Genomic DNA, 58,621 nt, shown 5'->3' with positions numbered 1-58,621 from the left:
TTGTCCTTGAAAATAGAATATTCACAGTTACCCTTTTTTTATCCTGCGATAGCTAACTCGGTATCCTTTAGCTTACATACGCTGCGTGAATGATTATACAGAGTGAAACTATATTTGTGACACACGATTGTTTGTTCATTTTAATATATATCGTCACATTTTCGTATAGCACAGTTTCCTCACATAACTCCAACGATGTCACTACCTTTTGACACTACACATGATCACTTTTCCAATCAAATGTTCTAATTTTGCACGAGAGAAACTCAAACTGAAATTTTTATGTCCCGAAGCATCCTTTTGTAACATAAATAAAAGTAAAAATAAACCGATTTCAGTTCTACGATTTTTAAACAATTCTAAGCATGGTGTATAATTGCATTGTATCTAGCGATACTCTTTATAATATTTTTTATTATCATTTAATTCAGGATTGTCATTTGAAGTAGGAGATTCTTGTGAAATGTCTAATTGTTTTCCTAGAGATCTGTTTCAAATGTTTGTGGTTTCTGTTTTAGTATGTCAAAACCAAGAACAAGCAATCCAAAGTACAAGGCCATCTGAATATTCCCTTATTACTTTTTTCGGTTTTTCCGAATCAGCGCTGAACACATGGAATATTCTATCACGAAAATGTTTTTTAATTACTAAATTACTAAGAATATAAAATGCTTTTCCTACTTACTTTCATTGTAAAGTCCTGACTGCAATTCTAACAGCAACATTTTTTCTGAATTAACTTCAGGTATCAGCATATTAAACAGTAACTATGGTGAGTTGAATTGTACCCCTCAGCGTTGCCAGTTGTATGGAATATTTGATAAAGTACATTGTTACTCTGACAGTGTACCCTAACAGTGTACCACATAGCGCAAAATGTGTCCTCGAAAATTTATCGGAGCATTCCGTATTATAATTTGTATTTGGTATTACTTCGGCAGGGGGGCTGTTCTGAAGCACCACCACTCTCGATTCGCTGGCGTCTCGACTACCCAGGACTGGTCTACGTCACGAACTACTCGGCTAATCCCCGATGATGGATCTAGCCTACACCGACGGCAAAGTTCCCCGACGATGGAAGTTTCTCCGTACCGACGTTCCCAAAACCCGTGAACGGTTCGAAAGTAAGGTGTCTGGGTCGGTCCAGTGATTCCGGTTGGAGGATGACTTCCGGTTCACTGGTGTCCCGACGATCCATACCAGAGCTGCGTCGCAATCTACTCATCTAATCCCCGTCGAAGGATCTAGACTACGCCGACGGAAAGCTCCCCGGCGAAAGAGTTCCTCTCGACACAGAATCTCGTATTTCGCTACGCGTGACACTGGAATGAGTGCCGAGGTCGATCCGGTGATTCCGGTTGGAGCCTAGCTTCCGGTTCACTGGTGCCCCGAAGACTCGACTTCGGTGCTGTGGCTTCTACTCGGCTAGTCCCCGACGAAGAATTTACCCTACCCCGACGAAGAATTACCCGACGATGAAAGATCTCCCGTAACCGTCGCTTCCGATATCCGTGAACGGATTGATCGGCAGGATTCCGGATGGAGGATGGCTTCGCTCCAGTGATTCCGGATGTAGGATGGCTTTCGGTTCACTGGCGCCCAGACGATCCATACCGATGCTACGTCGCAATCTACTCGTCTAATCCCTGGCGAAGGATTTAGAGTACATCGACGGAGAGTTCCCCGACGACTGAAAAACTCCTGAACCGACGCTTGTTCGCTGGTCCTTTAGCGGCCGGTGATCGCGGCTGCCTGTTGCTCTGCGCTCCAGTATGTGTTGTTACGGACGACTCAGTCGTGTCCTCGGCGGTGGATCATTTCTACCCGGATCACTGTCCGACGCTCTCTGGTCTTCGTGTCACTTCCTCTGCAGCGCGCACATCATACCCGTTAGTGCTTTGTCAACAACGTGCCACGTGTCTTTGTCGCGACACATCTTCTCGACAATGTTGTCGACTGTCACGTCGCGCATATCCCTGCGTATCTCCGCGAACCTAGAGCATTCAAAGTCGACGTGCTCTGGTGTTTCCTCCACGTTCAGACACTCCGGACAAACAGGGGAAGACGCGTGACCAAACCGTAACAGATACTTCCGAAAACAGCCATGCCCGGACAGAAACTGCGTCAGCTGGAAGTTCACCTCTCCATGCTTCCTGTTCACCCACGCCGACTCGTTTGGAATCAGTCGGTGGGTCCACCTTCCGTTCGCCGCATTATCGCATTATTTCATTTTCTCGGAAGTTTCTCAAACGATTTTTACTAAGATGCAAATGAAAGGTCTTGAAATTCTTTAAAAAGTCCCCGAACAGTTGATCCAGATCCGACTTCCGGTTCCGGTATCACAGTGCAATTAACGAAAATTTTCAATTTCATGAGTATTTTTCCACACGCGATAGTGAAACGAGTTGCACTTTTTCAAATGCAGACAAAACAAGAAAACCGCGGGTTCAGGTGCAGACAAAACTAGAAAACCGCGTAACTCTTGAAATCCGCGTAAAAAAACAGCGTAACTTCGTAAATCCGTGTAAAAAAGCCGTGTAAATAAACTTTGACGGGCAACTTTAAGTTGCTTTGAACATCTGGATTTTTAATCCGTGTATAATCGAAATCTACACTGCAGAAAAGTGTCTAAAAGTTTAAGGTTATAGAGAACAGAATAATGACAAAAAATTAGAGGGTTGTATGCAAGACACGACCGATTACGATTACATTAAAAATGTAATAATTCTAAGATACCCATAATCAATACAAAAATAAAGATGATGGTGGATTCATTAAACAGTGAAGAATTACAAACTTACTCTGCTTTTAGTGTTTACATTTTTAGCGAATGATCAAAACGACAATTAGATTCTTTCAAAACAATTGATTCTACTCTATTTTATGCCTTCAACAAATTTTTACATTTGAAAATTTTTGGAAAATATCCCTTAAATGACACTACACTTAGTCTGGATCCCTTCTCAAGATTCTGGGAAGCAAGGTTAGACCAAAATATTATGCTTTATACTTCGATTATTGTTTGGCTTAATAATAGGGTCTGAGGGATTATGCTGAGAGATAATTCTTTGTATTTAGCCACATTTAATGAAAAAGAATTATCTATGATTATCATCATAACACAACTTTATACTGAATTTATTTGCGCGCCACCGTTCGTATGTAAATGGAGATTTCAATATGCAAACTACCCGTTGACAAATTAAAACATTTTTAAACTTTTTCGAATCAAGTTAAATGAGGAAAATTTATCAATAAATCGCAGAGATACAAGCGCTTCAAATTAGGTTCGAATAATCAATCGCCGATAATTCTAAGTTGGCCTGCTAGTTACCGGAGAATCAAGCTAAGCCATGGGTCAACTAAAGCAGAAATGTATTCGTGCATATATTTATAGATCGCGAAAACATAGGTCAATTCCATCCAATGCAATTGAAATACTTAAATGACGTTACCGCATAAGTTTAAGTTAAATGATTTTGAATCGATTGGTAGTTAAATTATATAAATTCATCAACAAATGACTGAGTTCTAAGGCCTCAAAACTATGACAGAAAAAGGTTACGCGGTTATTTTTGTAAATTTTTTAAATTGACACCTGCCTCGTACAGTGAAGATTTAGCAAAAGCGACAATCCAACGAGCGAACGCATATACAATCTAGTCATCACCTCACTGGACGAGCTACTTGTTTCATTCACAGCCAAGCATGAACTGAAATCAAGAAATGATTTGCAGCATATATTTATAGATTCCTCTTCGAACTACGCAGAATGATGCGGTGTTTTTATGCATGACGCAAAGCCTCCTATGCCGAACAAGAAAATGACGTCAATTTCCTCAGCTGGGATTGGTGGATGAAAACATAGGTCAATTCTAACCATTTTTTCAATAGTATGCTATTGAAATACTGAAACAACGTAGTCATACATGTTTAAGTTAAAAGTTTCCGAATCGATTGGTTGTTAAATTATGTCAATCCATCAACAAACGAATGAGTTATTAACGTTCAAAATATGACGCAAAAAGGTTACGCGGTTATTTTTGAAACTTTTAATTGACCCCTGGCCCCGTATAGTGAAGAGTAGGACATTTTTATTGCCAAAGATTTACTAAAAACATGGGCTGTTTCAAAAGAACCGGTAATAACGCTCATTCTGTTCTTCACTACTGAATGATATATAGGATACTCAAGCGAAAACGGTGTTGCGCTGATAGCAGGAAATTTCACCAACACATAATGCAAAAGCGACAATCCAGCGAGTGAACGCATATACAATCCAGTCATCAGCTCACTGGACGAGCTACTTGTTTCATACACAGTCAAGCATCGACTAGACAAAGAAATATTTTGCAGCATATATTTATAGATTTCTCTTCATACTACGCATAACGATGCGGTGTTTTTTGTGCATGACGCAAAGCCTCCTATGCCGAACAAGAAAATGACGTCAATTTCCTCAGCTGGGATTGGTGGATGAAAACATAGGTCGATTCCAACCATTTTTTCAATAGTATGCTATTGAAATACTGAAACGACGTCATCATACATGTTTAAGTTAAAAGTTCCCGAATCGATTGGTTGTTAAATTATAACAATCCATCAACAAATGACCGAGTTATTAACGTTCAAAATTATGACACAAAAAGGTTACGCGACTATTTTTGAAACTTTTAATTGACACCCGGCCCCATATAGTGAAGAGTAAGGCATTTTTAATACCAAAAAATAAGATGGGCTAAAAAATTATGCTTTTTATGGGACGGGTACACAGTTCGAAAAAATCTGGTGATTTTACATCTTATAAGATGTAATGTCTTGAATTTGAATAAAATTAAAAATAAAATATCGATAGCTGCAGCTAGACTTGAACCGAGAAACAATAGATCACCAGCACATCGGTTACTCGACTGAACCACAGAGCTCATATCTATTCATTGAATAATTGATAAATATATATCCATACAGCGGCATTTGGTAGCCGAGTGCAAGTTATACTCGGAGCATTTAAAATTCTGTGCAAATGGAACATTGCGTCATTTGAAAAATGAAGTAGTTGTGAATTGTATCGTTTGTAGAATTCTGTCACCTGTAAAATTCATATTTTTTCTGTGTATAGTGTGGAGGGTTAGTTGATGCCTTTCACGAAGCCCACCTGGGTTTGATCCCCAACCCCGCACATAGGGTCAGAAAGCTTCTCTGGCCCGAAGAAGTGAATGACCTTAAAGCTGAAATCTCTATAATTTTCAAATCGTGCTTTGACTTACTGGGACAAGTCTTTAACCATAGATACTCTGAACACTATGGAAGGATACTACCTTGATCAAAAAGTTCCCGGAATCACCACCGTGTGGCGCCCTCAGTCACCCGATTAGATTTTTTTTTTGGTTTCCACATTTGTCATTGATATTCTGCCAAATTTTCAGTTTGATACCTGGACATTTGTAAAAGTTACGCTGTATTGAGTACATCTGCGATTGCGCGTGTCCGCGATTTTGTACCATTTTCTAAATGGAATTAAATTTACATCAACGAGTTTGCATTAAATTTTGCGTTCAAAACGGTTTCAATAGTGCGACAACATGTGCAAATGTTAGAAGAGTGATTTGGCAACACTACTCAGAAGAAAACAGTCGTTTATCAGTGCACGAATGTTTCAGAAGTGGCCATGAGTCTGTGAATGATGATGAGAGAAGCGGTAAACCATCGACATCGAAAACTGACAACAAAATCAAAGAAGGGATGACCGTAGACCGCAAATTGACTATTCGAGAGATGGCAGATTGAGTTATGAAGTTATGAGACGTTTGCGTGAAGCAACACACTGAAAAAGAACAAACTTGTGGGCAAACAACTTGTGTAATTTGCACCACGATAACGCACCGTCACACAATGCCATTGTTATTCGTGAACATTTGGTTAAAAATGAAATAAATTCCAATCATCAACCACCGAATTCACCTGATTTGGCTTTTTGAGGCTTTTCCCTATTCGGTCGACTCAAGAAATCGCTTCGTGGAACGCGTTTCAGCACCCGAGATGAGATTATGGAAAAATCGCAGATGACTCTGATGGCCATACCGAAAACTGAATATAAAAACATGTTTCGAGAGTTGGATCAAGCGCTCTTATAATCGTGTTGCAGTCGGCGGGGAGTACTTTGAAGAATGAATAATCTTGTATTTTTACTTTCTGAAAAATGATGGCTGCTGCGAGATGAAGGGGCTACCAACACTTTTCTAAGAACAGATCTAGTTTCGACGGCTTTCGGATGCACAGAATACCGCTCGATAGTGGTGGTTATACTAAAACGTTTATATAGACGACCGGAATTACAATTATAGCAGTGAAATCGTTATGACTATTCGCGTTCGCGGTGTAGTATTGCTAGTTCAACTTAATATTAAAAGTTTTCTTGTTCGTGTATAATAATTGGTTTATTTTTCTTTTCAATAATTAACCGACTTTCCGCGAAACAACTTGTCTATTGTTTAGATTGATCTGGGATAAAGTTCATTAGGACTAACATTTTATTCTTACACTCTTAAACACTAAACATTACCCACTGGTAAGACTGAATGGCATTTTTGCTTGACATTAATTGGTTTAATTATTTTTTTTTATACAGACAATATTAGGTTATGAAACGGGTTGGATTACAAATGCTCAAACTAGCGAGTGAGATTTCCGCTACATAATACGTTAGTACTCTATTGTAAATTATTAGTTGACATTATGTTTAAAAACAAAAGCACTTGGAAGCAGATTTAGTCTATCGATTTACTTTTTTGGCACTTTCTCGTTTAGTGAATGTTGTTAGTCAGTGTGATATAGAACACTGGCACAGTGAACAATTGTACGAAATTTAGTCTAAACAACAATTGCAAAACTTAGCCGATATGACTTTTGTCGTTATATTAGTTGCGATCATTCTTTAAACCTAAATAGAAATTAATTTTTTTTGTTGGTTTTGAATTACAAACTCTATCAATGGAACGCTAAGCTACAGGCAGTTTCAATGAAAATCACCAATCCTTCTCGAATAAAAAAAAACCGTCGTTTGAACACAAAAGAAGTTAGAAGTGTTATTCTTTATTTTGTTAGTTTTGTTTTCGTTTTATGCTACCACTCTGCTACGGTTCATTTACGTCGTACACTGTCGGTAACGATCGGCATCACTTTGGATTTTGTTCAAATAGTTGTTGATCTGATCGGTCAGGCCGTGAATTTGTACCTCCAGCGAATCGAGATCCTTCTGGTTCGATTCGTATGTTTTGTAAAGCTCTGGAAAAAAATACCGGAAATTGAATATTTTGATGTGAGGATTTTAGTAGGAAACCTACCCTGGAGCTTCTTAAGCTGATTGGTGGTTTCAACAGTGATTTTGGAAGCACGGTTCAGAAGATTCTGAGCTCGTTCACGGGCACTCTCCGATGCATTCGATCGAGCTGTGAGACTAGCGTTAGCAGTTTTGTAGTTGTCCTTGAGCTGAAGAAAGCAAAAAGAAAAAGAGTTATCGTACAATCGCAAGCCAGGTTGACAATCGACCGCACCTGTGTTGCCAAATCATGCGCCGTGTTTGCCGATTCCTTAACCGTTTCCGCCTGTTTTATAATTTCTTCAGCATCCTGTTCATTCTGCACATTGCTGACGTGCAGCTTGTTCAGACGAGTCTTCAGTTCATCCACCTTGTTGGCTGTCACGTTAGCTCTGTTGTACGCATCATCGGTTTCCTTGTCAATCTAAAAACACGAAAATATGTTTGTTGTGAGAAAATATGTTTGTTCTGCACTTTTTTTCCCGTAACGAATACCTCTTCTAAATCAATCTTTGCCGACTGTATATCTTCGTTGGCCCGCTTAATCGACTGACGTGCTTTCTTCTGTGCTTCGTCCGCATCATCCAGTGCCTTGGTGACTCCAATAGCCTCCTCGAGGACTCTTTCGGCACGATCCCTGTAAAAACGAAACTTAATCATATTCAAAATTCATATTACCAAAACCGTAATCCTACTTGGTAGCCAGAGTGCCATCCTTCAGTTGTTCTACGCGGTGCAAATCGTGCTCTGTGTTCCGAATAATCGATTCTACATTCTCCAAATGAGAAACAGCATCGTCGATCTGTTCGGCCAGTTTCTGTATCTGTTCCGGATCCAGCTGAAGTGTGTAGCCGTTGATTTTCTCCGACAGTTCCCTGATCTTGTCCGGCGATGCCGTATTGTTGTCGATGATATCGGTCAACGCGGTTACCACCTCCGTGGCCTGCTCGATTAGCTGGTGGGTTTGATTGTACTGTGACTGTGCCTTGTCGTGAGCTCGCTTAGCTTTCTTGAAAGCTTCGGATGCATTGGTTTTGGCTTGTGACATCTGCAAATATAAAGCTATGATTATTCCCGCACAAACTCAACCCACCCGGTTCTTACTGATCGTAAAATATCGTCGGCCAATTCTTCCTTCTCCTTACTAGTTTGCTCCGTTTTCTTGGCATAGTACAGTGCTCTCTCCGATCGGGTCAGCGCACCCTTGTCGCAGGTCAATCCACCGCACTTGCCGTCACACCCAGCACCACCGCAGAACTCGTCACATGGATCACCACGCCTATCGCAAATTCGTTCGTTCAAGTCCGGTATGTTCGCGTTCAGAGCATCCAGTTCTGCCTGGTACTTCAGGAAAGATGCTTCGTTAGTGTCGTGTAAGTTATTGAAATGTTCCTGCTGTTTTTTCAACAGAACCTCCGTTCGCTTGCACTGCCTTTCGGCATTGTCGTTGAGTTCCTGAATCTCCATATTGGTCTCACCCAACAGAGTAACTCGGTTCCAGGCATCTCGAGTTAAATTCAGAGCCCCCTCGATGTTACCCTCCTGTAGTTTGGTTGCGTTCTCCCTCAGATAGTTCGCCAACTGCTTGACCTCTTCTGCCTTCTTACTCAAATCATCAATCTCGATGTTTGCATAGTTGATACTGGCGCCGGTATCCTGCAGTCGCTTCTCCGATTCTTCCAATGCCTTCAATGACACACGCAGGTGTTTTCTAATGTCCGCAATCCGTGCGTCAATCGCCTCAATCTCTCGATCGGAGATCGTGTTCGTCAGCAAACCGTTTATGACGTCAATCTTCTTACCCATGGAATCGAATTCCTTCTTGTACGCTCCGGTAGCTCCTAGTGTCTTCACATTTTTAGCCTCCTGAATCGTGCGGTTCGTTTCCTCCCGTAGCCCATCCAATATGATTTCCCAGTTGTCAAAGCATTCACCACACGGTTGGCAATAGGGCGCTTCACCCAGGTAACCTCGTGCGCACTGATCACACTTGTATCCACCGATTCCGGCATTACAAATGCACTGACCAGTTTCACGGTTGCACTGATTGGTTGCTGAGCCGTATGGATTACATGCACAAGCTAAAATATAAATGATTTAAAACTCGTCATCTATTGAGAATAAAAACCACTTACGATTACACTGCACATTCGGGTTACCCCAGAAGTTTGACTCGCACTGATTACATTGGCGACCTCCAAAACCCTGTCTGCATGTACATTGACCATCGTACTGCAAAATCATAAAAGAAAATCATAAGTTCCCCTGATGCAACCATTCCCCATAACATCCAACTCACCGGATTGCACTGCTCATTAACGGAACCAATCGGATCGCAACCGCACGGCTCACATCCCTCTCCGCTGGCAATCTTCCAGTGGTTTTCAATGCACTCCTCACAGTACTGTCCCCGCACATTGGCCAAGCAAGGACACTGTCCGGTAGACCGATCGCAGTGTTGTACCGTTTGATTCGTTCCCAACACGTTGCAATCACACGGCCTACAATCTTGCTGCAGCGCATTTCCGTAGTAACCGTCCCGACAGAACTCACAGTGATCACCCTCCGTTTCGTACAGACACTGCATGCACTTGCCTGTTTTGGCATCACAGTTGCCCGGCTGATTCAGGTCGACATTGTTGCTACAGTCGCACTGCTGACAAACTCCTCCCGGTCGATCCGGATTACCAAAGTAATTGTCCGCGCACACGTCGCACTTGGCACCGGCGTAGCCCTGATCGCACAGACAAATCACGTCGTTCGTCTTTGGATCCAACAGACATTCGTTGGCGTACGAATGTCCTGAAGCGATTGTATCCGGACAACGACACGGTCGGCATCCGATTTCTGATCCCAACAGTGGATTCCCGTAGTATCCCTCAATGCACCGGTCACATCTCCAACCGCGCGTAAAGTCCTGACACTGCGAGCACTCACCCGTTTTGGAGTTACATACCGGAGTGTGTCCATTGCACTCACACATCTGACAGTTCGGGAAATTCCAGAAACCCGGCTGACACTGGTCACACTCCCGCCCGTAGGTATTCGGATGACAACTGCACTGACCGGTTACCAAATCGCAATCGTTGTCCTTCGATCCGATGCTGTTACAATCGCAGGCCTTGCAGCCTTCCGGACCGAACCCGTACGTTCCGGGGGCACATTTGTCACACTGTCGGCCAACCACATTGGACTTGCAGGCACAATATCCTCCAAACTCTTCGCATTTTTTGGTCGTGGAACCTGTTGGATTGCATTCGCATGCTGCAAAAAAAAAACAAATCAAACGATTAGTTAAAAGTTACAAAAGGTTGTACTTGAAAACAAATGAACCCGGTGGTTTGGTAAACTGATCAAGATCCAGATCTCCGAGGTCGATATCCTGACCATAGAGGGATGAAACTAAGGTGATGATTACTAACAAAAATAACCAACTACATCTGAAAACCATTGTACTACTGGACGAATCTACTCGGTTGGAAGACCAAACGTAGACTGTCTAGCACCGGGAAATGTTTATTAGATAACGACGCGTTTCTGCTACTAGTACCTCATGCGTGCCGAATCAGATGTTCTCGTTGTGATAAGATATGATGCAATTAAATTGCGTGCAGTAAAACTAAGCGAAGGTCGTTGTTGTATTGACGGGCAAAAATGATTGCACTAGTGTGAAAGGAAGCCGTTTCTATAGTAACTGAAATCTCGTATTTTTTCTCTGATTTGGAGAATGTGTCAGATTCGAGTATTTAAGTATTTTTTCGCAAAATTTCATTTCTGCTTTTTCATTGTTTAGCCTTTTTCAGTCTGTTTTCCGTTAACTACTGATGAAAAAAAAAAGATAGATTATAATGGGCTTGACATGTAACGCATGACTGGTGAGATAAAACTACAAGGAAATTGAATAATCAATATTTTCTTTAAAGTATTGTTAAATTAAATTGTGCCTGCGCCACATTTTACGGTTCCTAATCCACAACGCAATGCTTCTAGTTTTTGTGTGAATATTCGAAAAACCACGAACACGCGGAACCAAGAGCATAGACTCTGTTCGCCTTAATTTGTATTTGTCTCGTATCGGACGAAATTGTTTCAGTAGCCAAAATGTACTTAAAAGCAATTTATTGGCATGACATAAGGGAAACCGGGGCTAGACCGCACACGGTGTTAAACCGGACAGTTTAAATATCTTACAAACCAACAATTGTTTCGATCCATGGGTTGATTTTGCAAACGCCCTTCTGAAAACTAATCACATCCTCTCCAAAGTAAATTTAAACAGTTGGTTTCAATGATCGAATAAACAAATTTGCGAGATTGATTCATGTCTTGAGGTAATCAGATAGTTCAGATCCGAACTTCCTTCATCGTTTGCATTTTTGTCAATAATGAAATCATATAGCACAATTCTAATATTTTCACTTTAGAGATTGTTGATGACATTCATAAAGCGAATAACTATATCATGCATAGATAATAATTAGGTAAATCATTCACATTCCTTTATATAGGATTGGTTTCTGCTTGGTTCATAAGCCTTAGTCTTTGGAAACTCTAAGTTGCTTTCATTTTACTCAGTGTGGTAGTTTTCATCACTTCCGATGGAACGTCAAAAGCGGATATCACTCCGTTCTGCCATTAACAACACTGAATATCATTACCTGGTATTAATTAAAGACTGTGCCAGAAAGTATGGACGCAACCAAAAACCGCTGCCATTTCGCAATGGTTCAGAATCAATTTTTATGGCTGCGTCCTGTTGTTTACACTCTTTTCTAACCACCTGTACAGTTGTTTATTCGTTTTCATTCGTTTGTTTCGAAATGCGCGGACTTTTAGCAGAACAACGTCGAAAAATTGTGTACAAATGGTACACAGAACGCGGACTGTCACTGAAAACAATAGCAAAAATGGAAGAAGTACGTAAAAAAGCCGTGCGAAATGCAATCAGGAAGTTCGGTGAGGATAACACCATTGAGGATGAACCGAAAACGGGTCGAAAAAGGCGGGTGGGTAATGTCAGAGACATAACTGGATTTCGTGAATACGAAAACAACTGATATGTTCCTTAACACTTCCGAATATTAATTAGTTGATCAATTGTATGAATTGTGCAAGCATTCCCCTTTTTCACATTTTTCGCAAAAACGAAGAAGGCTTCACTTGATCTCGATTGCTGTGAATTTCACACAGCGAAAAGTGCACAAAACAAATCAATAATTTCAAGATTTGCACTAAACTGAGGATATTTACCTTCGATTTGCGAGCAAGAAAACCTAATAGCTCTTTAGAAAACCTTTAGAGCCATTAGAACGGCTGATTTTGTGTGATGCTCTCCACCGTTGTCCCCTTTTCGTTGTTTTTTTACCAATGCAAACAACTGGTAGCTGTGACATAATCGATCTTGTCGGAAGCGAAACTAGTTTTGCAAACGACACAAAATACATCTGCTCGCAGTGGCGATAGAAACCAAACTGATCCAATTTTTGTTAAGAGGTTTCTTTTTACGTGATTTCGTTTGTAGATTTTTCACTAATGGGTGGTTCTAACGGCAATAAAAATAGCCGCATACAGAATTTTAGTGTCGATTATTTCATTTTGGATTTGCATTTCATTGAAAGAAACTATCAGGATGCTGTACGGGATTCATTCCTGCCTTTCAGAAGGACCAAATTGTGGAACTCACTACGATATTAAACACTGTTCGGAAATTTATTTTCTCGGACGATTTGTTGAACAGCAGCAGATGTTTTGTTCTCTTCCTCAGAACGCGTTCTGATTGGCTGGTGTTGGGTCAAATGAGACAGGTTTTTCAATAGTGTACTATTGAAATATTTCAATGCTTTTGCTATACACGTTTAAGTTGAAAAATTTAGATTCTATTGGTAGTTAGATTATATAAATCCTTTCACAGATCACTGAGCTTAGAGCTTCCAAAATACGAGAAAGGCAAACGCGCCTTATGAATTATCCTCTGTGATACTCGTTTTTACCAACCATTTCAGAAAAGTTTAATTTTGAACTATTTGAGATTATGTCACACAACTGAAAATTTTATGATAAAATTGTGATCATATTTCCGATGGCATGTAGCAAAAATTAAATTGATTCGTTAGATACAACAAGAGATATTCACGATCAAAAACTTATCACTCTTTCAGAAGTTAAATTTTGAAAGGGCACCCCATAGTAAAGTAAGTCGTATTCACGACAAAAAAGGTCCTGCAAACCATCAGTTGGATAAACGTATACAGAAGGCGTTCGAGCAAAAGAAGGAGGTTTAAGTTCGGGATGGGGCCAAATAAGTGGGCACTTCGAAGTCAAATGTTCTTCGTGCTAAAGAACGCTTGAATCTTCGAACCTATAAGAAGCAGAAGCAACCAAAACGTAGTCCGAAACAAGAAGCATCGATCAGGCCGAGGGTTCGAAAACTGTACAATACGATTCTTGCTGGAAATTTGAACTGCATAATCATGGACGACGAAACCTACGTGAAACTCGATTACAAATCCTTGCCGGGACCACAATATTATACGGTGCGAGAAGGGCAAGTGTTAAACCAGTCCGAGACATCGTTTGAAGTCGTAAAATTTGGTAAGAAAGCTATGGTCTGGCAAGTAATTTGTAGCTGCGGTAAGATTTCGAAACCCTTCATCACCACTGCTTCAATGAACAGCGAACTATACATCAAGGAATGTGTACAAAAACGACTTCTACCCATGATTCGAAGCCACAAGGATCCTGTTGTCTTCTGGCCAGATCTTGCTTCTTGCCACTACTCGAAATCAACGGTAGAATTGTATGCTACCAAAAATTTCACTTTCGTCCCAAAAGACATGAATCCCCCAAATTGCCCACAACTTCGACCAATTGAGGAATTTTGGGCATTAACGAAGGCACATCTTAGGAAACATGTCTCGGCAGCCGAAACCATTCAACAGGTCGAAAAAGATTGGAAAAAAGTGTCAAAACTTGTCGCCAAGAAGTCTGTACGGAATTTAATGAGGAACGTTCGCCAGAAGGTGTGCCAGCTAGTCTACAATGGTTAAGTAGCAAATGTTGAGAATAATATTCGATTGTTGTAGTCTAATATTATCAGTATATCGAATAAAATTTGAATATCTAACACTTATTTACAGCGAAATCAAAGTGCGTCCATACTTTCTGAGACAGTCTTTATCAATAAACCGTCCAAGTAGCATGTTAAGTTGCTGTCCTGTATTTTTCTACTGATTGTGAATTTTATTAAGTTAGTTTACTGTTGTGTTATGGAAAAAGTGCAATTTTTCTGTGTTGTGCAGCATATTCTTAGGTTCTTCCGTTATTACGAATATTTATTCACAATAAAATAACAAAATCAGCGAAAACACAATTGTGAAACTCGTGAAAACTACTACGTAATGTAAACAAGAAATGGAATGACGTTTACAAAAAACACAACAAACATGGATCTTGTAAAATAATCTGCACATAAAAAATGATAATGCTACACATTGTAGAATTGATCTTTTTTGGTTATTATTTTTAATGAGAATCATCGGAATGGTGTTAAAAATACGTGTATTCAAACATTCTTAAAAATTTCAGATGATTTTGATCAAACTAATGTTTTATTGAACCTAGAAAATCATGAAATGAATTTTCCTTCAATATTCTCCAATATGGCATCGATTGTAACAGAGACTTGGAAAAAAATGGTTCACGCCACGTAATGACTTATATTATCTGATTAACAGGAAACATTAACATGTTAATATTTCGGAAAGAAATGCTCTACGAAACAACAATACAGTATAGTCATTCATCTTAGCTGGCCCGACTTTTGTTATACGCACTGTAGATATTATTTTGATAAGCCCAAGTGCTGGAGTTGCAAAAACAAGTTGGTCAAGCTCACAATCGATCAAAAACAACAACGAATTGATGATTCTGAGCAGTGTTTGGAGCTGTTATATCGAAATAAAACCGATTTTTTTCGATATATAACAATTGACGAAACATGGCTCCATCACTTCACTCCGGAGTCCAATCGACAGTCAGCTGAGTGGACTGCACGCGATGAACCGAACCCAAAGCGTGGAAAGACTCAACATTCAGCCGGTAAGGTTATGGCGTCTGTATTTTGGGATTCGCATCGTATAATTTTCATCGACTACCTTGAAAAGGGAAAAACCATCAACAGTGACTATTATATAGCGTTATTAGAGCGTTTGAAGGACGAAATTTCAAAAAAACGGCCTCATTTGAAAAAGAAAAAAGTTTTGTTTCATCAAGACAATGCACCGTGTCACAAGTCGATGAAAATCATGCTGAAATTGAACGAAATGGGCTTCGAATTGCTCCCTCATCCACCGTATTCTCCAGATTTGGCCCCCAGTGACTTTTTCCTGTTCTCAGACCTCAAGAGAATGCTCGCTGGTAAAAAATTTAGAAGCAATGAAGAGGTAATCGCTGAAACTGAGGCCTATTTTGAGGCAAAGGACAAATCGTACTACAAATATGGTATCGAAAAGGTGGAAGATCGCTATAATCGCTGTATCGCATCTGATGGCAATTATGTTGAGTAATAAAAACGAATTTTGGCAAAAAAATGTGTGTTTCTATTAAACGATACGAACTTTTCAACCGAACTGTTACAACTATGCGAGTAACTATGATGAACTTAACTTTTCGTTCAATATCTTTAAAAAGTGATGTCAGGTCTGTAATGCTGTATTTAATGATAATACTCTCATGTCTGCAAGTGTTGCATTCATTTCAAACAGATAAATCTTGCACAACTTTTGGGCAAGTTTAGAATTTTATATCATTGTTTTTCTAAAACTGAAGAAAACTGCACACACTGACCTAAAAATTCAAGAGGCAGCCAAAACAATGCGGACTCTGCAGAAAAATATTTTCACAGCAAGGTTCTCAATTCGGCTTTTTCCATTTTTTGCCTTGTGAAGAGCATAATTTCACAAATTTTTCCTCATTTATAGAAATTTCGTATATTGTGTCCGATACAATTATGACAGTCGTTTGAAATTTTTTTGATAAGTTGCACAATTGTTATAGTTACTCCCGTTTTAAATGAAAGTTTTACATAACTTCTATACCTGCTAGTGAAACATGAACACGTTGCGGCAGAACTGCAGACTTTAGTATTGTTGTTCTACCGTGATTTATTAGGTAGTATTGTGAAACAAAACAGTGATAAGTTGCACAACCAATTTTAATATCTTCAACAATCTTTCTGAACATATCTAACATAAATAAATTATAAAAACAATTGTAGAACATCTAGAAATTTCAATAAGTTACATTTGCTACTTGGGTTCACTTGTTAATCGTTTTATTAACGAGTGATTCAACCAGAGCTAATAGAAACCATTTTCATTGACTCAAAACAGACGAAAATGACAAGAAATTACTGTCACTCTCAGCTTCGCTTGCAAACTATGAGAACAAAATCCATATTCAGTCAATGAAATAAGCGGGACAGTAGTTTCAAAATTATGTTCTTTCATTCATTTGCCCTTTCAGTCATTGGCGGTTTTCAGTGAAAATCCTATGGTATGCAGTGTCGATATTCAACCGAAGCTTTGAGAAATGACAGATGATGCTCGAATTTGTAGTAGTTTTGATTTCCAAAGAGGTTCTGGAATGTAATTACTTCGATTTGTCATATTTTAGTCACTCTTTATAGCCAAGCGTCACAGATTTTCAATACATCGATGAAAGAATGAGAATTGAAATTCTGCTAATCTCCCTGCAGACGTTAGTTTGGTTGCGTCTTGCCATAGAGAAAAGAGTGACGTTGGCAGTTACTCTCTCATATTTTCGATGAGAAACTAAAATGTTTCGTCTCTTTTCATTTGTTCTGGTGTCGGTCATTTACGAATGAGACAGTAAAGTGAGAATGGGTGACAATTTTAAGCTCTGGGTTCAACCGAAAATCACGATTTTGTTTCTTAAATTTAATGTTTGAATTTTCTGATTCGACTCAAATTTTGTACACGCATACTTTATTACCAAGAAAAGTAATTGGCATCATCAGTTTACAATGTTTGTTCCCGGGGGTAAATAAAAATACGATAGCTTTTTTACAGTGTATACTTTGTTTCATATAGTCCCAATGGTTATCTGAAACAGTTCCGAAGACGAAATGGGAATTTAATTGCTCCAATAAAACCGAATGGGAAGCTTCTCCAAGTAGCATGAATCTTTGTAAGAGACACTAATGGAGATACACAGTATGCCACCATGCAACTCCATCAATTTACAAGAAATACGGAAACGCTGAGATCGTGATACCGGTTGTGTAAATGTTAGTTTTCAAGTAGCAAATCACTCTAAATTCATCATAATTTCTGTCAAGAAAGCGTCAGTTGGTTCAAGAAAATTTCTGAAGAAAGTTAGCGGGATTATAAGAGATCATTTCTTGAGCTTGAGCTTGATCGACCATTAAATTATTTATGTATTTACTTCAAATCTATCGAAGTAGCATTTTCCTACTATTTATTTAACAAACTGATCTATGTTATTAAAAGTGTAGTATTAACGGATATTCGCGATAGTTGATTATTATCATTCAATTAATAATATTTTAAAACAAGTAAGAAGGAAAAAAACGGATAAAATTCAGAAGCTAGATGGAAATAGATGAGAGATCATATTGTCGTAAAATGATGAGACAATATTTTAGAACAAAACTCTTTATTGAATGAAGAGATAATTTAGTAACCAGATGTGAAACCTAGAAAAGTGGAATAAAGAAACTCCTGCAATTGTCGCCCTTTACGACCTGTAAGCAGGAATCCAGTGGGTTCTTGGTTAAGTTTTTTTTTCACCAGATTCCACACAGCATCTAGGCTGATCCTGTCCGAAGATAATAGGTACTATCAATCTCCTAGTGGACCACAGCTCATAAATTTATTATGATTTCTGTCAAGAAAGAATCAGTGGGTTCAATCAAATTTAGAAGAGAGTCAGCGGAATTATAGGAGATATTATAAGAGATTATTTCAGAATAAAACTAGCCCTTTGACTAATTTAAGGGTAAATTGCCACCTAAATTCTAAGAAAAACTGTCAGTGTTACGCAGTTTTATTTGCTATCGTTGAGTGGAAATTCAAAGTAGAATATGAGTTTTTTTAGTACACTTTTCGAAATAAACGGATGTTTGTTTCTTGAAGCATCAAGCAGTAGCGGAGAAAACTGCTTTTGCGATTCTCAACAAGATTGATGTTTTTGTAAGATTGATTGAGTCCTATTATTAGTACATATTTTTGGGAAGGGCATAAACTTGACGGTGTCTTTCAATTTTTTAAATTTTGAATTTAAATTCAATTCCGTATATCAAAAGTACTAGAACAATTGAGAACTTTTTCCTAACATAAATTGTAATCGAATGTCTCAAAGGTAGAATTTCCGAGTCAAGTGTTGTACAGTATTCTAGTTATTTTCACTTAGACATATTTAAAAGGTATAAAATAATACTCACGTGTAGCTCCATTGAACACGAACACACTAACCGTGTTCAGTAAATCCTTGCACTCGGGTCTTGCATCGATATCATAGTTCACATCGTAGTAGGTTTGATTGCATCCCAAATCTCTGTATTCTTTGTATCGAACCTCGGCTTGTTGGGAACCATGGAAGATTGGGGTAACCTCAATTCTCGGAACCAATACGATCTACAACACCAAAAATCCACAAATTATTTGCTGCCATAAAATGTACCACATGAATCAGGACTAAATCAACCCTACCGAATCTATTAATATCTGCGCGGCCGGATTATCATCATACGGATTGTGTCTCTTGAACGACACGATGAATTTGTACGTTTTACCCGTCTCTAGACAAACGTCGTGCAACGCAACGGCAGTCGTGTCGTACTCGTGTAGCGTCGCGTGGATGTCGGTGTCATAGTTTGGCGGTGAGTTAGCGCAAGGTCCTTCCGGGTCGTACTCCTCCGGTCGAATAACGGTCATTCGCACATCCTCCCAGTCCCCTTTCATCTGTGGCGAGTAACGCACCAAGACGTCATAGTTCATCGTTTTCGGAATGTCATCGACGGTAAACTTAAGTTCCGTTCCTTCGTAGGCACGAATGAATCCTGGCCCGGTCCAGCTTGGTTGACGATCATGCGGGTGCTCACGAATTACCACCGAGCAGTTCTGAGGAATAGAGGATAGCGATTGAAAAACCTTGGATCTTACTCGATTGAATTATACTTACACCAGCCGATGAGTAGTGGTCACAAATCTGAAATAGAAATAGAATTTTAGACGTAAAATGCCTATGAGTCTAGAGGGTAGAAAAAATTACCGTTCCAGGCATTTCTGCTTCCAGCACTTTGTGCAGGGTAGGAATGAAATAATGCTGCTTAGGTTCAGCACAATCCCGACCCTGCATGTGAGGCCTACAACGGCACTGACCGGTGATTACGTCGCAATTGTTATCCAACGAACCTCCCGGATGACAATTACATGCAGTGCATCCCTCATGGGTCTCAGATAAGCCATAAGTCTCCGGAATACACTGATTGCAATCGCGTCCGGTTACCAATCTTTTACATATACATTCTCCAGTGTACACATTGCAACCAGCATTGTTCACCGTGCCCAGAATGTTACAAGTGCACGACTGACAACCATCCGGATTGCTTTCGTTGAAGTTCCAGAAACCCTCCTTGCACTGATCGCACCGGCGACCACTAACGTGGCGCTTACAATGACAAGCACCAGCCTCAACATCACTTTCCTCGTCACCGATCGCATCACAGATACCATCGTCTAACGATCCGCGGGGGTCACAGTCACACGGTTTACACACATACGGACTCTGGATGTCCTCGTTTGGATCCCTGTAAAAGAACGGAGCACACTCCTCGCAGTGATAACCTTGTGTATTGTGCTGGCAGTTATCGCACACACCTCCGCTAACCCGTCCCGAGTGTTCGTACACAGCCTGATCGAAGTGACAGCTTGTAGCATGATTGTTACAGTGACATTCTGCATCAAAGTCATGGTAAATTAATATTTGTATATATGTATGATAATAACTTACTTTTACATGCATTCGTCTGTTTGCCCAACGCTGGTTTCCATGGCAGATCGTTGAAGAAATCTTCGCACTCCTCACAATTCAAACCCTTCGTATTGTGCGTACACTCACACCTTCCATGCACCATATCGATTGTATTTCGGACGCCCTCCAACGGCAAGCACCGAGATGCATGACCATAGCACGAACACGAACCTCTCACAATCATATTTGAGATACCGTAGTAATACTTTTCCTGAATCTCCTGACGATCGTCGAGCAGCGTGTCTCCTAGCGTGTGCAATCGGGTAAAATTGATTCTCAGGTTCGTCATCTTCAGCATATTCTGCACATGCTCCGCATACGGATTTTCAATGTTCATTGGTGGCAGCACACGATAGATGACTTCACCATTCTTGGACGGTTCCACACCCGAGTATCGATGATCGCAGATTACGTCGGTGATGTTCTTTCCGATCGTCGGTGCATGGGGGAACGCCTCACGGCAGTTATGTGCGAAATACCGGTACACGTGCCACGTCTTGCCGAAGTCATACGATCGCTCGATCAACATGGCCGCCGGCCGGAAAGTGGCGAACACAATGATCAAGTGGGTAAAGTGGAACTCCGCTTCCAAGTCCAGCTGTATTGTGACGTTCTCCTTACCATTTTCCGACTGCCACCAGGATTGTTCTAAAGTGCTGAAATTTCAAAAAAAAATTATAGACTAATGCAAAACCAAATTTCTAAAAATAGTCCGAAATTCTGAATAATTGTTACGTCAGCTACGCACGTAACCTTCCCGAGCGAGAATTGTGAATCCATTCAGTCATGCATTACAAATATTTATCCCCACGAGAACGAAAGTACACATCTGCCATCATTCCCCGCACAGTGAGAAGTCGAACCACGATTATGTCACCAGTTCGTTTAGTGAAGCCATGACTATTTATTCGAACATCGAGATTAGCTATTAAATTCTGGTTTCGTCGAACATCAACAAGACTCACTGGCGGCAGCGGAGACGGCCAGGAAAACGACAATCATAGGAACCGAATCGTCAACATTAGCTAAGCCGCGCCTGCTTGGATGCCATGTGCTGCCAGCGGCAGATGATGTCATGTGGATGTGTGTGCGCAACAGTCGTATCTATGCATACAAAGTATACTGACATCAACGTTTGTGTTGTTGGTTTGTGCGTATTATCGCGACTCGCGAGATTTCTGGCAGACGCAACGGGCAATTAACATGTGGTCAACGGTAGAACAATTTGATGATAGGCCAGAAGATTGCAATGTTGGCAATCAAATTTTTGTAATCGGACTATCTGAAAATTTCAACTCACTTAAACGTTGTCGATGAAATGTTCTCATCTAAGTTGACGATTTCAAATGAATATTCCTCAATCAATAATGGTTGACCAAACTGTTAGCTCAGTTGGAATTAATTTTATTTGTTAGCTTCGATACAGGTTTTTCAAGTTTGAAGTCATTGATTGGAGGCTGTTTTCAATAAATTAATGTTCTACCAAAGATAAATAATAAAGACATGTACGTGCTTATAAATATTTTTGAAAAATGTGGTTCGTTCCCGGTACCTTCTGAAATGACCGCACTCACCGCTTTGTGGAGCGCGAGATTAATTGCATCATTTCAACCAAAGTGTGCCATAAAACCTCAATAAGCTACCGAATCGAAAGGGTTCTCACGGTTTGACATTTGCATTATGGATGTATGATGGGAATTCAGCAGTGCAACCAATTTATCACCATTGGTGCCAGTTTCACGGAGGACCGTAGATGTGCGCCAAAAAAATATCGTGACTGTCATGTCTGGAAATTCGTTTGTGGTTCTACTTTGATCTCGATTACATTCAACGAATGAAATGGAACAGCAGATTTTCGAATTCCCAATTCAAAAATATATTTTTTACGATATCGTTTAAGTTTTTGTTTGACAAAATGAAGACAAAGAAACATATGAGACTATTACATGTTAATTCTGTATCATTCCATTCTGTTCCATTATGTTACTTGTCATTCCAGCGAAAACAAACAACCGATAGCTGTCAAAGATGAATTTGATTTATCGACAGCTCATTTTTGTCGTCATCGTGCAAAACCTAATATTTCATTTGAGCCTAACTTCATGTAATTGAGGAAATTAAGTTAATTGTCTCATTGGTCGTTGATTCCGAGACCGGGAGCTGGAAATCGGTATAACTGAAGTCGGATCGTGTAGTCTTCAACTAACAAGATCGGGGAAGATTCGCATTGTTTTTACGATCTTTAAGTCGTCACTTAGTGGATGGTTAGAAATTTTAGCACTCCTAATCTTATGACTCCGAATTTGGAACTCGGATCGAGGCATTTCAATGCAATTTATGGAGTTAAAAGATGTTTAAAATTAGGTTGGTGAAAATCAATCTCTAATAAATCTCTAATTTAATAAATTTACATCTTTATAGATACACATAAAAGAAGCGTCTCAATTTACTTACATTCACTATTCAAAGCATGTGAAAATAAGTCATATCATTAACTTCACCGTTCATTTAGCTGAAACTTACATCGATACAGACGCAAAATTTATTTTTACATGTTAATAGATGTAATATTGTGTCATCACTGAAGAAATTACGGCATGCTTGAATTTACGTCAAGCGTAAATTTCATTTTTTTCTGAGAGTGTGGAATATTCTGATCCGGAACCGTGAAGTTAAACTCTTAAACTTAGATTCAAATGAAAGGCCCTATAGCCCCATAGCCTGCAATTAAATTTTATCCGAATCCGACTTATGATTCCGGATATGCAAACGGGGTAAAGTGTGCAAAAAAGTGCACTCGATTTTCTCAGATATCGCTCGACCAATTTTCACAAGCTTATTTTCAAATGGAAAGTTCTAAAATCCCATAAAACCCTTTCGAATTTTATCTGGATTCGACTTTTGCTTCCGAAGTAACTGGTTGATAACTATAAAAGTTTCAATTTCATTTTTTTCCAAAATTCACATAATCAATTAATACGAACGATTATCGATATTCAGAAGTGAGGAAGAAGCATGCCAGTCTTTTTCGTGTTATCGGATTAATGGAAAATACAGGATACTGGAGAGATGGTTCCTTCAAAAATACTTCATAGTATTCCTCATTAGTAATTTGGCTAACATATAACATAGAAAGAAACCATTAGTAACCGTTGATTATCCGGGAAATGTTAAATCTAGTATCTCTAATTTGTTTGTCTTTTAACATTTCAATCAATAAGAATTGTTTATTTTTTCAAGTTATCTCCAAGTTGAAGACACGCGAGTGAAGTCTATAGAGCATCTTGAAACGATATTAAACCACAAACGCTCATGTCGTACTCTCGTTTGGACGCAAATCGCATTCAGCTGTTGAATACTGGATCTGGATTCGGAAATTGAATTTTAGATTGATTTCTGTTAACGAATTCTAAAACTATTCTGGTTCTGGTTCTATTCTGGTCCACCTGAATACTGAACTTTATTTCAGTTTTAGAATCTAGCTGTTCCAGAACTTTTTTCCAGAATTCTGAGCCTGCATGATGAATTGGAATTCTGGAACTAGATTTCGGAGCTTAAAGCGCTATTCACACTAGGCCGTGACGTATTCGGAACGGGACTGGACCGAATCCCGTCCGGGTTACGCTTCAAATTTGTTGAATGCAGCTCCATGTGAATACCCAAGTAACAATTTTAATATTAATAAATACTTGTAGCTGTCTTCAATGCTACATAATAAATCTTGCATTAAAACTTTAAACTCCACGAAAGCCTACTGAAAACCTCTATAAGAGCATGTTCCTGCCAAGTGGACCATTCCTTATAAGGTTTATAAAGCAAAGTGAAGAATTAGCATAAACCTACGTTAAAATTCCAAACTCAAGAAAATTTTGAAACCAGCTTTACGATCAACATTTAATTTATTCGGAAGGAATGAATTCCGCTATGACTAAATTGTCGTTTTGATAATATTTTTCATGGCTATGTGTGTGTCATGTCTGCTTTGAATGCAACCAGTAAAAATATATTAGATTTTATTTACAAGTTTGAGGTTTTTTCCGAACGAAAAAACTTCATGCGCTTTTATTTTTATCGTGAATGTTTGGATAAAAATAAGAATTATAACTAATCGCTTTGAAATAAATGCAGTTTTTGCGAAAATCTCCATGATTTTTGAACATTATTTTTTGTGATTCTTCGTCATTTTTGTATAAAACTATTTCGTGGCATTAAAACTTGTGTATACGTTCTGAAAATGAATCATTAAAGCCCATCATTTTTATTCGTTTTTGCATTTCGAAGTATATTTGATGTCAATAAATGCTACGGTATAGGACATCATAATGGCGGCCATGAAATTTTCTTTAATGCAAATTACGCTTAACCCAAGAAGCAATAAATCAAATAGCCCACAACAAATGTGTCATAAATGTACTTTAGAACCCTCAAATTTGCTCTGAGTGAAACTGTCATCCAATGAACACGCACACACACAAAACTAGATTTATGAAAGAATTTAACTGACAATAATGTTTTAAAGAAAATGTTTGAAAGCAATATTAAGAGTGTTTGCATGGTTTTATTCTAGTACACATTGTTTTATTTTTAGTCCAGTTGCTAGTCTGGGTAAAAAGTTTTATAGAAGCTTTAAAAACTATGATATTATTTGTCAAAAGAGACATTTATTATAGTCGTCATAAAACAGGTAGTGATTGAAAAATCAATTACAAAACTCCTATAAATTACAATCAAAACCATTAGGCATTTGAATTGTTACTTGGGTATTCTCACTAGACCGTGTCGTCCCCGTTTCTGTACCGACACACGTCCGAAGCACGGTCAAAGCATGCGTTGACTCAAAGACACTATTGGCAGGTACTTGAATTGTAACATGGCTTCCATCCAAGGCTTCAAGACACAGAGGGAAATTCACAACAATCGTAAGCAATCTTCTTTCACATATTTTCTGTTGGTTTCGGCATTGCAGCGTCGATAATTTTTCGGTAATTACACGACATATCTCGTGAACAATCTGATAGATAGCCCCAAGTCTGTAACTAAATGCTATGGTTTTTTGCGTGTCTCATGTTGCTAAATATCTGAGATCATGAGACGAACACAAACTATAAGCCATCTCAATGCTCGCTATACAATTTTTGGTTGGAGTTTTCTTGACATTTACAGAGAAATCTTGCGAACAAATCAATGAAAATATCTTAAACAAACTGCCAGCCTCTCTCGGGGAATCACTACTAATCGGAATGTAGTGTCATGCTTCTTAAGATACGGATGAATTTTACTCAACAGCGAGTTGCAACAGGCTTCTGACATTCAGAAATATTCCTTGATCTCACATGCTGCTTAACATATATAAGGTGGTGAATTCACCCCCAAATGCTCTTTTTCGCCAAAGTTTGTGCACCCAAATCTTCTTTCTTTTTATTTGTTTTTAAACTGCTGATTATCTTCGTCATTCAGAGCAATTGCAAGTACGACTAATTCTTCGTTGGAAAAATGTGCCATTCTCGTGAGAAACAGAAACACATCAAATGCAACGATTGTGTATGTTACTAATAGCAACGGCAGCGACACGGAAAGTGCACGGTATGATGAAAATATTTTACAAATAAATCCCGACACGTTACGGTCCCGTTCCAAAAAAGTCGCCTAGTGTGAATAGCGCCTAAATCAGTTTCGGAATTCAAATTCAGAACTAAATTGCAATTGAATTTTGAGCCTGTTTAATTTTTTTATGTATATTTAAAAGGTATTTTTATTCAGGCCTATTTGCGTACAAGCTTTACGTGGCCGAATTAGCTTTTTAAATAATGCATTTTTTGAAATGGATCTCGTTGTCACTCTTTTTCTAGGAGGAGAAGAGCTTCCATTTCCCTCCTGCGAGGGTTGAGGGGCACTTTGTTCGTGGCTCGTCTCGTCATCCATTGCCTCATCGGTTGTATTGTTGTTGGTGTCCGTCTTCGTTTCGTTTTCCTTGTTGTTCGTAGTCTTGAGCTCGTTGCTAGTTGCTTTAGATGCGCCTTGTTGTACATTGGTTGCAGTTGTTGGTTGGCTGTTTAATTTTTGAACTAGAGTCCAATTCCTGAGTTCTATGAATCGGTCCTTTTTAGATTTATTAATATATTCCCAAAGAACTATACGAAATTTTCCGACTATGTATCTGTGTACCTTGTACAATAATGGGTAGAACCTAATTGTGAATCTCTTGTTGTATTTACCGCAGCTACATAATTTCCTCTCCATACTATCGAAAAAATGTGCAGCAATGTATGATAAAACTTTCAGTTGTATGATACATTCAAAGATAACTTTAAGTTGAAGTTTTCTAAAATGTTTAGTATTAACGAGTATTTAGGTGAAATTCAGTGCCAAAATAGGCCGCGCAAAATTCCAAACACATGAGTTGAGCGAATCATCGCACAAAGCGTATCGTGCAAAACCGAAGCATAGAAATACAGAATATTTTCAGTGGTTGAGTGCTGTGGGCTTAAAAACAGACTCTAAGGCTGTGAACCATTTCGCGGTTAATTTTAACTTTCAGTTAAAATCTGACACTTGAGTGGTTATTTTGTGTTGAGTAGTTAAATTAAACTAAAACTGCGGCCCATTTCAAAGTTTGACGGACGGAAAGTTATTTGGGTTTATTTTCCACTGGAAATAATTTCAACTAAAGAATAATTATTACAATTTTCATTGCAAGAATTTTTTTTTCAGTGTCAGAAAATAACCATCGATCTGTCAAAAAAAAACGATGCTCTCGAGCAGGGTTATTTTTGACAACATCAAAATAACCACTCGAGTGTCAGATTTCAACCAACAGCTAAAATTAACCGCGAAATGGTTCACAGCCTAACTATGCATGGTTATAAATCGTGAGAATTTTTTTAATTGACTAACATGGTAGTACACGTAGACAATACGGGTAAAAAAAACTTGGCTATTTAAAACAATACACTACAACTTCATGAGTTGACGAACCCGATCAGTTATTATGAATCTCATAAAATGCGTTTTATAAATATTCTTATGAATTCCTATTTTTAAAATCCAAAAAGCCACACTTCACACTTTGTTTTGACACTTCTCAAAAGGCATACCTGAAAACACAGAAATACGAATATTTTTCGTTATAAAACGAAAATATTTGGTTTCATTTGATTTTTTACATGTTATACGTCGGTCGTATATATTTACTTATAGTTTCATTGAAAATGAAATTATTCCAAATTCTGGAATGATTCGACATAAATGTATTTCTATTATGTTTGTTCGCCTTTTTATGAAACAGAACATATAGAATTCGCTCAAACGAAAGAAAAATTCTCCAAAGTGTGTAAAAGAATGTCATTTTTTTGTGTGTGTGTGCATGTAACAAAAATATGCACTCACTTTTCTCAGAGATGGCTAAATCGATTTTCACAAACAAAGATTCGAATGAAAGGTCTCATAGTCCCATAGCCTGCAATTGAATTTCATTCCGATCCGACTTCCGGTTCCGGAGATATAGGATGATATGCACCAAAAAAATGAAAAAAAATATGCACTCACTTTTCTCAGAGATGGCTGAACCGATTTTCACAAACTAAGATTCAAATAAAAGGTTTTATGGTCCCATAGTTTGCTATTGAATTTCATTTGAATTTGACTTCTGGTTCCGGAGTTATATGGTAATATGTGAAAATTTGAGAAAAAATTTACACTCAATTATCTCTGGAACTACTCAACCGATTTTCGGAACACTAAGATTCAAATGAAAGGTCTTATAATATCTCAAAAATATGTAGAACATTTTATCCAGATCCGACTTCCAGTTCCGGAACTAAAGCGTGATAAGTGGGAAATTATCAATTTTATTAGTATTTTTCCACGAACGATGGTTAAAAACAGGTACAAATCCCTTGAAAATGGTTTGATAAATTCTTCTAATTTGCAGAGTTTGTGGGCATGAAAATTTAATTCGGCACTTTTTCTTTTCCGAGAGCACCGAAAGTGGAGAAGAAAAACTCCTAAAACTAAATTCACTTCGATTTCTCTTTCACAAATCATGCTTTGAATTAAAGTTCATACTGTCTTTAAAGCTACTGTGAAATTTCATCCGGATCCGACTTCCGGTTCCGTATTTACAGGGCGATAGGTGTCAAAGTTTTCAAATCGCCATATAGAGTGGCAATATGTACAACTTCGGAAGAATTGGAAATAGTGATTAAAAACTGCAAAAAGAGATCACTTTTCTTGGAGATGGCCAAATCGAATTTCACAAACTTATAGGTTAAAAAGAAAAGTCTTACAGTTTCATACGGAATTCCTTAATTTGTTGTGGATACTACTTTCGGTTCCGGAACTACAGGGTAAACAGGATTTATAGAGTTTGTGAGATTAGGTCCGAGCAAATTTTCCTATTTCCATTTAATAAACAGCTGTTTTTGAGAATTTCACGGTTATATTTATGATGTAATGAGTAATATGAGAAAGGCATCATTACACCACTAGGTGGATTAAAACAGGTTTTTTCAATATGGATACCTCACGTACGATTGAAAAAAAAAACACGATAAAATTTCTACGCGTTGTAGATAGCCAGCTACCCAGAGCATCGAACACATGATAATATTATTTGAATACGTATTAATAAACTAACCCTTCATGTGATGCATGTAGAAATGCAGAGAATTCCTCGGTTTCTAGAAGCAACATGTATCGAACGAACACTCCTTCCCTTCCCAGCTGTGAACCATTTCGCGGTTAATTTTAACTTTTAGTTAAAATCTGACACTTGAGTGGTTATTTTGTGTTGAGTAGTTAAATTAAACTAAAACTGCGGCCCATTTCAAAGTTTGACGGACGGAAAGTTATTTGGGTTTATTTTCCACTGGAAATAATTTCAACTAAAGAATAATTATTACAATTTTCATTGCAAAATTTTTTTTTAGTGTCAGAAAATAACCATCAATCTGTCAAAAATAAGATCGACACTAGGACGTGGCCGGTGTCGGTATTGACAGCATTTGTTATTCCCAAACATGTTGATTCAGAAAAAACGTTTCGCAAGCTCAATTGTTCCTGATCAATAACGGAGTAACAACACACGGCCGGTCTCTAATGCTAATGCTAAATCTTTTGTGAGATGATCTAAATAATGATGGACACAAAATGACGGGACTTTAGAATTCAGAGAATTTACTACCCATATTACTGTTACGGAAAAATATACCGGACAAACTCCGAAAGCCAACTTACCCGGGCTGATTCTTGTAGATGATCTGTCCAACCCGATGGTTCTTCATCGGGATGTGGGCCGTCTCGGGCCGGGTATCGCAGAGGAAGCATTTCTTCTCCTCCAGATGGGAGACGATGCAGTAGCGCTCGGGCCGCACCGTACCGCAGGTTGACGAAGCGTACAGCCGGTTCTCACGGCCTATCAGCAGGTTACCCGTCGCTGGATAACAACTGCTCTGCTCGCACGGATGAACACGATGGACGGGCCTACTTGCTACTATACTCAAGGAAAAGGAACAAAAAAAAGAAAAGCACGCTCGAAATTTATTCAGTACAAATATTAACCAATGCTGTGGGGCAATGATTTAGTCAGGTCCACTACTAGGCCACTAAGCCGAAACTAAAGAAATGAAAAAAAAAATCGTTGGAAGCTACTCCATGCGAAGCGAGAAGATGAAATAAGTGTGAGATGGAAGCATCAACTGGTAAACATAGATGTGAGTCTAAATTTATCATTAGCATATGGGAATTTCGTTTCTCGTGTTTGTGTGTCTGCCATAGAAAGACACATGATATGAATCCAAATTGAATATTTTAACAACATGGAACCGGGAAACGTCGGATTATGTCAACCGTTATTGTTAGAACCTGTATCAGTCAGACAGAACCCGCCACGTTGAAGCGTTGACAGAGCCGTGTTCGGTTCCTTTTCGTTTTGTAGGTGTTACTTCCCCGGGGGAGACTCTACGATGGAGCCACCTAAGCCTAAGCCTGAACCGTTTGCAGGTTGGCTGCAGTTTGGCATTTTCTGTAAGCCTCTGGACTGCGACTTGTGTGACCGGTTCGTTGGCGAAGGACAGTAAATCCACTGCCAAGTTGTGACTTCACCATTCGCACTTACGATCACGATTCTACTGAAGCAAATATGTTTAGATTAGACGATACCATTGACGTTGGTTTGTACTCGTCTTGTTTGCTTTTTTTTTGGAATCGCTGAAGAATGGTCCGAGAAAAGCGATGATGCAATGCGACATTAGTTGCTAATTGAGAAATATATCTGCATTTATTTTTTTTTTTGTTGGGTCACGGAATGGTTTCCGCATTGAAATTTAGCGAGTCGTGAAAGTTCTAAGAACTCTGGTCCAAATTCCTTCACCTGGAAACGAGGCTGCACTACTTTGGTCCCGAGACTACGAATAGTTAAATCGACACTCGGAAGCGTTTCATAGCCCTTTAGGTGTCCCTACAGATTAACCAGTTCTAGAGCCCCTCCAGTGAGTAAACAATCCTAAATCAAATAACCTCCTTGAAAACGATAAACCGGATCGTCCGATCGTCCTGTAAATCGCAAATCTTCTGTCTCCTCGTCCGACGAGGCTAGCCGCTTCGCATTCGAGCTCATGAAAATCGAATTGTATTTGTTATAATTGATGTGATTGTTTATCATGCCCGGTCGCTGGAAGTTCTTAACAAAATCCTCCTCATGTTCGTCGTCTTTCCAGTGTCGGAGGTACACTTCGCCAGACAGATCATCGCCGGAAGGTTGTTGATCGCCCCGCTGAACACTGGCGAAGCTGCTGCTCAATGGCGGCGGCAATTCTGTTTGAACGATCATAAACTTCGTGTGTGGGAAGTAGTGCTTCTGGAGCGAGGGGAAGGTCTTCAACGTGGATGGAACTTATCGCGTTGATGAATATGGATTGTGAAAGATATGAGTGGTACACAAAATGATTAACACAATTGTGAACGCGTGCATTTCAGTTAGGATTTTGAACAGCCAAAATGGTGCGTGAAACTATTTTATGAATGAATGCCAAAATTTGTCCGCGTCGATTATGGTGGGGTAATACTTACACCTATTACTAGTGAACGGCCTTCGCTGTGCATTACTACTTAAAATTAAATCTGAAAATAAGTACACAAATTACGATTTGTTCGATATTATTGACAGCCTTATACTTACTAATAAAAATAAATAAATTAATTACAAAACCTATACATGACAAGTTGTTCGGTTTGGCCATTTCTGCGGCCAACTATACATGAGTAGGACGTTAATATAACGTCCTTAGCTGAAAAGAAAGGAACCAAAGGAAAATAAATTAACATAGTTGGTAGTACAAAGAACATATCGAATATTCTAATGTCATGAAAACTTGTTATTCACGATTATGTTACTATAATTTTACTACTTTGGCTATGTAGTCTGAAAATGATAAGACCTTCTGTGATACATGTTACTTCAACTACAAAACGGTTGTTTCTGTAAACATATGCTGAATGAATGGAGTTCGGTTCCTTATCAGGCTCATTCATTAACGGTGTTTGCATTCATGCCTTACTAAACGATATGTGTGCCGCTTCCTGAGATAAGAAGCAATTGATGATGACTGCTGACTGACAACAGCGGAAGCGGTAACTTCAAATCTGTGCTGGTTTCAAAAACGTAGCAAATGATAATTAGAAATCATTGATTATCTATGTTTGTAATGTGATTTTCAATGAGCTACATAATTTATATAAATACAATCTATGAAAATAAGCATCGTTTATAAAAACATGATTCTGCAAAAGCTTGGTTTCTGTATATGTTTTTATGTTATCCACATGATTTTTTAAATTTCTTCTACGCATTTGATTCAAATTAAAATAAACATACCGAGCAGTTCCAGAAATTAACAGCAGAAAAGAACCGACGCATTTAAATGAAAATCTTTACACAACCTCTGTATGACCAAAAATTTGTTTTGCACGAATGGAGAGGCCAGTTTGATTCAAGACTTATTTTTGAAAATCGCAAATGTAATGTAACAAGAAAAATTCTTTAAATCATTGTAATGCAGAAACTGTTTTTGGTAGAATAATGATGTCGAAAATGAAGTGGTAGGAATTCTATGTACTGGAGCAACAAGTCTAATGCTTTTCAAGAATTCAAAACTTGGTCGAAAAAATATTAATATGAAAAAGCGCATCCGAAATTTTTTTCGCTATTTTTATTTCGAACCGTTTTTCTAGAGACCAACACATTGACCATTATGCAGGCAGCTAGTGTCCGATAAAAAAATCGATTTTTTATATTTTCATGTATGTATGTATGTAACAAAAAATGCACTCACTTTGCTCCGAGATGCCTAAACCGATTTTCACTAACTTATATTCAAATGTAAGGTCTAGCCCACTATATCATCCCGATACGACTTTCAGTTCCGTAAATACATTACTCTGTATGCACCAAAAAATGGAATGAATATGCACTCACTTTTCTCAGACATGGCTGAATCGATTTTCACAAGCTTGGATTCAAACGAAAGGTATTACAATCCCATAACCTGCTGTTGAATTTGATTAGGATTCGACTTCCGGTACCCAAATTACAGGCTATTATGTGCACATTAATGAAAAAAATAAGCACACACTTTTTTAAAAATTTCTATAATATTTAATCCAAATTAGACTTCCTGTTCCTCAATTTTAGCACGATAAGTATTTTTTTACAAGCGTTGAAAAAAAACAGATACAAGTCCCACCAAACTCATAAATATAAACTTAACAGTACCCCCATTTCGTGTTCCGATGTGAAATCGTTACGCACCGGTATATGCTGGTACGGAAGAAGAAAACAAAACACCGCACACGCAAACGATACACGCAACGTGCGGTGAAGCTCGGGTTTGAAATCACAACCGAGTCCATCAGCACCGAGCACGCATGAGTACGAGTTTTCAACCAAAAAGAAGAAACCGGATCCACTATGGTGGCACGAACGTATGTTTGAAATTTTCTCAGCCAATAGTCGACAATGACAACAGAAGATAATATTATGCATGCTGTGATTGATTATAATTATTATAATAATAATGACAATATGAAAAATCTAATGATAGCAACAACGCTGCGACTGCTGTATATTCGTGACATACATAATGTTGGGCTCCTGTTATTTCTATAAATCAAATTCATTATAATAATTTGCTATCAATCTAGATAGGGTTATTGGATCAATAATCATCTCATGTTATTTTGTGGATTACTCGACTTCCAATCAACGAATTGTTATGAAATCGATAACAATGTCTTTGCTCTAGCTGTAAAAACCAATACCATAGAAAAAACGTGCCTAATCCACCTAGCAGTGAGATGATACCTTTTTTATCAATCCGCATATGTTTTTTGCATGAATATTCTTCGGTATTTCAGTTTTCATAACATTATTCAAATGTCCGTCGTTTTAAGTGGCAATTTGAGATTTTAATCTCTCATTACTCTGTAATGTCGAAACTGAAAATCGGATCGAATTTGAATCTAAAAGTGTAACAATCGATTAAACATTCCATGATATGTCGAAGTAATTTCCACTTTAGAGTTTAGGGTAATGTAAAGTACTTCCAGAGTCGGTATTCAGGAACCAGCATAACCCAAGTCGATCCGTATGGCCATATGACGAACAATTGCAATATTTTTGAGTCCAACTTTAAAGCTTTTCAGGATTGTCATCTTCTATATCGCTTTGAATTTTAAAAATTCATCATCCTACAATTCCAGAATCGGTAGTCAGAATTTTTATAAAATTGGATTTATTTTAATTTGAACTATTGTTTCTGAAATTCGATTTGGCTTTTTTTTTTGAGAAAACGATTGAGCTTTGAGAAACGATTCGATACTGGGACCGGAATTCTAAATTCGGTGTAGCCAGACAAAATCACCTGAGTAGCTGTATAGTTTAAATTTGTTTCAAAATGTTTGAAAATCAATGTAGACATCTTTGAGGAATCGAAGTGCGAATTAAATTTTTAGGTGCCATCCGGAACGAAAACTGAATACAACCAAAAATGAAATAAATTTATTTGGTTATCGACTATCCAAATCTGCTAACCCGATAAACCTGATTAATTTATGTGATATAGACATTTTTATACTAATCACCCTGTATCTCAAAAACCGGAAGTTGGATTTGACTGAAAAACAAGATGTTTTTTTAGAATCTTAAAACTTTTCATTTGAATCTTAGATCGGTTCAGCCATCTACGAGACAAATGAGTTACACATAATTCAGGAACCTTGTTTGGGAGTATACGTCTTTTCATATGAATCTGAGTTTGTAGAGAACGGTTGAGTCATCTCCGAAAAAAAATTGAGTGAAATTATTTGTCACACACGCATTTGCTGATCTCGACGAACTGATTCGAATGGTATATGGTTGCTATGTTCTTCCAGCATTTATTGCTGTAAGTAGTTTGAATCAATATAATTATGGAATTGCTTTCAACTCGAAAATTCTGCCATCATCTGGTTTACATATGGCATATTCGAACGATTATGTTGCCAAAAACGAACCGTGCTAAAATCGGTCCGAGACAGAATATCATACTGTACACAGTTTTTTGGGTACTTAGAAACAAATGTATGTAACAGTATGAAAAATCGTGTTTTATGTTGCTCCCAAGCATTTCTTTGCCAGACAGCGCTCAAAACTTCTACTGATGGAATAGGGGAAAAAGGCGCTTATACAAAAATTTCGATATCTCCGTTTAAAATGAACGGATTTTAACAATCTATGCGGAATCTAAGTTTGAAAACATATTCTGTTTTCAAGGTCAATTGTGACAGATACTGTCAAAAAACTGAAAATTTTCAAACCTTTCATTTGCGACTAGTTTGATCAAAATCGGTCCTGCCATCTCTGAGATCTCGACCTCTTAGTTGACAACACACATACACACACACACACACACACACACACACACACACACACACACACACACACACACACACACACACACACATACACACACACACACACGGACATTTGCTCAGTTCGTCGAGCTGAATCGATTGGTATATGACATTTGGCCCTCCGGGCCTCAGAAAATTTTTCTAAAGTTTGAGCGAATTCTATACCTATTTTTTATATTTATTAAAACGTGTTTAATCCATCTAGAAGTGAGATGATACCTTTTTTATCAATCCGCATCTGTTTTTTGCATGAATATTCTTCGGTGTTCGTTTTAAGCGACAATTTGAGATTTTAATCACTCATTACTCTGTAATGTCGAAACTGCAAATCGGATCGAATTTGAATCTAGAAGTGGGACAATCGATTAAACATTCCATGATATGTCGAAGTAAGTTCCATTTTAGAGTTTACGGTAATTTAAAGTACTTCCAGAGCCGGTATTCAGGAATCAGCATAACCCAAACCGATTCGTATGGCCATATGACGAATAAATTACAACAGTTTTGAGTCCAACTTTGAAGCTTTTCGGGATTGTCATCTTCTATATCGGTTTGAATTTTAAAAATTCATCATCATGTAATTCGAGAACCGGAAGTCATAATTGGATATAATTAATAAATTTTTGTATGTATGTATAAAATTAATTAATTTTGTATATAAGTTTGTTTTAATTTGAATGTTTGTTTCTGAAATTCGATTAGGCTTTTTTTGAGAAAACGATTGAGCTTTGAGAAACGATTTTATACTGGAACCGGAATTCTAAAATCGGTATGGCCGAAGTCAGATAAATTCACCTGAGTAGCTGTATAGTTTACATTTGTTTCAAAATATTTGAAAATCAGTGAAGACATCTTTGAGAAATCATAGCACGAATTAAATTTTTAGGTGCCTTCTGAATCGACAACTGAATACCACTAAAACTGAAAAAAGTTAATTTTTTTTATCGACTATCCAAATCTGCTTACCCGATAAACCTGATTAATTTATGTGGAATAGACATTTTTATAACAATCACCCTGTATCCCCGAAACCGGAAGTAGGATTTGTCTGAAGAGTAAGATGTTTTATAGAATCTTGAAACTTTTCATTTGAATTTTAGATGATTCTTAGATTTCATTTGAACCTTTGATCGGTTCAGCCATCTACGAGAAGAATGAGTTACACAATTTCGACTTCGTTTCATATATCATCCTGTAGTTCCGGAACCAGAGGTCGAAACCAAACATAATGCAGGAACTTTGTTTGGGAGCATACGACTTTTCGTATGAATCTGAATTTGTAGAAAAGAAATTTTCCGAGAAAATTGAGTGAAATTATTTGTCGCACACGCATTTGCTGATCTCGACGAACTGATTCGAATGGTATATGGATGTTATGTTCTTCCAGCATTTATTGCTGTAAGTAGTTTAAAACAATATAATTTAAAAAAAATCTGGTTTATATATGTCATATTCGAACGATTATGTTGCCAAAAACGAGTCGTGCTGAAATCGGTCCGAGGCTAAATATAATGAAAAAGGATGCTGTACACTGTATTTTTGGTACTTAGAAACAATTGTATGTAACAGTATAAAAAATCGTGTTTTCCGTTGCTCACAAGCATTTCTTTGTCATACAGCGCTCAAAACTCCCACTGCTGGAATAGGGGGAAAAGTCGCTTACACAAAAATTTCGATATCTCCGTTAAAAATGGACGGATTTTAACAATCTATGGCTTGTTGGATAGGTATTACCGTGCGGAATCTAAGTCTGAAAACATATTCTGTTTTCAAGGTCAATTGTGACAGATACTGTCAAAAAACTGAAAATTTTGACAAAAACTTCGTATTACTCAAAAAGTAAACATCCGATCTCATAACCATTCAATAACGTTTTGGGTGACGGGGAGACCTTTCATTTGCGACTAGTTAGATCAAAATCTGTCCAGCCATCTCTGAGATCATGACCTCTTAGTTGAGAACACACATCCAGACACACACATACACACACAGACATTTGCTCAGTTCGTCGAGCTGAATCGATTGGTATATGACATTCGGCCCTTCGGGCCTCGGAAAAATTTTCTAAAGTTTGAGCGAATTCTATACCTATTTTTTTATATATATAAAAAATGGTAAAAAGGTCAAAATCTGCTTTATTCCTCCTAATGATTTAATAAACCCTTTCTCATATTTCTCATATTCTCAAAATGAAATATTTCGCCTGTCAACTTATTATGTCTGCCCAAAAGAACAATTATATGGCTAGGATTCCAAGGATTTCATTCTTTTTCACATCGTCTTAGTGTGTTACTCTCTAAATAACAATTTCTAAACTTAACCGCTGTAATTTCGAAATTGAAAGTCAGTTTGTAAAAAACTTCATTGAGAACGACAATGAAAAAGAAAGAAAAATCATCTAAATTTGGCTTTTCTGAGCTATGTTAGTTACTTGCTAAACGTACCAACTTCAGCTATACCTGTTTCCAGTTTAGGGTTCCAGAAGTACCGGAAAAAGTGATCAAAAACTTAAAAACGAAGCTCACTCATTTTTCTCAGGAATGGCTGAACCTATTTCAACAAATTTAAACTCAAACGAGTGCATATTTTTGTTACATTATATCACAATATATTGTTATTGATTCTTATTTGAACCCGACTTCCGGTTCCGAAACCAGAGAGTGAGATGTGTAAAAAATTCCAAACCACTCACAAGTCATTTAGAACGAAGTTGCATAAAACGGGTAAATTCATCTTAATTTGAAATAATTGTTTACAAATTTAAAAGGTTATGTTAGTTTATACTTAAATAAAGTTTCTAATCTTTATTTGAGTTTGCACTAAAATTTGTTGACAAAATCTTCTATTGTTATTTATGAAAATATATAATATGGGAATGGCATCACTAAACCACAAGATGAAATAAAACAGGTTTGTACAAAAAAATAGAAAATTTTAAAAAAGTCGTATGCTTTTTAAAAAGTTGAAAATAACCATCGAAAAAATCAAATTAAAAAACGGTCTCTTCAACTTTTTTGTGAATAAATCTATTACAAACTTGAACTTAAGATTCACATTTCATATTGATTTGATTAGTGTGAATGAAAAAGTTACAGCAGAACCAGGTTTTAGGCATTTTTCTTGCTTTAAGTTCCTGTTAAAAAAAAACCTTCCTAATCCACCTAATTTTTAAATAATACGCTTCTCTTACCATTTGAATAGTCTCAATTAAACATTTGTAAGATTCTATCCTCGGTCATAAGTATTGTGAGCTTATCTGTAGGAAGAACAGTGCGGTGCTGTGCTATTACTACAAGTTTAGGTAAATCGTTTTCTGTTTTATTACAGGTTGGGATGTTTATGAAGAATTTGAATTATTTTTATATATTTCTAAACTTTCAGCTACGGCTGGTTTCCATGGGTTAGAAATTTGTTTTATAATTTTTATGTCATCGTAAGTTCATAGTCTTCATTAAAGGCATACTCCGCCATTTTTGACTTGAACTGGTATGGTAATCCCTTTTCCAATTCTTTAGAAGCTTTCAATATTTCTGGCCAGTGCTATTTGAATCGGATGTCTAGTCCAATGTATTTTTTATCGCAACGTGAACACGAAATTTTATACATCCCGGATTTTTTAAATTATCTGTATGGTCTTTTGTTATCTCAGGTTCGGGTCGGGAACGGGTGCTGATTTATTCAACTGAACTGAACAAATGTCCGTGTGTGTGTGCGTGTGTGTCTGTATGTGTGTTGTCAACTAAGAGGTCGAGATCTCAGAGATGGCTGGACCGATTTTGATCAAACTAGTCGCAAATGAAAGGTCTCCCCGTCACCCATAACGGTTTTAAGATAGGATGTTTACTTTTGAAGTTATACGAAGTTTTATGTCAAAATTTTCAGTTTTTTGACAGTATCTGTCACACGTGACCTTGAAAACAGAATATATTTTCAGACTTAGATTTCGCACGGTAATACCTATCCAACAAGCCATAGATTGTTAAAATCCGTTTATTTTCAACGGAGATATCGACATTTTCGTATAAGCGACTTTTCCCCCTATTCCAGCAGTAGGAGTTTTGAGCGCTGTATGACAAAGCAATGCTTGGGAGCAACGTGAAACATGATTTTTTATACTGTTACATACAATTGTTTCTGAGTACCAAAAAGACTGTGTACAGCATTCTTTTTCATGACAATTTGCCTCGGACCGATTTTAGCACGGTTTTTGGCAACATAATCGTTCGAATATGGCATATGTAGACCAGATGACATCAGCATTTTCGAGTTGAAAGTAACTCCATAATTATATTGATTTAAACTACTTACAGCAATAAATGCTGGAAGAACATAACTTCCATATACCATACGACTCAGTTCGTCGAGATCAGCAAATGCGTGTGTGACAAATAATTTCACTCAATTTTCTCGGAGATGGCTAAACCGATTTCTACAAACTCAGATTAATATGAAAAGTAGTATACTCTCAAACAAGGTTCTTGAATTACGTTTGGATCCGACTTCTGATCGCGGACCCACAGGATGATATGTGAAACGAAATTAAAATTATGCAATTCATTTTTCTCGTAGATGGCTGAACCGATCTAAGGTTCAAATGAAATCTAAGAATTATCTATGATTCAAATGAGAGGTCTTAAAATCCTATAAAAGATCTTACTTTTTAGTCAGATCCGACTTCTGGTTCAGGAGATACAGGGTGATTAGTATAAAAATGTCCATTTCACATAAATTAATCAGGTTTATCGGGTTTGCAGATTTGGATAGTCGATTACCAAATAAATTTATTTCAGTTTAGGCGGTATTCGTTTTTGGATTCGGAATGTACCCCCAAATATTAACTCGCACTACAATTTCTCAAAGATGTCTACACACTCCTCAGGTGAATTTAACTGATTTCGGCTACACCGATTTTAGAATTCCGGTTCCAGTATCGAATCGTTTCTCAAAGCTCAATCATTTTCTCAAAAAGGCCAAATCGTACTTCAAAAACAAAAATTCAAATTTAAGGACTTATGATCCCATACAAAATTGGTAAATTTCATCCAATTCTGGAATTACAGGATAATGAGTTTTTAAAATTCATACAGATATAGAAGATGTAAATTGTTTGGCGTATTAATTTATGGCCATTCGTATCATTTTGGGTTATGCTAGTTCCTGAATACCGGCTCTGGAAGTATCATAAATAATGACGAAAAACTCTAAAGTGGAACTTACTTCGACATCTCATGGAATGTTCAATCGATTGTCACTCGTTTAGATTGAAATTCGATACGACTTGCAGTTTCGACATCACAGGGTAATGAGTGATTAAAATCTCAATTTGTCGTTTATAACGACGATAATTAAAATTATGTCATGAGAACTAAAACACCTAAGAATATCCATGCAAACAACACATGCGGATTGATAAAAAAATATAAAAAAAGGTAAAAAGGTATTATCTCACTGCTAGGTGGATTAATCACGTTTTTTACTATCGATCTCGCTTATAATTTCGTCAACTAATTCAATTATAGCGGTACGTGTGCTAGAACCTTGTCTGAAGCCATATTGGAATTTAAAGAGGATATTATGCTTACTTAGGAATTCGGTAAGTCTAGTGACTAGAAGTTTTTCAAATATTTTGTTAAATACGGACAATGTAGATATAGGACGGTAATTATTACAATCACAACGGTCACCCGATTTGAAAACATGAATGACTTTAGCCACCTTGAAGCAATCAGGGTAGTAACCGGTCTGAATAATTACGTTAAAGCACTGAGAGAGTATTTTAGCGAATGCATATGAATTATTTTAGTACACTGACAGAAACGTTATCAGGGCCGTTACTCTTCTTATTATCCAAACCTTGTATTAACAGTATCACTTCATTTATAGATGAAGGACGTAAAAAAATAGAATCACAAACACGACGAACATTACATTATTAGTGAGAAGGTACGGTTGGATTGAACACATCAAGCTTTCTAGGTAAACGGGAAATTCGTTAAAATCAAAGCTAGGACGACGATACCCACCATGAATATTATAAAATTGTCCTTTGAAACAAAGCTCGATGTTTATATGATGAAATCCATCGGACGTGTAGTTCTTAATCAGTCTATGTGCAATATCTTGTTTGACATATATTGCTATGCCTCCACTAGAATGTTCTCTACAAGCATAAAAGGCTTTATAATGCGGTATTTCATAGAGAGAACAATTTCAATTAATATATCATCAAATTTTGAAAGATCGTTAATATCTCTTACATTCCATTGAAAAATCTTAAGTGTTTTTTTGTCGTTTAATGTATAGTTGTTATTGAATTTATAAATATTTTCGTGAAAAAAATTTTTGGTGGTCGTATTATCCATTTAGAAGAGAAACAAAGAACAACACATGTAACATCACTATAATAGCTAAATTAAGTTCTTTTACGCTTGAGTGGAACTTGATCTGGGGAAGGAGACGTCAATTGTGTGGATCGGTAAAAATAACCCTAGTATTTGAAGTATGCATTTCCACTTATTTCCAAATAGTTGTTAGATTATTTACTACATACTTATGATTTAATTCAATGAATGAAACGTTCAGAAAAAGTTTCCGTCTTCCCATCAAATTAAATGTTGGCAACAATCAATTGTAACATGGAATAAACATGGGTTGAATAGAAAGTTTGATTGAAAACCACCATCGATGCAAAATTAAATTTGATTGCATTGAATTTTCAAATAATAGAACTGCATTTTTTAATTACCGCTTAGTTTTAAGATTAAATTATATTGAAATGTTCAAAATTTAGCAACTTCATATTTAATTGCCTGCTCCAAATATGTTCATGAAAAAAGATGTAAATTCACAACAAAGGTCTATCTACACAGATAAAAATATTTACATCTATTTTCATGCACATATTTGGAGCAGGAAATTGAATATAAAAATACTCCTCAAGTCTTTACTTTTCAATATACTTTAAAAGAAAACTAAGCGCAAATTAAAATAAGTTGTATAATTTATTGAGAAATCAACGCTTTTGAATTTACTTTTACATCGTGGATGGTTTTCATTCAAAGTTTTGATTCAATTGATGTCTATTTTAAAGTATCATTGGATTACATGTCGTGTAAATTTCATTTTTTTCTGAGTGTGTACGCTTGGTAATTGCTAATTCCGAATCATTGAATAAGTTATATAAATGTCTGAAATAAATGATGACTCATTTTTATTCAGAGGTTGACTGACATAAAAAATCTCTTTGGATGCTTGTCTTAATTCACGGTGAGTTTTCCGAATAGTCATATATGCAAGTGACAGTTCCTCTTTGTTTACTTCTGTCCTATTAATAACTAAGCTGTCTCACGGTTATCTTTCATCGTTTTGTATAAGATATTACCAGTAACCTTAGACTTCAAGAATGCAACAATAAACGAAAGAGACATTAAACAAAGAATAACAGTCTTTTGATCATAGAGCCTTTTTTTACATATTCCGAAAATTTCAATATTTCCGTTTACATTGCATTAGGTGCACTACGCATATATTCACCTGGCGAACGACTACAATTAGGTTAAAGCCAGGTATAAATAAACGATATAAAAAAATTAAATTCCCACATTCTAGAAGAATGTATATTAATACATTTAAATATATCTCTATATTATTATAACACTTTACCCTAACGATGGTCCGAGACAATCGATAATAACTAGTTCCCAAAAAAATACAATAATGGCTTCAAACGATTCAGTTGTTGCTAAAAGACACATTTGTACAATTCATCTTAACAATCTTCATGCATTTTGATTCATTTTCATGTATTGAAACATGTGTAATTTTACATTCCTGTGTAGTAGGCGGGATATGTTTGACACAGATTTAAGTCATTCTTCTAATACGTCATTATACGTCACTAGTCAGTTCAATTTTTTTCTGTGTAGGTTAATGATAAACTTGTATGGTACTATGAAAAACCCTTATCAAAATATGTTCATTTGGTAGTCTTAATAAATTTGTTATTTGTTGGAATCTGTAGGACGAATAGTTTGAACAAACACCGATGCCCTTTGCGGAACAAATAGTGTCTTAGATTCTCGACGAGTCATTAAAAAATGAGAGATTTTTTTATTTTTACCGCTAACATTTTGAAAAACAAATTTTTTACCAATAATATCCTAAGAAACCACAAAATGAAAAACAAAAAATGAAATTTATACGACATGTCAGACAATTGTCACAGTCGGCGAATGGTCTAAAGATAGGTAAAAACCGAAATAAACTAATAATAATAATAATAAGTTTTGCACACTGCACGGGCTTTTCATTTGTAGCCCGGGCTGGCGGTTTAATAAACAGGGCCAGTTGTTGTGCATTCGAGACCCGACCTAGAAGGATTCTTAGTGTCAGTAGGATCGTAGTACTAGCCTCTCAATTAATTTGGCTGTGAAGTCTGTTGAAACAGAAAGTCCAAATTCCACAAAAGGACCGTAATGTCTTTGCTTCACTTTGTGGGCTTTTCTTCGTAGAGTGCCAAACCTGACCAGAAAAATAAGCGGAACAATTGTGCTGCTTGAGGAAAAGTAACAGACGTTTCTCTCGCAAATTTTCCATCGCTTATGATTCAGATCATAATGGATATGTCGCTCTTTAAACTACAGTAACAGATAGCCTGCCACAAGAGATATTTCATTACTCGCCACGACAGAATAATATAATTGAAAATCTCTGATACCCTTCTGTAAAATGTTCCTGTCCATGTTTAAAGTATGTATTGAAGTAGATTTCATGATCCTTTACCACCATCCAGCCGTATTTTTAGTTCGATACACGGTTCCCAAGTAGCAATCCGCAACTAGTTCTGATACGACAAAGTCCAAACTATGTTTCAACAAGAGCACGAATATGTGTTTTATGTTATACTGGTTAAAACATGGTGACAGCAATGTTTCATCATAACATAACTAGTTACGAAATAGTTATTTAGGTTTCCAATCATAACATCTTTGTGTCATATTGAATTAAATATAATTTATAAGCTATCGTTACTTAATCCAAACATATTTTTAATCACAACAATGCTTCTAGCCACTAGTTGAAAATAAGTTTATTTGACTTCAATAGTAGCAACCCATAACTAGTTTTGATACCACTTAACCCAACTGTGTTGCAACAAGAGCACGAACATGTTTTTTATGTTATACTGGTTAAAACAAGGTGACAGCAGTGTTTCTTTATAACGTAAACATTAAACTAACTATCATTTGTAGGTTATCGTTACTTGATTCTAACATATCTTTAATCACAGCTATGTTTTTAGCAACTAGTTAAAAAAGGGTTTATTTTCCGTTGCGAAACCTCTATAAATACGTTAACGTATATGTGAATCGTTACTGTGTATTGATATAGCCATAACTTAGATTTTATAAGATTATAACATATAATTTCTTCATTGATTCAGATAGTTATCGGTAAGTTTTCCCAACGTTATGATAACTAAAATGCAAACAAAACAACCTTTGTTGGCTTGAATATGGCGAACACAATATGGAGTCTCAAGAAGTGTATGAAACGTAAATAAAACCAGGATATTACTTTTTTCAAAACTACTTTTTGCCGAAAATAGTGAAAGGCAGAATAGTCATTTTTGTTCTATGCACTGTCATAAACACGAAGAAAATAATACAGGGATTGAACAACGATTGTGATAATATTACAGTTCTCATGATATATGAATTTAAAATAATGAGAAATCACTCTACTTGGAATAATTTTGAGCATTTTGAACATAGGGTTATTTTGTTGTTTATTTTTTATATCTTTATAAACAGATTTTTATTGAAGGCGCATAAAAAACAGTTAAGTAACATTGAATTCCGCTCGACAGTTTTTGGATCGTTGTGAAATTTGTACCTTGAATCAAGTTTGTGACTTAAAGTACTCTTCTGCTTTTTTATTGATGATAGAAAAGTATTCTGGATTCATTCAATGTTTATAATGTCGATTGTGACTAAGTTTCAACTAGTTTGTTTGGAAACAAGTTATTTTAAAGTTATGAAAAGATAAGTTATTTCAGTATGGCATTACAACGTAACGACAACATATTTTTAGCCGACTTAACAACTAGTAGAAACTGCGCTTTTTGAGTCATGCAAGTGGTTAGATGTTAGTAACAATCACTCAAATATCTGGTTGCAAACTAGTCACAAACCAGCTAGCGCAACAAAAATTGTTACTTGGGTTGTAGACAACACTCTTGATGTTTTCTGTGGTCTTCTGGTATCAATTCTTCCCGATCCAGTCTTCCAGACTACAGATTACCGTTATTCGAACACTTTCGTTACGATGATTTAAGTTCGTCACTGTCGCCGTCAAAATTTGCTGAATGTATCGTCTTGACGGCCGGCACGTGTGAACGTATTAAACTAGTTTTGATGGACACTGTCGTTCCGGTGACTGTGACGGAAAAAGAAAAGACAGTTTCAATCGTACATTAACGATATTGAAAATAATGTCAAATTCAAATAGTAGTCGTTGGGCTACACAAAGAAAACGAAAAGCTAAGTCAGACTATTACATTCTAACGCGGAACTTGTCCTTCTGTTTCAACAGACTTCGAAGATGACTCGTAAGTGTCGAAAACTTATGTATGGCCAGTGCCACGATCCTACGGAATAATTCTTCCATCATCACACACCTATGAAAAAATGCATTACGTTCATGTTGACCATATTTTCTATTTTAACACCCTTTAGCATTTGTGGCTAAAACAACGAATCGTGATAAAACAATTGCATTCTAAATATTACTTGTTGCTTTTTTTTTTCAACAAATCTTCCAGAAATTCCACTGCTGTTTTCAAAACGCTTACTAACTACCGGCACGTGTAATGAAAATAAAAATCCTAACACATTGAGGTCGAAATCTGTTTCGTTTATCTCACCTAGGTCAAAATTTATTTATTTATTTCGAACCCAATATTCACCATGCTCCGCACACACCAGGCTGATGCGCCTAACGTCCAGATGCGATACCGCCGGCTGACGGTGGCGCAACGACGTTCTGACAAGCATTTATTTATGTCTGCGAGGAATCGATTTTATGCTTCACACGCATCATCACATTGCGTTCTGTTGTTTAACGTTCCTTGAACGAAGTTTGCTGGCGTGCCCCGAATAGTTGTGAACTAACTGGTGGTATACCAAGCACAAACAAATTGTGCAACCGGACCGGCTGCGGGTGATATTTTTTAGATCTAGTCAACAGTGAAAACGTAGAAAGTACACTCGATGCTATTAGGCACAGCAAGAGCGATCACACGATTTCAATTGGAAGCCTCATCAAAGCTGGCTGCGACTGCACCGTAAAACTAGTGCCACAGACCCAAAGTCAGGTGCAACGAGCATTCTGCAAGCTATGGGTTTTTTGCGAATGGTAATTGGAGTCACATACCACGGGAATTCAATTGAATACCTTCCAGTTCAATATCCGTTTACATGCACGGAACGACCGAAAAGGAAGAATCGTATCATATTTGGCCAAGTGTGCGCATTTATTGTGTCGACAAATGTCGACAGTTCTTAGCTCTAGTTAGTCTCAGGGAAGCTGATGTCAGATTTATTTTTATAAACTATACGCAGTAGCGATAAGCATAAAATGCATACGGTGCTACACAAATTAAAACAAATGTGCATAGTAATGAAGCTGGCACTGCACAATGAGCTTCCAGAAACATCAATGCTGCGGAGAATCGCAAAGCTAAGTAGCAGTAATTATGAAGGAACATTGTCACTGTGTGTATTTTTCCCCAGTTAGTAGAGGATAAAATATGATACTGGACCGACAACGAGAACATGCAGTGAAAGTAGAAAATATTTGCATACTTAGATCATATGTACGAAGTATAGTGCTTCCGATGCGAAATTTGACCTTTTGTTTCGATAGACTTCTCAGTATAATTATTAATCTACATTATGTAAGACAAGGTCTACAATTGTACTTGTGACTACAATTCTTAAAGGTCAGGAGTTGGCGAATAATAACCGATAGTCCGAAATCAATTTAAGTTTACTCAAAAAAATAAATTCACCTTAACGTGGAGGAAGTTACAGAAATTCGTTCTAATAGTACAAGCAGCTTATTGTTTATTCATTTCCTTCAACCCAACTATTTTTCACAAAAATCATTTTGGAGGTCAAATTTTCAACCACTTTTTCGAACTTTTCCAACAACGACACGTTAAATATTGGTTTCCAAAGCATCAATCGTTGCTGGTTTGTCTACATAAACCAATGACTTCACTCATCCACACAAAAAATAATCGAGTGGCGTAAAATCACACGATCGCGGAGGCCAATTTACCGATCCTTTTCTCGAAATAAAGTTGTCGTTAAAATGTTATTTCAATAAGTCGTCTGTTTCGGCCGCAATATGACAAGTGGTACCATCCTGTTGAAACCACATTTCGTCCATATATTGGCAACCAAAATTTTTTGATAATGTTTCTGTATCAATTTCTATTCACGGCAACGCGTCGTCCTTCCTCATTTTTAAACCAGCCCATAGACTGTACCAAACAGTAAATATATCAGAATGCATAGGTAATTGTTGAACAGCATATGGATTATCTTCGCTCCAAATACGACAACTTTGCTTGTTGATGTATCCATTCAACCAAAAACGCCCCTCATCACTGAAGAGAATGTTGCGCTATATACAGTTTTAATTGAACAGTGATTCGGAAGAATAATTTCCACGATTTGAAAGCTTTGTTTTGGAGTTAACCTATTCATGATGTTTTGCCAAACAATACTGAGTAGAGACGTCACTTTACACTGTTAAAACAACTTTCAGACAATAGAGTAATCCCTATTGAACAAATAAACCTCCTAAAAAAGCCCCCATTATTTGCGCATTTCTAGCGGAGACATTTATTTTGCTGAAAAAATTCAGGACTTGTTTTGAGCCAGGCAATCGTTGTGCATCTATTCTTTAATATGAAAAAAGTGCGGCTGAGCTCTATCATTCACTCATAATGTAGCGAATTATCGTGGAATAACAAGCCTCTCGGCATCGTCGATATTATTCGAGATAATTGTGAGTGTTCCAATTTTGGATCGCGCAAAGAATTATATCTCATTCGATCAGCATGGTTTTATGCCTGGGAGCATGGTTTTATGCCTGGGAGTTACAACGAATTTGTTGGCCTTCACATCCCAGTGCATAACTAGTATGGAAGCTGAAACACAAATGGATGTTATTTATACCGATCTCAAAGCTGCTTTTGACAAAATAGATCATGAAATACTTATTTGCAAATTATCTCGCCTTGGATTATCATCGCAACTCGTATCTTGGTTGGACTCATATCTTTCCGATAGGAAATTACGCGTGAAAATAGACCACAGCACATCATCCGAGTTTTCGAATAAATCAGGTGTCCCACAAGGTAGTAACTTAGGACCCCTGTTATTCGAATTATTCTTCAACGATGTGGCGTTGCTTTTGGGAGCTGGATGTAAATTAGTCTACGCAGATGATTTAAAACTGTATCTCACTGTTCGTAGTGTAGATGATTGCAAGCGACTACAATGTCTGCTTTCATTGTTCACCGATTGGTGCATGAAAAACAAACTCATCATAATTGTAGCCAAGTGCCAAGTCATCACATATCATAGGATTTCATCTCCAGTCATATTTGACTATAACATTGATGGTACAATTATCTCTAGAGTGGATCAAGTGTGTGATCTTGGTGTACAGTTGGATGCTAAACTGACGTTGGGTTTCATCGCGAAGATTGCAAAGGACTTTAAAGACCCACATTGCCTTAAGGCTTTGTATTGCTCACCGCCCAAATCTTGAAAACGCGTCGGTAATCTGTACTACGTATCAAGTGCATATTATATTTACACGGTAATATAATGACAAAAGAACAAAATTTAGTGGAAAATATTCTGTCGGTACAAAGACGCCATCTACGCGTCTTGATTTAAATTTCAATTCGTTTATTTTATTCCCTTTCCGTTAAGGTGTCGGAGTTCACCAGTTCGCTAGTATCTTTATTACAAGTTTTAAGGTTTCAATATTTTCAATAGACACTGTAGTTCCAATCCAACCCGTGAGGTATTTCACTCATTACTAATTAAAATAGTATACAAACCGTCAACTACATTTCACGATGTTTCCGCCATGTTTGACATCGCTTAACATCAAATGCAAATTGCGCTCAATTGAAAAAAAGCCTTTGTAGATAACACAGTCAAAAGCTGTTTCACTTCTTTAGCGTTAAAGTGTTGACCATCACATACCTTAAAAAGTCGGTACCAATCCAACAAAATTTAAAAAAGAAATTAACTCTCGTAATAGTTCAACACCAGTCCCTCACATATCTCCTTGAACAATTTATAAGACGTTAAACACATAAGGATGAGCACTGAATCATTGCGGTCCAACGTCCAATAAGTAAAAGTTTCATACAATTTTACGTTTGTCAACAAGGAGAAAGATGTTTAGAAATTATTTAGGTTCGGAAATCTGCCAACCCAGTCAGAAAAGTATTTCATTACTTCATTTTGATCAGCTGGTTTAATCCAACGAAAGACGAAAATCTTCGAAAATTTATAGTAACATTTTCAAGATTTATAGTAACACTTTGCCGCTTGAGTATCTTGTATAACTGATGGAGTAACAGATCGAACGGTTTTGAAATTCAATTAAGGTAATTAAGATTCAAAAATACGTTGAAATACACCCTTTCTGAACCCATGTTTTCAAAATTTTAAGTTCTTCAATTCAAATCAATGTAACAATAGAGAGACTTTGCCGCACGAATCCTACAGGGTAAAAAAAGTCTTTGGATTACATTTCTTTTGTGGAATTTGGCCTTTCTGCTTCAACATACTTCTAAGTCGATTCATAGCGTTCAGAATCATTGGCTAGCTAGTACTACGATCCTAAGAATCCTTCCAGGTCGGCACTTGAACATACGACAACTGATTTGTAAGACCAACGTCCTATGCTTTGAACCGCCAACCCGGGCCTACAGGGTGCATTATATGAATTGGGTCAATGGACAAATATTCTCAATATAACTGACAAACATTTGAATGAAATGAAATTTTTTTTTATTTAATAACATATTTTAAGGCACATTGCGTTAAGCTATAAGATGCCGAGGGCAAAAAATCTCAATAAAAATAGTGTATAGTTCGCTGTACGATATGTACTATTCTTTAATTTTGTTGAAACAACAAAATTTCCAGACTGAGTGTCGTGATTGTTGTTTGCTGCAGACTACCCATGCACTTTTATGTAACAAATCTGGTGAAGAAAAATGCCATATTTTTATCGAATTCAAATACAAAATCGTTCGTTTAAATCTTGGTGAACGTCTTTACAAACTGGGGTATCTGAATTAGCAAAGTTGAATGCTGACGGCAGGCCAAAATTTACAAAGTTCCGGCTTACTGCGTGTTTTCATTTCTGTTGAGTTGGTCTTTGCTATTCTAAGCAAAAAGTAACTTTAGTGAACTGATCTCTGACGAATTGACTTAAGAAACAATTTTCAATGAAAACACAAGCCAAAGATAAACTCCAGATAGAATTATCGGTGATTTTTCATGTATCATTTGAATAGGACCCCTCGATGAACTCGATTCACTGTCAGTTTCAGTCTAGTCTTCATTTGAAGCAAAACAACAGGCGTCTGACCGTCACATGCGTCGTAACTATGACAATGTTTGTTTATGTTTGATAAAGTTACAGTATGAACGATGTTGAGCAGTTTTGCTGCAGTGATTCCTAACATAAGAAATTATTGCTTGTCAGTGGAAACAACAAAACATTTTGTGCTGAATGTTTGTTTTCTTTCTAACTTGTATTCCATGGCATCAGTTATGGTGATTGCCGAAAATTTGACAGAAGATGCTATATTGCTATCTATATTGTATACAACATTTTCAATCCGGTAGAAGATGCTACAAGAACTCGAGTCTCTCAATGCATGAACCGTGAGAGAATTTTGCTACATTTCTTCGCTCCACTTCATACTCTGAGTATTTCACGACCCTTAAAAATTCAGTTTGATAGTGATCGTTGCTGTGTGGAATTTCCCAAGAAAGAATCGCAAGTTGACAATTATCGCAGAAATTCGAATCGATGATTCAACTTGATGATTCTCATACTAGGTTGCAATATTTCAAAACCCTTGTGTGGAACATTCACATACATTTTCATAGACACAACTTATACAAAGGTTATATGCACATAGTTAGAATAAGCGGCAATAGTAAAATGATCCTATAGCAATTATCAACTGCCTGTATAGAATCGGATCGCGAAACGAGAATAAGCGATCGTTTGTTGCTTCAGAGAGGATCCCCACAGCAGCGTGCTAACCTTTGATTCTCAGAAATGTCATCGAGAGAAATTCGCTCTCGCACTGGTGTCGATTCTATGTTAAATGAGCCATGCCGGGTTTTTGTTGTTGCGCTGATATCCGTCTCTCTTTAATGGCACTGATTCAATCGTGTGAAGAGTTGCCAGTGACCGTTCATTGATACGATAAAAGCTATCCTTGCATGGCATTTTGTCAGACCTTTTCGACGCTTATTAACGAAAAGTCAATAAAATTGCACTATTACTGAGCCTACTGGTTCACGATTACTGATCGAACATTTTTCGATAGATCGTATGCGACATTGAAAATCTTGAGTTTATTTTTGCACAAGCTCTCGACCAAATCCTATCAGAATTAATGTCAAAGTTTAAGCACCATTATACATGGGTTATAACAATCACATTGTGTATTAACATGCTGCGATGAAACTGTAAAATTATAGTGAAGATTTAGTGGTCATACATCAATTATTAAGGAGTCCATGCTCAACTGTTTGTATTGATTGATTTGAAAATCGTGCATCACTAACACCAATCTATACAAGTACCAAAACTGAAATTATTTTAAATACTCTTTACAATAATTCCTAATACATTTAGTATTACTAATTCAATTAAATGGTTTTTAAGCTAATTCCTGAGTTCATTAGAGTGTCCTGACCAAGTCAATCAGTTTCCTTTTGTTAATTTTCTGCCTTCCGATATAAAAGGTGATTTTTTATTGGTATCTGCTCGGCAACACTGTTTTCGATAGATCGCGCGTGAATCGTGTCTTGTGTCATTGCCAAACTTATTCAGTTTGGTCTATAATTTAATCATGAATCATGTTTGAAATCCATGGCAAAGTATGCGGAAGATCCACTGTTTTATCGAAAAATTGTGTTCAGCGACGAAGCTCATTTCAGGTTGAAAGGATACGTCAACAAGCAAAATTGCCGCATCTGGAGTGAAGACCAGCAGAAGCAATGCAAGAGCTACCAGTGCATCCCAAAAAAGTCACTGTTTGGTGTGGTTTATGGGCCGGTGGCATCATCGGGTCGTACTTCTTCAAACGAGACGATGAGCGGAACGTTACTGTGAATGGCAAGCGCTACCGGCCCAAAATGGAAGAATTAGACATGCCTGTCATGTGGTTTCAGCAAGACGGTGCCACATCCCACACGGCACGCGAGATAATGACCAAATTGAGAGTCGCCTTCGGTGTACAGTTTATCTCACGTTCTGGCCGCCTATATCGTGTGATTTAATGCCTTTGGACTATTTCTTGTGGGGTCGTGTTACGGCTCATGTGTACAAGAATAAACCAGCAACGATTGACGCACTGGAAACCAATATTGAAGCATTTATTCGTATAATATCGGCCGTATGTTGGAGAGAATGTGCCAAAATTGGACCTTGCGCATGGACCATCTAAGGCGGAGCCGCGGCCAACATTTGCATGAACTCATTTTCGAACATTAGATTATATTGATCGTTCTATCCATTACAATAAAGATTTAATCAATTGTCTCAAATTTTTTGTGTGTTTTTTTTGAAAATCTAATCTTATACCTTTTAAAAAATCACTCTTTAGAAAGGTTATGCAAACACTATGAAAACCGACTTTTGAACTGAAGCCCGGAGGACCCAGTGCCGTATATCGTTTAAATCACTTCATTAAGAACGCAGAATTTCTCTGTGCGTATGTAACATTTTTGTGTATTCATTTTTCTCGGAGATGTTTGCACCGATAAGCTAAGATTCAAATGAAAGGTCTTGTATTCCCATTCAACATTACTGATTTTTTATAATATGACTTCCGGTTCCGGAATTACAACGAAGAAAGTCACCATCTTGGATTTGAAAGTAGCCCAAAACATTACAATACATCAACTCGCCATACCCGTTTAAAAAAAAAATAATGTAAGAATGTAAGAACATCAATGTTTTCGTCGAACTGAAGGACAGCACAAAGAAAACGCAAATGAAATTGGTTTTATTAATAAGTTTATTAGCCAAAAACGCATGAGAAGTGTCAAAGCAAAACAATCCATTAAAAAGCTAAAAAGGACAGTCTTGTTGAAACTGCTTGCAAATTGTTTAGATGTTTTTCGCATGTGTTACGATATATCTATATATAAATTTATAAACCGATATGTAAAAATGACGTAAACCCTTAGTGGAAAGTGTATTTACTCAGAATTTGTGCACCTTTGAAGCGATTGTGCGTAATAATGTTTCTACGCGGAACAGTGAAGTAAGTTTCGAATGTTGCACTCTAATGTAGTTTTCGTTTTTAAATTGCACTACACCGGTGTAGGTAAGGTTGCACTGAAACCGTTCGTTTTTTGCCAATTGCACTACACCAGTGCTACACTTTGTCTGCACCGATACCACTGGTGTAGCACTCATCAAAAGTTTGGTGTAGCTCTGTGCAATGGAATCGTTTATTGTAGTCAATGGTTACTGTTTATATTTTCGTCATTTTTGTTCGTTTATTCATGCCTCCGTGTAGCACTGTACCGGTGTAGTGCAAATTAAATACGAAAACGCCATAATTGTATATGTCAAATGATGTTTTTTGCATCTTCCAATCTTCCGGACTACTCCGTCCGGTGTACTACTTGTATTCGGTTTTTGTTTTCCGAGTGCTCAAAGTTTTCAGTGAGTGAGTCGATTTCGCGAAGTCGAATGAAGAAAACAGCGATTTAGAAGACAAATTTTCAAAAAGAAGTTTATTTTTGCAATGACTGAGCGGATTGGAGAAGCCAAGTGAAAAAAAAACTAACAGAAAAGATGCATTTTTTGGAAAAAGATACGCTCAGAGACAGGACTCGAACCTGCGTTCTTATGCATTCCGTGCATACGCGCTACCATTTCGCCACTCTGATCTTGTTTTAGCCACTCTAAAACTCGAAACAGACATAGTAGCAACGTACATCGAACATGGTCTACTGGCACCAGTAAAGAAGGTGACAAGCGATTATAAACACACTTTCCTACTCAATGCTTGATCGGAGAAATAGGTATAAAGCGAGAGGACTAGTGTTTGATGGACAGAGAAGATGTTTGGATGTAAGGTACCGGTCGGGTGACGGCCAGGATGTAGACCATGTTCGATGTACGTTGCTACTATGTCTGTTTCGAGTTTTAGAGTGGCTAAAACAAGATCAGAGTGGCGAAATGGTAGCGCGTATGCACGGAATGCATAAGAACGCAGGTTCGAGTCCTGTCTCTGAGCGTATCTTTTTCCAAAAAATTTATCTTTTCTGTTAGTTTTTCTTTCACTTGGCTTCTCCAATATATATTTCCGCTCAGTCATTGCAAAAACTGAACTTAGTCATGGCGGCTTTACGTCAAACTAAAAATTAATAAATCGTTAAGAAGTTTATGTTTCGTTGATGTCTTTTTCTCCAATACGACATCGTAATTATACCTGCCAATATAGGAAAGACAACCGTGACTGAATTTTTTTTTTCGGTAGTAGTGTGCCATCTAGTGTCTAGTAGTGATTACGGTGTTAACGTTTTATCGGTGACAGTCAGCCATCTGACACCGGTATGTGAGCACCAGCCATTTGAAAGTATACCGATTACGTTGAGCCCCTCGCGTTTCAAACCCCAAATTCTGCGATGCGATTATCTCCACTTAATGTCCCAAAACACAGTCTGCTGTATTTTAGGTAAACCGATAAGTTATTGTGAGAGAGTCGACACAAAATTCACTAATTTTCGTGCACTAAACAAGGTAAACGTGTTAAACAAATGCATTACTGTTTGTTTGTTTACGTTGCAATCAGCTAATTTTGAAGTTCCGATTTTGATCTCATCAATATGGCGTCGTGACAGGGGGCCGGTGATAGTGCGCCATGTAGCTGCAAATTGCAGAAGCCAATTCAACCATTTATGTTGGTGAAAACAACGTTTTATTTCTCTAGTTCAACTAAAAAAATAGTTGAATGGAAATTAAGTTTTTCAATAGTATGCTATTGAAATATTGAAACAACGCTGCCATACATGTTTAAGAAAGAAGTTTCCGAATCGATTGGTTATTAAATTATATCAATTCATCAACAAATGACTTAGTTATTATCGTTAAAAGTTATGACAGAAAAAGGTTACCTGGCTATTTTCTAAACTTTTAATTTACACCTGGCCCCATATAGCGAAAAGTTAGACATTTTTAAAGCCAAAGGCGCATTTCACATTCATATACGGTATTCCGAAACTACTGGGTATTGCAATATGTAGGGCCTTGCTATTTGATGACTATTCGAATCTACTTTGGCTATACTGGTGCTTAGTTTCCGGTTCCCGAAGTCCCGGAAATAGTGGACCAATATTCTCAAACGGAGCTCACTCCAATTCCTAAAAGATGGGTGAACCTATTTTCATAAACTTAAATTCAATTCGTCTATAAAACTCCTGAATGTTATCCAGCTCCGAATTCCGATTCCAAAATCACAAGGGGATGAGTGCTTAGAATTACAATCCGTCTAATCCAATTTGTAATGTTAATTAGTTAGGTGATGGCCAAACAGACTTCGGCTGTACCGTTTTCCGGATTCCGGTTATGGAAGTATCGGAAATAGTAGTCAAAATCTTCAATATAGAACTCAAATTTTCACAAACTTAGAATCAAATTAAAGGTCCTACACAAACCTACTGATATTTTTCAGATCTGCCTTCCGGTTCCGGAATAACATGGTGATGAGTTTTTGAGCCGTTGTTGTTTAGAACGGCTCTGCAAAAAATGTGAAAAATCTTCTCAAATGAACTCAAAACTAATCCGATTTGTTAGTTGCTGGCCACTATAACTGACTTCGGCTATATCGGTACCCGGATTCCGGTTCCGGAATTACGTGAAATAGTGGAATTCACTTCGTTTGCTCAATTTGTATCGAACTTTTTCAGTTTATTAGTTGAGCTAGTTAATACCTAAATGAACATTTTGTTTTTTTTTAAGTAAAAGAGAAAACTGTTGAAGACTACTGCAGCATTTTATATGTGAAGTATCGTTGTGAAGTGTCTTGTAATTGGTTTCATTGGTTTAATTGAACATTACGCATGACTAACTTCAATCCATACAAGCACCAACATAAGTGAATTATTTGATAGGTTTTCACACAATTCACAGGCATACTCAATGAAACTGAGCAATGAACGAGTTATTTTTTTATAAGTAAATTAATTTGACTTAAATACTTAAGCGGGTACGGATTAAAACTTTTTTCCCAAACCAGAGCTCAACTCACAACCATACTTCAACTAGTGCATAAAATCAACAACTAAGATTTCATTTTTTTCAAAAAAAAAATTACAAATCATACGGCCATTTAAATCTCTCCTCGTTTTACTGAATAAAGTAGATTTTGTTTTTTTTTTTTTGGGTTCACATAAAACAACCAAGTCATGTAGCTAAACTTCATTAATCCAGCCTAGCGATGACTACTATGTTTCACTGTTTGAAATGCTTGCTACTTACACTCAGAAAACCAGATTTGACAATCTTCATAAAAGCCACAAACTCGTACTTTTTGCTCGGCAGATGGCAGATCTCGAAATAACGGCTTAGGCTTACGCTATTTTTCAAGCTGGTTCCACTGTACAGATTATTTCACTTTGATTGACTATTTAAATGATTTCTTCTCGTTTCGTTTTATTCTGTTACGCTGACACAATTTCTTGTTTTGCTCATACACTGAACTCTTTCCCCACCGAATGGCACCAAACTTAACACTTATACCAGCACTGCTATTGTGAACTTCTCGCTACCGATCCAACTGATGACTTCTGTGGAAAAGAAAAACAAACACCGAAATCCGTAAGAAATCTTGGCCAACGACCGCTGAAACTCCGGCACCACAATGCAACTGAGAGCTAGGGAGAGAAAGAAAGAGAACGAAACACCACCCGTCGTACCGAAGAAAAGGGCAACATAAAATAAACATAAAAACAAATCGTACATGTGTGGTACTACGATGCTGCACTTTGCTCCCTAGCATGCACCGAATATCCCAACAATAAAATGCACTCTTGGCGGACCGCACAAAACTCGCTCTCTCCGGTTCTCTCCCGGTTACGAGACGATGTCGAGTAAATCCCAGTCGAAAAATGCACCAAAAGAAGTAACTTGAAGTTTTTCCCCTCGGCCCTGTACTACACTACTCCACTTGGCCCCTCTCAGTCACATAAATATGCTGAGGTTTTCCTTTCTGGTCACGTCGATCAGCACCGAGAACATAACTTCTTCCACAGCACCTTCGCCACACATAACTGTGGGCAAAAAATAACTCCACACACTAAAGTATCATTTTCAGCGCACCAACTGTTTCACTAATCCAACCGAAAATGATAACAATGAGCGACGTTGTATGAATGATAATCCTGTACTAGGTTCCACTCGAAATGCCAGAATTTCCTGGCGCTGCACATGCGATCAGCCAAGAATTCGGTCGATGATTTATGATAATTTTTCTTGGGATTTCTTCTGCCACTGCTTCTTCCTTTTATTCTTTTTCTTCTTAACGTTACGTTACCACAGCGCGAACCAATCCACACGCCCAGGCGACCCTCTCTCCTTGTCACACTCACAGACCCTAATGGCCTCCGCGATCGGCCAGAAAACGCACGTCCACTCGATACGACCGAATCCACTCGACTGTGAGAGCACTGCCTGTGTAGCATAGCTACATACTCGACGACGGCCCGCCACCGTCAGTGTAGATGTAGGAGATCATGCTTCTCCGGCACTGTCTGGGTTATGTCGCACGTCCGTACCGCTGCAGCGCCATACTACGACGATCAGGATCGTAGCAGCTGTGTGAAGTTTGCGACTGTGTGCAAAGATCAATGCGCTAACGGACAGGGTGGAATTTGGGAGGTTGCTCGTTGCTCACGCACGGATTGCACCGGAACTGAACTG

General features: G+C 37.4%; 1 protein-coding gene across 5 annotated transcripts; it reads right to left on the bottom strand.

The window, feature by feature from the left end:
* Positions 1-6,293: 6,293 nt before the first annotated feature.
* On the bottom strand, positions 6,294-58,358 carry LOC131427770 (laminin subunit beta-1). Of its 5 annotated transcripts, none has more exons than XM_058591239.1 (18): positions 58,236-58,358; positions 57,182-57,489; positions 31,569-31,677; positions 31,460-31,510; positions 29,627-29,882; positions 20,372-21,048; positions 19,631-20,316; positions 19,541-19,567; positions 19,069-19,479; positions 18,801-18,993; positions 9,618-10,582; positions 9,454-9,550; positions 8,423-9,399; positions 8,014-8,366; positions 7,814-7,955; positions 7,554-7,742; positions 7,344-7,488; positions 6,294-7,284 (listed from the first exon to the last, which is right to left on the bottom strand). In XM_058591239.1, exons 3-18 carry the CDS (start codon positions 31,627-31,629, stop codon positions 7,145-7,147), a joined length of 5,370 nt encoding a protein of 1,789 aa, XP_058447222.1. In that variant the 5' UTR covers positions 31,630-31,677; positions 57,182-57,489; positions 58,236-58,358; the 3' UTR covers positions 6,294-7,144. The 5 variants fall into 5 exon arrangements, with proteins under 5 accessions (XP_058447222.1, XP_058447221.1, XP_058447225.1 ...); XM_058591238.1 differs by having other exon boundaries at positions 57,182-57,486; positions 58,236-58,348; XM_058591242.1 differs by having other exon boundaries at positions 58,291-58,331.
* Between the last annotated feature and the right edge of the window lie 263 nt (positions 58,359-58,621).

Source organism: Malaya genurostris, chromosome 2 (genome assembly GCF_030247185.1).
Source record: "Malaya genurostris strain Urasoe2022 chromosome 2, Malgen_1.1, whole genome shotgun sequence".
NCBI lineage: Eukaryota > Metazoa > Arthropoda > Insecta > Diptera > Culicidae > Malaya > Malaya genurostris.
The sequence above is the reverse complement of the archived record's forward strand: the minus strand, read 5'-3'. Positions and strand labels throughout refer to the sequence as shown.

Bases quoted from the DNA above. Each gene is read 5' to 3' on its own strand.
- LOC131427770 (XM_058591239.1), bottom strand. From the start codon at position 31,629: ATGGCCAAACCGAACAACTTGTCATGTATAGGTTTTGTAATTAATTTA. The intron at 19,480-19,540 runs GTAAGTATAATT...TCTATTCCTCAG, and splicing joins ACCACTACTCATCGGCTGGT to AACTGCTCGGTGGTAATTCG. The intron at 7,489-7,553 runs GTGCGGTCGATT...TGCTTTCTTCAG, and splicing joins CGCATGATTTGGCAACACAG to CTCAAGGACAACTACAAAAC.